We start from the raw sequence: 72,089 nt of genomic DNA on the forward strand, positions 1-72,089 counted from the left end.
ACCTTCAGTCCGATCTAAGTATATTATATAAAATCATACATTCCAATGTCCTACTTGTCAATGAATACTTCAGCTTCAACCATAGCAATACAAGAGCACACAATAGATACAAACTCATGATTAACCGCACCAAACTTGATTGCAGGAAACATGACTTCAGCAACAGAGTGGTCAATGTCTGGAATACTCTACCTGACTCTGGTTTCTTCCCCAAAAACTTTAATCTTAGACTGTCTACTAGTGACCTCACCCCTTTCCTAAGAGATCTGTAGGGGGCATGCATAAGCACACCAACGTGCCTACAGTCCCTGTCCTATTGTTTCTTTTTTTCTCTCTTATATGTATCCATGTATTCATAACTATGTTTATACTTATATCTATTATCTTGTAAGCAATTGACAAATAAATAAATAAATAAAATGTTCCACTTGTTTGATAGGTTTGGATGGCACTCTTTATGATTACTTCAATGGTTACAATGACTTAAAGAACAAGAATATCAGATTCGTAGGAGAAGCCAACCAGAGAATTAAAGAAGATTTTTTACGCATTCTACGCTACTTCCGGTAAATAGCTTTATATTTCTACATGATAAGAGCAATGGCTAGTTTGCAGAGATCTGGAGGCTCTTTTGTTTATTCCTTAATTACATTTCACTTGTAGATCACTTATAGAGCTCTGACTTCCTGATTTGTGTATGGCACTCAGTATTAATGGTATTTGGACATCAGATCTCGGCCCTTTCCACTTTGATGGTCAGTTTGCCTGAATATATTTGAACTATCATATTTATAAAAACAATTGTATTCCAAGTCTTTACAGTGACGGTATTGAGTTAATATAGAGTGAATTTTGTTTGCGTATGAACACTTCGATATATACTGTTACATTGTTCTGCCATCCTATCCAGTTCCCAACTTCTTGAAAATCAAGTTGTGAGTAGTGGGGTTGGTAATAATGATGCCTATTTCATGCATATTAAGTTATTTTATTTTATTTCAATTCATTTAATTTTTATTAAATAAATTCCATTAAATGAAGATTATCAGACTGAAAAAAATTTTCCTTAGATTTTACGGGAGGATAGCTGAAAAGCCTGATGACCATGATGCCCAAACTTTGGAAGCCATTAAAGAAAACGCCAAAGGTTTGGCTGGAATATCTGGCGAAAGGATTTGGACTGAATTGAAAAAAATTATTGTTGGAAAATATGTAAATCAACTCATTCATCTGATGTATGAACTTACAGTAACTGATTATATAGGTAAAAAGCTTAATAGATGTTAATTTCTATACAAATGTGAATATTGGAGACAGAGAATATCCCAAAGGTGCTTTTTCCAAAAGACAACTGGACTTTCTTGGCATTTTTTTCTTTGAAAATGTTTTGCTTCTCATTCAAGAAGCTTCTTCAGTTCTAATTGACTGGTGTGGATTTTATTTGGGACAACCATTATTTGGATGATTGAGAATCTCCATAGAGAGATTGAGAATATTATTATCTGAGTGACATATCCTTGAGTAACTAGTTACATCTTTTTATTTTTCAATAACAGGCCATAGTAATTGTCCTTCAAAGATCTTTGGAGTTCCTCAGTAAACCTGGCTTGAGAATTTTAGAATCTGAAATCTCAAAACTGCAGGGCTCCCAGATTTGTCATATTAACTTCTGAAATGAGTTTAATGTCTGCATTACTTAGGACAGTGTGGACAGTCTGGGGAATTCTGGGAGTTGAAGTCACACAACTTTGTCAAGGTTGAAAAATTAGAACATTGGGATACTACTGTTGCTTGCTAGGCCTAAAAAGCTTTGAATCTGTAGCCCTGTTCTACATTGGTTCTATAGTGGCAGGGCACTAGCGTTTTGATGTTGCCATTACTTGTAATGATACTGTTAGCCATTCTGCTTGTCTAGCAATTCCACATACTGCTTTGTTTGTAATCTTAGTTGATTTCTTGTCAATTTCTAATAGTTAAGTTATCTTATTCTCAAAACCCTTCTTTATATGTATCCCCTCAGGATTACCTGTTAATGGGAACTTACAGGAATTTGACACAGTCTGTAAAAATGTTCAGAATCTCTTACCAAAACCAATGACCATTCTAACGTCATTGTTAAAGGTTCCATGTGATCTTTCAAAACTGGATTTAAGACTGAAACTATCAAAAGATGAAAAAAACCTTGGGCTATTTCTGTTGAAGCACAGGAGAGACTTGACCAAAGCTTCCGATACTTCAATGCCTCTTAAACCATACCAGGATTTCGTTTTAGATGTAAGTATAGTAAATCTTTTCCGGATAATTATTGATTTTTGTTTATCTTTTAATTTGATCTGTTGGGAGCCATCTTTCTCCTCATTCATTAATCTCAGATACATAAGCTAGGAGTTAGGAAGAAGGCTGTGAGAGTATGAATGCTGACTCCTTAAATACAGACTGGGTTCCTCTTTGTATGTAGCCACAAACAAACCATCTAATGCATAAGCACCGAAAAAAATAGTTATTGTTTTTAAAAATAGTGCCAAGTAAAGTTTGAACTTAAGAAGATTGAGGATTGATCTGGTTTGAAGTATTTTGTGTATAAAAATAGTAACTTAGCCATGAATGCTTTGTGCTCAGGTTTCTCATTTTCTGTATTTGTGAAGGCAAGGGAGGCTTCTGTAACATCCAGAATCCATGAACTTCTGAAGTACCAAGGAGAAGAACAGCTTCTGAAAGAAATGCAAGAGTGGTCTATGCCTTTTTTTCCTGTAACTGGTCATGACTTAAGACAAATGGGAATCTCATCAGGCAAAGACATTGGGCCCCTCCTGCAACAATTACGAGAACAGTGGAAAAAAAGTGATTATCAAATGAATAAAGAAGAGCTATTAAGCTACGTAAAGAAGGCATGAAAGCAAATGGTGTGGTGATGAAACTGAACAATTTTGTATGAAGTTCCACATATTTCATTGGGTACATTTTCATTTCTGAATGTTAAGATTATTTGTATTTCAGTTCTAAAACATAAACAGGGTTGTTTTTGGTGTCCATCTGGTAATACATGAATAACTTTCATATGTTTTTACTCAACTATTAAATAACCTCAAATTGTACACTTCAAGTTGCAGTGGCTCACAGACAAACTTGTATGTAGATTGACTGACTACCTTGGTTGTTCAAAAAGATTATTTGGATTGAGTTGACTTTAAAAAGCAAGGGAAATTGATTTAAGAAAATTAACATTGCAATTGTATTCATGTTTATCTAAAATCCATTCAGTGGGGCTTACAATTAGCAACCATGTATTATCTTGAAACTCAGTCAGATTTTAGCCACATCGGATACTATCAAGCAGGATCATTTTACTGAAACTCAAATTACATTATGAACAACAATCTCAAGTTTTAAATTCTGAAAAAGTTTACTTGTTATCCCAAACAGGCTTTTAAGTAAAAGGATAATATTTCTAATATTTAAATTGAGTTGGACACTTTTCATTCATTTTATTTTCCATGGCTCTGAAAAGATTCCAAGTACTAATAAAAAATGATTTTGTTAATACAAATTATGCAATGGCCCAACTTGGCTCATTTTTAGCTTACAGCATGTTACAAAAGCCTATAATAGGTTTATAAACTGATCCTATATGTCTTACCTAATGTTGCAAAATGAGTTACATATAAGTGGGATTAGTTCTTGGCAATGTATTTAGGATTGCAGTGAAATTTTTCTTACTGGGTTGACAAATTTGGATAATGACAAGTTTATATCCACTAGGTGGCAACCATAGGAGCCAATTTTATATTACAAACAATATAGTACAGAAGACTTGCTCAAGTGCATGCTAAAAGATCTCTGGGTGATAATTAGTTCCAAATTCTAATTTCAAATTCTCTGAGGGAGATGGGCAGTTTAGAAATGGGAAATACAAATAATTATGACTATTTCTTCAGTTTGGACCTCAGGAGGGCTAACTTCTAATAATAGAAAATTTAATATTTAATTTGATCATAATGCTGTCAGGACACCTTCTGTAACTTAATATGTGTTAGGTTTTATCCTATGTACTGTATTTTATATTTTCTCTATCCTTGCTTCTGAGAAATTGTGCTTTCCCTTAATTCTAACTCAGGACATGAAGGACATTGATTGAAAAATATGAGCATTGGAGGGTACAATTATAACCCTAATTAATGCGTTATAGGTCAGGAGTGTCAAACTCAAGACCCGTGGGTCGCATCCAGCCCGCAGGGTGCTTAGATCTGGCCCGTGTTGCTGGCCTGGAAACAGCAAAGGACCAGCCCGCGGTGTCTCTGCCAGCAAGAACGGAACTGGGAGGGGGAGTGCATGTGCCCCCCAGCTCCATTTTTGCTGGCAGAGGGCTATCAAAACAAACTAAAAACAAAACGAGAAATGTTTCCCCTTTTGTATTTGAGCATGCAAGAAGGGACTGGAATGGGGAAAGGGAAACAGAAAAGACAAAAAGATGGGAAATGGGAATAGAGCAAGGAAGGAAAAATAAGGAAAAAGGGGAAAGAAGATGAAGAGGGAAGGAAGGAAGGAAGATTATAATGAATAAGTGTGGGTCTCAGGGAAGTCCTGCCTTAGCACTTGGCCACCACAGGTGCCCCTCTGACATGAATGATGTTGAGATGGCCATGCCCACCATGGCCATGCCCCTCCCCGGCCCTCCGAAGTCAAGCACAATCCAGATGTGGCCCTCAATGAAATTGAGTTTGACACCCCTGTTATAGGTAGTCTTCAACTTAAAGTCATTTGTTTAGTGACCATTCAAAGTTACAATGGCACTGAAAAGCATGATGTACAACTTGATCTTTACACTTAATGACTGCTATCGCATTCCCACAGTCACCTGGTCAGAATTCGGGTGCATGGTGACTGGCATATGCTGTATTTACCATGGTGGCAGCATCCTGGGTTCACATGATCACCATTTGCAACCTTCCAAGCAGAATTAATTTAATATCTGCAATTATTCACTTAATCATGACAAAAAGTTAGGATAGCTAACTGGGCACAATTCACTTAACAACTGCCTTGCTTAGCAATGGAAATTCTTGTCTCACTTGTCATAAGTTGAGGACTTAGCTCTTGTAGTTACATGATACTTTTCTGCATCCCTTAACCTGGAAAACTAGAGACTTGATTGTTGTTGTTTTTTAAGTTTTATTTGGGTTTTCACACACACAAAAAAACATAATACAAGTAAAACATCTTTTTTGAAAATAGCGTAGGTTACACTTCTTTATACAGACACAAACTCAATTTCATGCTCATTTTTGTGTTCTAATCCATATGTTGTTACTATTTTGCATTTTCTAAATAGTTTTTCCCCTCTTTTAATTTTCTCAACTTTATTTTGATTATCTCATCTCAATTCAAATCATTATATTTATACTTTTGTCTGTCCTGTTTCAATTTCATATTACCTTTTCTCATTAAACAATTTTTTTTCTGTAGTTACTAATTGGAGTATGACACCTTTATATCTTTTAATTTTATCCATTCAACTCTTATTTGAACTTCAATGTATACCTTAAGGTTATAATATTCAATATAATACATAATAATTCTGCTTGGTACATTCTTAAAATATACACTATATTCTTAGGATTATAAATATATGTAATTAAAACCCTCATTCCATTCCAATTCAGTTCTATCATTAATATTCATTAAAGTCTTAACATCTTTAACATTTCTTTTCAATTAAATATTATACTTCCTTGGGGACACGTATAATCTTTCCATAATTAATTTTTCCCTTATTTCTGTTCACTTATGTTTTATAAATCATTAAATATTCATTTTATTACATTTATTTATTAACAAACATTCCACTAAATTACGATAACTATTTTATCCATCATTTTAATCATACATTGTTTCATATTTTCTGAAATTATTTCTATTTCTATACTATACAATACAATACTATCTTATGTACCTTTGCAGAATCCCTTTTTCCATTAAATTTTCACCCATTGTCTCTAAATAGGCCCTGTTTCTCTATATCTTGTTTCTGTCCTTTATAACTTCTTTTCCTTTCTTTCTTCCCTCTCTTCTCCCTCCCCTTTTTACCCCCTTGTCTCGCTACTTCTAATTCTCTCTTCTGCATTTCCCTCTTCTGTTGCTTTCTAATTTTATACTTATTTTTCAAATTATTCTTTTTGGGGGTTGTTTTTCGAAATCTTAAACTTTTCATTCTCTTTCTCCCCTTTCCTTTTTTCCCCCCACATAAAATTACTTGTTCGTTAAAGATGTCTTCTTCTTTGTCCCAATCTTCTTGTTCTGCAGGCATTTCTTGTTGTTTCTCATAGTTCCAAATCTCCATTTCTAAGAATTGAAATACGAAGCCAAAAGAACCTCTCCCATCTTATGAATCTTCTTTGTACTTTTTAAGTTCCATTTTCAGTTCTTCTAAAAGTGCTGCCATTTTAAACACTTTTAAAGAACCACCAGATTGATTTTAGTCATTCAAATGCAGTAACCAAAAATCCAGAAATCACCAAGTAATCCAAATACTCAAGAGCTGTTTCTTCTTACTTCTTTTTTCACTTTCTCTTCCTGGAGTCTTGCTATTTTGTTCCCATGTTTCAGTTAAAATGTTTCTTTTAGAAGTCTTGTTGAGATTTTACTGTAAGTTCTTTTTAATTCCAGGCAGTCTCCTCCCCTCCCAGATCCTGCCCTTTTATTCTTTTTTTCTCCTTTCCTGCTTTCAAAAGCTTTTAAGTATCCAGAAATCTTTATTATCCCTTTGACATTTTATTTTCAGCTTAAATGCCTATTGATGTCAAAGTGGATTTTTTTTTTTCCAATTTCTTGCTTAAGGCTCTTAGCTGTCAGTATAGGGAAAGGAAGAGGAGAAAAAAAAGACCAAGGAAAATCCTTTGCCTTTTCTCTCTCCTTCGCTGTTTGAAAATCTTCTTTGGGAACAGTGTTATTTTTTTTTTATAGTTTAAATTCCAGGGTACTTTATTCGTTGTTTTTGCTGTTTGACCCAGTCAACCCAACTTTCTCTTCTTATCTTCCTCCTGCACATTCTTTTCTGGTCGAGTTCTTTGGGGTGGCCATTTCTGACCACTGCTACAACTGCCTTCGGGAAAGGGAGTAATGGCCAGCTGAGCAGGAGAGATGCGACTCTCCTCAACCCTGCAGGCAGTCTCCCCGCTCTTCACTACCTCTACAGGTTGGCTTAGCCTCGAAACCAGCCGGCTCGGGGCGCTCCAGCGGCGAGCATGGATCAAAACCGTGTCAGAGTCGCGGTTTCAGTCTGTCACCAAAGAAGCTCAAACCAGAAGTCCGCGAGACTTGATTGTTTTTAATTTGCTTTTCTTCTGGAATTCACTTTAGATTGCCTATGTTTTATAGGCATGGTTAGAAAGTCTGTTACCACTATACTATTGGGATTGTAGGAGTTGGTCGACATGACAGTTTAACCTGCAAAAGGGTTCAAGTGTATGTTGCTCTAATTAATGGAAAAGCTTGAGTTTGATCTTATTCAATTCTGGAATGAAAATAGACAATAGATGTGGACATTTTGTATATGATGGATTGCAACCTGAAAAAGCCAATTGCGATTGGATTGCAGGATGATTGTTACTGTACAAATCTATTTATGATCAGAGACCCCCATTTACTGACAAACACAAATTAATACAAAATATAATTAGAGATCTGAGCACAATAGGCCAAATCGTTCCTAAACTTTGCTGTATAGACTTTTGTGCTGATATGCTGTGTTTGATTTTCAACAAACATGGCACTGTGCATTATGGCCAAACATCTCCACTTTGGTCTCGGCTATCCAAAGGGCAGTGTCCCAGACATCTTGTGATTTGTTCAGATGCAACTTTGCAAACCTAAGCTGTGCTGCCATTTTCTTTTTAGTTTGTTTGGCAACACTTCCAAATAACCATACTTACTCATCTTTTTTGAATTGTACTGTCATGAACTTCAATATTTAACATGTTGTAGATCAGGGGTGCCAAACTGGCAGCCCAAGGGCTGGATGCATCACACATAGGCCACATCCATCCGGGCTCTGCAAAGGCAAGAAAGTCATGATATGTTGCGATATGTCATGTGGCATGATCGAGTTTAACACCGGTGCTGTAGAGTCTCAGATGTAACTCTTGGGATTCTCTGAGCATTGCATGGTTTGACCTTGAGGTGCATTTGCTGGGATGTCCAGTCTTGGGAAGATTGGCAACTGTCTTGAATAATGTGAATAATTTTCCTCACTGTAGAATGATGGACTTTACATTGTTTGGAAATGGCCTTATAATCCTTACCAAATTTACCATGGTGGCAGCAACAGATAGACAGCAACAATTGCTTCTCTTAAGATCTTTGCTGGTGTCATTACTCTTTAATATTGTGTTAACACATACTTCAATGCTGAAGAACAGCAGACTCTTAAAACTTCAGCTTTTATAGAGGTAGTCACTTTCTGATGATCAGTTGATCAAGGGCACTTGATTACTAGCACCTAGCTGCTACTTAGCCTCTTCATTATCTATGGAAGCAGTAAGGGTGTACTTAGTTTTTCCACATATGGCTTCTCCATTTTGCCTCTTTGTGTAAAATAAATGATGACATGGTGCTGTCAAGTGTTATTATATTTACCTACTTTTAAAGACCTGCTAAGGAGCAGGTGATTTGTATTAGGGTCTGAATTTTATGATTTTGAGTGTACAGTAATCAGACTTAGAACTGAAGCAAGATTCAGTTTGAAAGAAGCAATACTGTTTCTTTATAAAAGCCCAGGACCTATGATGAAGCTGACAAAGCAAAAACAATGAATTTATAAAAATGAATTTCAAAAGGTAAATCAAGGTGAGGTATAAAAACATATAGGTAGCATCATCACATAGGGAAAAATAGTATTAATGAGATTAATAGAATTTAGATTCGATCGAAGTCAAATTTAGTAATGTAAAGCTCTTTAAAAAGCTGATGGCTTCACACGCTATCAATAATGTGTGGTTTTCTCAGCCCTTGAGATTTTATTTGTCCTGAATTTTATTTTTTCATTTATTTATTTGTATTCTGCCTTTTATTATTTTTACAAATAACTCAAAGGCAGCAAACATACCTAAGACGCCTATTTTCCCTACAACAATCTCTTTGTGAGATGAGTTTGGCTAAAGGAGATTGACTGGCCAAGTCATCCAGTTGGCTTTCATGGATAAAACGGCATTAGAACTTAAGTCTCCACTTTGCAGCTTGATACTTTAACCACTAGACCCAACTGAAAAAATATCGATGGCAATATACAAAGTTATGAATCTACTTGAGTCAAAAAGAAAATGCAAGTTCAATTCAGACATATTCACTAGTGCTATTCAAGTATTAGTTTGAAAATCACAGCTAGAATTACCAAATGTCTGATTTAGAAATTTAATAGGAATAAATGATGTAAAAGTACTTTTGAAATTGCAGCAGCTTTCGTTTCAATTCTTGGTTTCCATCCAAGAAAAAGAGTTTGTTTTTAAAAAAGATAAGTGACAAGCAAAATAAAAACTTTATGATGCGGAAATAAATTTTTATTTAAAATCTTATGGGCTTTATGTTTGGCACTGCTGCTTAGGCTATTTGTGGGAAAATTGGTATCAATGAAAAGTGAAGCTAAAGCTCTTTCACCTTTATGAACATCATGGTCAAGAACAGATCTTAGTGATAACCTACATACCTAGTGAGGTACTGAACCAACTGATTGAAAAATAGGACTTCGCACTTCCATCTGAATTGTGGAGAATAAAAGGCTTGTTCTATATCATATTTATTAAGATGGACATTCCAATGTAAGCATTGTTTTATTCATGGCAGAAAAATGAAGTGGGTTAAGTGTTATAGTGATTGATTTTACTAGTCAACAGTTAAAATGGGTTAAAATTAATTATTGTGCATTACGCAGAGTTACTTTTTGAGATGGGCAGCTGGGTAAAATAAATTAAATAAATAAATAATAAAAATGATACACTTTTAATATGGAAAACTACAGACTGGAGCTGAAAATTCAATTCCTTGGCCATCGGTTTATTCATAGCAGAATAAAACTGAAAGGATCCAGAACTTGAGGAACTTCACCATAATAACTTTAATTATGAGAAGTTACTCCTTTGTTGCAATAAACCTCCAACTCATGGCTTCTACAGATCTGAGTTATACAGTCCACCCATATCTAGAAGTGAGTAGTAGTGTGATTTTGTTCAGTATAGTCTGACCCTCAAATCCGGTGCTTTCAGTAAATTTTTATAACACAAGAAAAATAAATTAAAAATAATTAATTTTTTCATTCAGTAAGATGCCCTTATCTTGGTATTCAAAAATAGATGACGGCTAATACTGCTTTTGACTAGGACAGAGACAGTGTTGAAACACACACACACAAAAAAGGCAGTTCAGTTTTAACTGTGATGAGAAATAAAAAAAATGTCCTTGCATTATAGAAGTAGAAAAATTTAGCACTGGATCACACACAAAAAGAAAAAGATAGTTCAATTGTAACTGTGATGAGAAATAACAAATGCCATTGGACCACTGAAGTAGAAAGAATTAGCCCTGAGTCACAAAACTTTTTGCTACTGTACATTAAGTCTTGGAGGTGAATGACACTGATACTCAGAACATGTTTTCAACTTATACAATAAATGCCATCATTAAAGTTAGGTGTTTGCTTCAAAATAACATCTTACAAAGAAATGTGATGGGTATGTATGAAATTACCAAAATGTTTCAGCAAAGTTTTTATTTCAGCAAGGTAATTCAACACATATTAATAACAAGCTCACTACATATTTCTATGAAATGAATCTGATACCTGTAAGTGCATTCTGGAAAAAACAACATATTAAGTCTTTATTCCTTCTTTTTTGGCACCTATTTCTATACCGTGATATCTCCTGAAAACAAGTTTCTATCGGAAGCATTATTACCTCACAATCCCTCAGGTTCAGATAAGAAATTACAAAGAGTAGTAAGCTGTCTGCTGCTTTCCAATACCAAATATATAGTTTATGAACAACTGCAATGCCAAGCCCCTAGACATGTAAAAAGATACATACTGCTTCAAAATGTTTACTTACAAACATTTGTGATATAATTAAGTGAAATGTATTTGAGAGATTCAATTTCAAAAAATCATACCCTTCATTATGCTGCTAGAGGCATAAACAGCTAGCCTACGTTTCTACTGTTTAAAAAAAGGAAGTCTGAAAATGCCAAATGGAGTGAAAATCCTGTAAGGGAGATACAGCAAACACAAACAGCCTGGCTGGATTTTGTTTTAACCGAGGAGTTGCATTCCATAGATTCTCTGATCAGCAGGCTTCAATGCGTGCTTCTACAGTAGCTGGAGTCTGATCTTAGGAAGCTGAACACTCCTTTCAGAAGACTGGGTCTCCTTGTCTTTTTAAGGCTTATTGAAGCAAATAGTTTCCCTGGAAACTATTTCATACAGGTAGCAAACAGGTATTCTAGTAAATTCACCACAATCTACAGGAAAATACCTTAAAATAGCAGGCAATAGGTTATAGCTATCATTACGCACACTTTTACAGTCTTTGTGTCACTTCTACTCAGCTTTTAGCTCCTCAACGCTTGATGTCTTTTTACATTATTAAAGAGAAACTGCAAATCCGAGCTGTTCAATTCAGTACATGCAAGAAAACACGAAACTGTGTTTTCTCAAGTTCCATTTCACATTCTGTACATCTTCAAAATATTAAATTTTTCAGGATCTTTGTAAAACAACAGTGACTTTTTCATGAAGTTCAAATATACGACCATATAGATCCCAGAGGTGGAATTTAATACTTTTCTCTTCAAGACACAAACTGCTTTTTATTTGTTCAGAGTAAAGGTGCCCAGATCAAAGGCAAAGCAAGAGAGATCTTTCTTGCCCAGATTCATTTTCTTTTTCTGGAATTCTTGGCAGCAGAGCAGAACGGGTCAATCCCCAGAATTTTTGAGGTGACAACTCCTTCTTGGTGGCAGTAAACTTCCAGCCCATATGGCTTCCACAGATCTTACACTGAGCTATAGTCCATGCATATCTAGAAGTGGATAGCATTTATGTTAGACTTTATGAATGACAAATATATTTACAAGGCAGCAAAACGCTTATTACAGCCCTAAAATCATATAAAGCAGAGTTCAAAATATGAATGTTGATTATAGCATTTTAAATAAGGGGTTCATATGTAGGCATATTAGCATAATGGCAGGACTGAATGTGAACAATAAAATTGCAGAAATGGCCTCAAACTGCTTTGTCGAGGATTTTCCTAAAACACAAACCAGAAACCTGTTCTAATATAAAGCATCAGATTCCTAAATGGCACTATTTCAAACAACTGACATTCTAATAATATATGGGGATTGAAAGTACTTCCCCATAAATGTCAAAATTGGTTAAACCACATAGGGCTGGCACAAATTAAACATGTACTTGAGTCATAAAAATTTTTATGATGGCTTAAAAATATTCTCTATTTAGACAAACAAGCCAGGCTATTTTTCCTTTCCTTCTGTCTACACTTGGCTCTGAGGAGGCAAGAGTTAATAAACTTTCCATTTTCTTTCTATTTACATTTTTATTCATTTGAGGGCTGAGCACATGCAAGGCAGCTTCTGCTTCAGCAATGGAGAAATAATGCAAATGGCAAACTGAAGGTATACAAAGCAATAAGCCTTGTCTGGACTCTGTTGATTGAGGAATTTCAGGTACTGGGGTCAAGGAGAAGAGCCTTCACTGCTATAGTCCCTGCCCTCTGGAATATCTTGCCTCCAGAGGTGAGATCCACCTTCACGCTTCTCTCTTTCCAGAAATGCCTTAAAACTTGGCTCTGACGGTTGACTTGAGGCCCCAATAGAGTGCAGGTGGTTGACGGGATGAGAAAGAAACATCTACCCCTGTACTATCTATGTTTAAACTTTTTATTTATTTAGCTGTTGTTAAAATAAATTGTAATATTTCATATATCTCTAGCACTGTATTTTTTTAGTGCTTGATATCAGGGGGCCCCCAACCTGTGGGCCATGAGTTTGCAACTGGGCTGTGGAAAAGGCTGGCAAGCCTCACTTGCACGAGCAGCGAGCGAGCACGTATGCTCAATTTGTTTGAGCAGCAGGCATGCATGCATGCTGCTTGTGGAAATGGAGCTTGCCGGTCACTTGTGTGAACCAGCCCCCGCCCACCCCTCCAGACTGGTTCGCAAAAGCCAGAAATGTTGGGGAACTCTGTTTTATAATGCCATAAACTACCAATTCAAAACAGTGAGATGGGCAGCATAAACAAAATAATAATAAAAAAATAATAAAATGAAATGAATAAAAGAAAAAAAAAGAAAAGAAAAAATGAAATGAAATGAAATAAAATGAAATGAAATGAGACTTACCCAGGAAACCAGCTGTGCTGTGTGGAAGAGTTGCCATTCAGATTCAGATTGCAGGTCTTGTAGACAGTAAGGGTTTCGTGTACATAGCCATGAGGATTCACATAGGCTGCCATAGGTCCACATAGGGATAAACTGCAAACAATTTTAAAACATGATTATCGCAAAAGCGCAAAAGTGAACTATTTCTGAGAACTGTATCCCCAATTAATTATTTTCTTTAACACAGGCTTGTCCAACCCGCGGCCCACGGGCCGCATGCGGCCCAGGTCGCCTCGTAATGCGGCCCAGTGCCCACCCCAACCATCGTGCCACAGCCAGCGAGAAGGAGGAGGAGAGGCAGGCGCGAGGCGGGGTGAGGCAAGCGCCAGGCCAAGCAGCAAGAGAAAAGGCGGGCGCCGTCAGAGCGCCACCCCCTGCTGTTGCCGCCGCCGGCACCGCCACCGCTTCTGCCCCTGCCACCGCTGCTGCTTCTGCCCCCGCCGCCGCTGCTGCCCCCGCCGCCACCGCTTCTGCCCCGCCACCCCTGCTGCTTCTGCCCCCGCCGCCACCTCTGCCGCTTCTGCCCCACTGCTGCTGCTTGCCCCGCCGCTGCCGCTTCTTCTCCCCCCCGCGCCGCCCCGCACTTCTGCCCTTCTTCTCCCGCCACCTCTGCTGCTTCTGCCCCTGCCACCGCTGCCCCCACAGCGGGGAAGAAGCGGTGGCAGTGGCGGGGGAAGAAGCGCGGCGCAGAAGCAGCAGCGGTGGCGGGGAAGAAGCGGCGGGGGCAGCAGCGGCAGGGGCAGAAGCAGCAGCGGTGGCGGGGGAAGAAGCGGCGCGGCGGGGCCAGAACCGGTGGCGGCGGCGGGGGCAGAAGTGGTGGCGGCAGCGGGGGCAGAAGCATCGCGCGGGGAAGGCTTCTGCCCCCGCCGCTGCTGCTGCTGCTTCTGCCTTCCAGTCCTGCCTCATCCAGCCGGGCTATTTGCAGGAGGAGAGGTAGGTGTGAGGCAGGCGAGCTTTCTCCCCCTCCCCCGCAAAATTTGGCCGGAAAATAAACTGTGATAAAAAAACTGTGATAAAAAACGTAATAAAAAATAAATAATTTTTAATAAATAATTAATAATAAATAATAAAAACATCTCGCTAACTTTATTTCCAAATAAATTTAATATGTTAACTATGTTTTCTATGGTTTTTTGGGATGATCGGTTATCGTTACTGTTATTTTATTTTATGTGCGGCCCAAACCAAATTTTCATCTTCTAATGTGGCCCAGGGAAGGTGAAAGGTTGGACACCCCTGCTTTAACAGATACATCTGCCATGCTTGAAAAAGCCCTCCACACATGGGTTATTACAAAAGCTAAGTACTGGCAAGAATAATGGAAGCCAATAATAATAATTGCTGTTTTGCATATTTCTGGAGTTATCTTTGTCAGGTCAACTTCTATCGTAATGCGCCATAGAATTTTTCAGAAGTAGAGTTGTTTCACAAAGTTCCTCTAATTTTCACCTGTATATATTGGGGAGGCTCGCGGGAGGCTTTTTGGCAAACGGGAGGAAAATGGGGAGAGGGCATTTTCCTGCCTGTAATCTATTCCTCAAGCTCAGCACAGACTGAGCTAGTGTAGCATTCGGAATGGACTGAGCTAGGATAGCCTTCAGCATTCAGAATGGAGACTTTGGGGAAAACTGGAGGAAAATGGGGAGGGAGTCTTATTTTCTGAGAAACATAGTATGAATTCCTTTATCTAGGAATTAATGAGGCTAGCTACCCTAGATGGATTGGAGTTATCTTTAAAGGAGGTAGTACAGAGACTGAGTTACTTCTAAATCATATTTACCACCTAAGGTTCAAGCAGGTTTCATAGGTAACATTTCCCCCCAATCTCCAATCTTCCCATGGAAATTTCTAAGTGGTGCATCCTTGAACTTAATTAAATCAATTAGGATTTTGACCAAGAGGTTGTGTTTTGGGATTATGTTAATAAACCAACCATCTTTCCCCAAAGATAGTTGGCTTATTAACATAATTCCAAAACACAACCTCTTGGTCAAAATCCTAATTGATTTAATTAAGTTCAAGGATGTACCACTTCAAAATTTCCATGGGAAGATTGGAGATTGGCTCAGAAGCTACAACAAGTGCAAAACATTATATCCAGACTGCCAATGCAATCCACCTATAGGGAAATTGCCTCTGTCCTATAGGAGCTGCATTGAATGTTAATATCCAACCAAGTCAAGTTCAAAGAGCTCATGATGATATATCAAGCCCTACATAACTTCAAATCTAAATGGTAGGCTTTCTTATAAATCTCGACTACAAATGAGATTGAGCAAGGAAAGCTTTAGTGTGCCTACTCTTCTGAATAAATCACTAGGCAGATACTCAAGACAGGCTATTTTAGACATTGGATCCCAACTGTGGAATTCTCCTCTTCCTTAGTCACAACTTTCACTACTAGCTTCAGATCCTAATCAAGACTTTTACCGCATTGTTTCAGGTGTGGCTGTTATTTTTTTGGTCACATTTCAGTTTTAAAATCAGTAATGTTATATTAATTTAGATTGTTATTGTGTCATGGTTAGGGCTTAATTTAATCTGAAACCTTATGACCTGAAAACAGCTAAAGATTTTATGAATTTAAGAATTTTATATATTACTCAACTCCTAAACATCTGGATAATTGCTAGGTAATTATTTTACATGTCTTTGTCTTTACTAAAAGGTATCCTGCTTTTTTCCCCAAAAAGCTCATGATGGCATATTTTATGAGGCAATGCAACTAAGAGATGTACAGAATAACTTTAAAATCTCACCTGAATATTTCATTTTTAGTAGTTATTTCTGTATCTTGGCAATGCTTGCAGCAAAGAGAAGTACACTACAATCAAAAAAGAAAGAGAAAAAGAAAAAGAAAACTGAGATTCTGATCAATAAGCTCAACTTTTTACTTATAAAATATTTTAGATATAAATTGCCATTCTATAATTCAAATAACACTAAGTATTTTATTAATGTTCTTTATTAATTTAATTTTATCCCACCTTTATTACATTATAAGTAACTTAAGGTGGTAAACATACATAATACTCATTCCTCCTATTTTTGTACAATAACTATATTAATTCTTATTCTATATAAATATTAAATAAACAGGGTTATATCAAATTTAACATTTATTCCAATTGAAATCACTGCAAAATATATGTTTATATTATGGAATATACAATTCTTGCCAAGAAGACTAGAACCAGATGACTGAAAAATTATTTCAGCAAAAGTATGAATTGCTTTGGAGGGGGATCATTTCATTAGAATTAATATTATTATTATCTGGAAATGATCCAGAAACACATGGTAATCTCTGCTCCCATCCCACAGCCCCCCAACCCTTCGGTAAACTACATGCAAAATTTTGGTCTGCTCTTCAGATGAGTTTTTTGATGAAAAAAAAATAAAATTACACTTGTACATGACTCAAACTATCACATGAAAGCTAAACCATCACTGAGTAGCAAAGTTGAAATTGTTAATTTAAGAGCCTTATGCAGAAATTGCCTCACTAAGAAATATTCACATGGCCACAATAATGTGGGATAGCCCATCTTCTTTGAACATTGATCATATCTGTAAAAGCTAGAACAATATTACTTTGAATATAATAATTCAAAGGACACAATCAATATATTGGATAATTGTTTTCAGCATACATTTCAGATTTAAGTCTCCTCAAAAGTAAGTCCCAGTAGGATGAATCTTTTAAGCATAACATGACTGAGGGAAGTTAAGACTTACTCACTCACTTTGTTCATAATATCTAGTTCACAGCGCAGTCGCTGAACAGCACTACCAATTTTAAGCAACTGAATTCTCAAAACATCATCAATTGGTAGGCATGCTGCAACTCTATATGAAAAATCTGAAAGAAAAACAAGGTTCATTCTCAGAGACACAACAGTCTTAACCAAGCTACATTTAGGTAGAGTACTAAAAAGAAACTGTCACTATTCATAATTAATTTCTCTTAACTTCAGATCAGCTGGAACAAATCAGATTGCTTTCTCCAGGTAGATATTAACTCTGCTTAGTTTTATTATAGTTGGATGCTATAAATGTAATAGTATCTCAAGGAATAACACCATTATAATAAACAAGCAGATTTGCAATTTTGACAGAGTGATGCTACTGTCTTCTGATACAATTCTATAAAGCCACATTACACATACAGCAAATTAGGGAAAATGTATAATAATAACCATGTTAAAGAAAGGAATAACAAAGTCACAGTAAACATACAAAGCTGCAGAAGGCTGCTCTAACTCAGTTGTGATGTAGGATCAGTTAAATAATAAACTAATAAACTGATTTGATGAAGACTATTACCAACAATACAACTCATTATTTAATAAATAATGTACCTATTGGGTTTGCTGGAAGTGATTCATCTTTAAGATTTTCATCCCACTCATGAAGCTGTTGCTTGACTCGTTCCATCAAGGTTTCCTTGTGTTATAAGAAAAACCTAATTTAAACATAAAAACTTCTTTTTTTGTTAACAAAATAAGAAAAAAGGAATTGTTGATAAAAAGCATTTCTCAATAGAACTGCAGTTTAAGCGCCTTAAAACTAAAATGCTGTATTTTGAACATCGGGAAAAATATTAACAAATAACATTAATACGAATCATTCAGCAGCAATAAGGATCACTTCCTTTTTTGAAAAATTCAGGCTTTGTCCCTCTTCCAAGTACTTGACACAAATCTCTTCTGTATGTATGCAACTTCTCTTAGAGAAGGTACTGACACCTCACCTCATTAAAGAGCCACTGTGGGCCTAAAAGAGAACTGCCTAGCCATGGTGAAGCAGTGGTAAAATACAGTACTGCAGGCTTGATTCTCACCGGCTCAAGGTTGACTCAGCCTTCCATCCATCTGAGGTCGGTAAAATGAGGAGCCAGTTTGTTGAGGGCAATATGCTGACTCTGTAAACCACTTAGAGAGGGCTGTAAAGCACTGTGAAGTGGTATATAAGTCTAAGTACTATTGCTAGCCTTCAGCCATCATTTTCTTGAGAAAGTTGTTGGAGTGGGGAACTGTCAGCCAAAAACAAACTTCAAAGCAGCAGATTTTCTACATTTAAAGAGCCCTAAATAGCACTGACTGCTCTTGCCAGTCCTCGATTGGGAGACGCCCTAGCCATAGTAATTCATGTACTTATTGTCCCAAGTCATGATTTCAGCAATATATTCTATATGGGTTGCCACTGGAGACTACACTCATTGTATGGGTACTGCATTGGTTACCAATAGGTTTATAGGTAAGAATTCAAAATACCTATAAATATAAATTGAAGCTGTAAGGGACTCATATAGCTCAGCACTTAGATAGCTCAGAATTGCCTCTCTTGTATGGAAATGGCCATTTCAGCGCTTCTTTTGCATATCCCTTCTCAAAGTGCCAATGCACACATCCCATTGTTTTTAAATAGATTCCTAGGGCTTTGTTATATGAGGAATGTGCAGACAATGCTTCTTAGATGCACTCCTCATATTCGTAACCCCACTCCTCAGATTAAGCCAAGCCCCTCATTGTGGCACTTCTGGAAGTTAATCAACCTAGTTGTTCTGCAAGACATGTTTAGAATGGTCACTGTTTGCTTATTGTATTATTATTTAATGATTTATTTTGTAGTTATGTCAGTATATCTTTATGACGTAAACTCAGCTGGGGGTTGCTTTCTGCATGCAAATAAAGCTAATAAACCAAGCAGAGTAACAGAAAAATTCAAATCACAGGAATGCACAAAAACACTATATGTACACCAGCTTATTGGACAATCCGAAAGAACACACAAGAGCGCAAAAAGTTGAACACAATAAGCAGGCTGGAAATCTCCGTTGATACTTACAGCATCATATAAAGAATACAACCACGATGGCCAGGAAGTCAGACTAGCACAGTGAAACTTGCGCTGTTAATACAAACACATTTTCTTTATTATAGATCTATACTTTTCTCCCAACTATGGTAAGAACGTGGTCCTCTAAAAAGTCAGCCAATTTAAAATATTTCGTATAATAATGTCCTTCCTGCTCACAATTTATCTTGCAGTGGCATTGCTATTCACCTCTGCTCTCTATTACCAGGAACAAACATGTTTTTGGTATTTCAGAACATCTAATTGGAAGCAGAAGAAATTTGCCTTAAAATGAATGAATCGCATTCCCAAGCACATATACTGTATATATCTCAATTAAAAATGACATACGTATACTAACTTGAGGCACCATTAGTTTGCACAATATTAATTCCAAGGATTGTAATTTACTCACACATCATCATTATTATTTTAGAATTGTAGTAATTTCTGTAAATTCTAGCAATCAAATCCAAGGAAGATTGGATAGAATCATAGGACAGAATAATCCTAAACGTACATTGCAGAAAGATAGAAATTGTCACTACACATCCCTAAAAGGCATAAGAAACTCATTAAAATATATATATGTACATGACTGATATATGGAAGACTATGCAGTCACAAATGCCAAGGAAAGCAGCACAAGTTTCAAAATTCAAAACCCTTTATCTATTTTTATATATCTAGGAAGAGAACACATTTCTTTCCATTCTTCTCATCAAAGAATAAGTCATAGTTTCAGTTTTATACATTTTTACTTTTAATATAATTTAATTTGAATTTGGGACAAGAGAAAGTTTTTGTAAAGCTTTAATGTTCTTGGTTTTCCAATCCATTTTTAAACTTCTTTTATTGCTTTGCCCTACTTTGGTAGAGTTTTATATGAATATGCTTTAGCATCTTATTCTCCAGAGAATTTTAAATGTCAATTTAAGATCTACTTATATTTAAATATATAATACAGCTCTAGACGTGCTAATTATCAGGATAAGCTCTATTCCTGAAGACTTCATTAAACACTTTTGTACCTTTTTGTCATTGTTGACTTTTGGTGACTACCTAATCTAATCCTTGCAGTTTTCTTGCCAATATTTTAAAAGCGGTTTGCCATTGCATCCTTCTTAGGGCTGACTGAGAATGACTAGCCCAAGATCACCCAACTGGTTTCATGCCCCAAGATATGACTAGAACCATGGTTTCCTAGTTTTAGCCTTGTGCCTTAACCTCTACACATGGCTCTCTTGCTAAACACTCTACATGATCAAAATATTTGCTGTGGCTTCTCTTAGGAGTTTTTTAAAATGTCAGCAAATAACCTGAATTTCTGTGGAGAAATTCATTTGTCCATTCTTCTTTACCCTTGAAGTAATGTTTGAATATATGGTATATTCATCTTCTCATCACCCAAAATGCTGGCCTGGCCTACTAAACCTATATGCAAAGGTCTGTACAAAGAACAAGAGCTCTTTCTAAAGCATCTCTGAAATATTACAAGCGTTATATCCTAAAAAGAACTTGGCTGATTTGAAAGGTGTGTGTGTGTGTGTGTGTGTGTGTGTGTGTGTGTGAGGGTGGGTGGGTGGGTGGGTGGGTGTGGGGAAGAAGTATGTATTGGGACATGGTACAAAAGTGTAGTAATGATCATTATGGATTCCATTCTTGTCTTTCAAATATGATGAGGATATCAGATGGATTCAGAAGCTCAACTCCCAGCCCTGTAGAAATAAAGAGCAATTGCCTGCAGTCTATAATCTATAATTAGAGGGAAAATGTCAAGGAATAATCAGGAGTAAAATATGGAGATTCTAGATGCAAAATGTAGAATGCTCGCTTAATATTTAGGTCAGTTTTGAATCTAGTTGTGTTCTAATTAAATACTGTTGAATTAAACTAAACTTACAATGTTATTATTTCATAAAACAGACTAATCATGCACATTTGCATGCACGAGGCGTACAGCCTGGAAGCTAAATGTCAGTACTATCAACCTATCATCTTCCCTCAGTCTATATAAAAACATTTTAAATCAAAGAAACAGGAAAATTATTCTCATGGGGTTAATATATCTCAAACATCACAACTACATTCTGCATTCAAGTCAAAACTGCCAGCCAACCTGACCTTGTATAACTATCCCTGAGAAAATTACATAAATGAAAACTTCCACAAATGCATTGTACAATGACCTTGTTCCATTAACACCAAGGCCTTCCATTATATCTCCCTTATCCTTGCCTCTCCCATTCTCTACATGCTCTGAATATGCATTGGTTATTGTAGTTATATACAAGTTTTCCTAAGATGGTTTAAGCATTTCTGCATTTCTTACGCCTGTTGCTGTTCTAGCCATTAATTAATAAGCCTGCTGTGAATATATGAAATACAGTACATACTCTTGAATTTGTCAGCGATCTACCACTTTCATGGCCTGGTTTTTAGGCTTTGCGCTGTAGGCTACAAATCCAGTTGAGCTACTGGATCTTTGTTCTACCAATTCCTACTGAACTGATGGCTAGCATCTTCCCTGCTGCAACTCTTCCAAACTGGTTGTCCAGTTGCAGATCCTAAAAGTGTTCCACTTGCTAGTCCATACTGCTTCACAATCCTGGAAGCTGTACTCAACAATCATCCGGAAGATGCTAGGTTGGGGAATAAGTTTAACCCACCACCCTGTCATCACCTTCTTTAGCTTTCAAATGTGTTATTTCATATCTGACTTTCTAATGTAAAAAATATGTTACCAAGCGCTGGTTTCAACAGATAAGCCACCAACGCAAACTGGCAGCTTGCTAAAAACAGAAGCAGCACTAGCAGAGGGTGGATAGATGCCATACTTTTTTTTTTTTTAAAGACATACAGAGATGGAATTTTTATTAATTTTTGAAATGTCACAAAAGAACATAATTAGCTTCTGACCTTTTGGTATTTCTGTCGCCATTGATGTATCTGTTGATCCTGCCATGCTGGAGGCTTAGAAGAAGGAAAAATGTGACATCTGCTGTGGGATTCCAGCTGCACTGCAGACATAGTTGAAGGAAGCACCCTCTCAGGAAGGATTTGTACTTTGGCCTGCTGTAGGCTGATTTAAAAAAAAGTCATGCAATATGAAAATTGCACCTATTCACTTCTATGGGAGACACAAGTATGTTTAGTTATTTACATCTTTTAAATGTGTAAACATCTGGGAAAGCACAGCAGGGCATTGCATATTTAATTCAATATTTTCTAAAAATTGTTTGTATTTTATGATTTCATATAAATACTCTCCACCCATATTTTTGACTTACATGACTTCAGAGATTCCATGGCTATGCTTCAGTAGTTTCACATTAGACCTTTGCCTGTTCTTTTAAAATTTTAAAGCTAATTGGTAGTTTTGGTTCCAACTTTTTTTGACCTTTGACTTGCTTCATTCGGTTAATTTTGGTATTATTCAGTAAATATTTGACCATATGAAATGCATTTTTATCTGAGTAGCCATTTAAGACACATGTGAAATAAAATTAGACCTAGCTCAAAATCAGCAGAAATGGAAAGTAACCTGCAATCTTGAGAAAAATTTCTTTCCATCCCTTCAATCATGTCCAATTCTCAAAGATTGCCTGGACAAGTCCCTGCAAGTTTTCTTGGTAAGGTTCTTCAGAAGTAGTGGCTGGCCCAAGGTCACCTCGTTGGCTTTGTGCCCTAGACAGGACTAGAATTCACAATGTCTTAGATGTACCATCACTTTGGGACTATGCAAGGATCAATGTTGTTCTTGTTATTTTTTTTACATTTTCATATAATGAATGTTGGTGGCGGGTTAATGAACAACCTGAAACTTCATGAGGGGTTGATTTTAATGAGTTTCAATCTTCCATTATGATTTATAAATGGTGTGGAATCATAAGGAAAAATTTGCATGCAATCAGTCTCATTCACTATTCATCACAGACCATGGTGAATCTATCATTGAAACATGGTCTTGCTATTAAAATATTTTTTGCCCAATTTTAGCAGCTTGTTTGTTTGTTTGTTTTTATTTATTTTCTATAGCTACCCAACTTGACCAAGTTACTGAGTAGTTTACAATTCTAGAATTATAAAACAATTAAAAACATTAAAACAATAAAAACATCCACAAAATAAATACGAGCAGCAGCTGTGATGGCTAATCAACTAACAGTAAAGCGAAATAACAGGACTTCTTAATGCATTCCGAGTCCTAGGCCCAGACAGATAGTGAAGTTTTCTAAAGCCTTGTGAAAGGCCAACAGGACCTAGATTTCCAGATGAGAGTTCTTCATCTAAAGTGCACTATAACCAAGGAGAGAGTTTGGCATTTGAGTAAAATTATTATTATTTTTTTGAGGAGGGGAACAGTGAGCCAAGAACAAGCATTAATCTGATTTAATTAATTTTTTAATCTAAATAAAAATTAAGAACTCTAAATCCAATAATAATGTTGCTATGAAATAGGAACAGATAATATATTATATCCCAAGTGTTTAATAACTTTCCATACGTCATATTCAGAAGTACAATTCAGCAGCAACATTTTGAGGGAGTCTGGAGGCATTCTTTGCAAATTTATAAGAATAACAGAGCAAAGTTCTCTTCAGCAATCTACATTTTTAAAATATCAGAACAGTTGCATAGTATTCAACATTAGACCTATTCCAGGTGATTAGCTTCATCATGACCAATCACGTGCCAACGGGATACCACAGAAACACACAAACACAACTCTCCTGGTTTAATTCTGGCTGCATGTTTTATCTGGATGAAGATGACTACAAGTGTTAGGAAAGATTTATCAATCTTATTTCAAAACATTTTCCTAACACATACAGCTACTCGTGACGTTAATATATGCTGCCATCTTGTGTTCCACTGGCTATGCTCCTAGAATCCCCCCCCCCAAAAAAAAACTGGAGAAAATACGTACATTATTTTCAAATGATAGCTCACTCATCACATTTTAGTCAGAGTTTCCTTTTCAGAAAGTGTGCTCTAAATTCCCATCAATTTTCACCTTGTGTGCGTGCATATATATCCTCCTGTATAAATCTTTTAATGTAAATGTTTGAGTGCACATTTCATTAGGATACAAACTCTTCTTAAACTATAATTCCCCTAATATGTTTTATATACAATCTTTGTACTGTTGATTCAATATTTGCTTATTTGCATTTTATCTTTTAATGCATTCCAATTCATATATAGTTTAGGAAGAACAAACTGAGTAAGTCTGAGGTAATTCATAAAACAAGCTCATTCCTCAATCAACCTTAATTAATTTTAAAACACTATAAAGGCTCTCAACTGGTAAGTATATGAAAGAATGTCTACAAACAGAAACCCAAGGTTGAGGTCACACAAAATCCTGAAAAAAATACATTGGCATCGACTTCCCTGTTTCTAAAACAATCCTGTATAGTTGTGTCTGTAGTCAATAGATCCTCATTTCTTATTAACACTAAAATAAAGTTATTAAAATTTAAATGTTACCGTCATGAGTTCCATAAGCTAATATTTTTATGTCTCCATTTAAATTAAATAAATGGGATAATGGATAGTGACATTAATAGGATTTTTGTCTGAAGATACTTAAATAGTGTTAAGATATTTAAGGTAATTATTATTAAATACTTCAGCCATAAAAGCAAACACAATTACCCAGGATCAGGACCGTACAAGATTTCAAACTAGTATAAGCAGCTTGTAAATAGAAATTCCTGAAGATTAAAAGTTGGTTATTTCACACTAATAAAATAGTTTGGATGTTAAAAGATTCTCCTGCTTAACAAGAATAAATAGCTCCTTTCTTACCCATCAGCTTGAGTTCTCAGTTCAAGTACTTTAAACCGCTGCCTTCCCACAGCTTTTACTTTGACTGTTTCAATTCCATACTCCTGTTCTTCCCGATAGGCATAAATTTCAGCTGTTGTTCCAAAATGTGCTTCTCTTTCAAGTATGTTGCTAAAAAAAAAACAATAGAATAAGCGATAAAGCAACAACTTGTAGTATAATGTATTCACTGCACACACATACCCAATATTATCAGAATTTATTAATCCTGGAGAACTATGACATTGTAGGGCAGGAATTACAAAAATTATTTACTTACAAGGATGGTGACAGGTTTTAACTGTCACCAACAGTGGTCTGGCAAAAAAATCCTTACAGCAAATGAAAGTATACTCAAAATCAATGAGAACTTAAGTGTATTACAGAAGCTTATGGACAGAAATAGCATTATAAATGATTGAATACAAGAAATACTAGAAACAAAAGTTTGACATGCTTTACTCAAGGAATAGGAAACAAAGTTTGGCTCTTTTTTGACTTATCACACCAGAAAATCCTAAAAAAAATGACTCAATATTTTTGCTTTGACATTCATCAGAGACATTGGATAATACTGCATTGGTAAATCCCCTCAAAATCACAATTATATAAGCTTTGCTGAAGGGGTTTATATAATGAACCTTTGCTCTGCCCCAAAGCATGGGAGAAATTATTTTTACAATAAGGACTGCTTAGATGAGTCATATTAATATCTAGTCATGCAATATATAAGTTCAAATAATTTCTTCATTATTAAATTAAGTAGGACAATTCTTGTTAGGTCTGAGATGATAGTATGTACTCCAGACCTTGGAACTGCAAATTTATATATATATTTACCTGTATGCAAGAACAGCAAAGGTTCTGTCTCTTTGTATTAAGTTCCGCACCATGCTAACCTCTTGGGGACGAAAAAGCTGAAGAGGTAATGTTTGCCCAGGAATCAGCATTACCATCACTTGGGGTAAAACTGGAATTGTTTGACAGCTATCATCATCATGGACAGTCCTTCCATGAAATTCTTCCATGTCTGATCCTAAATACTTCCATTTTTTAAAAAAATCACAATTAAGCAGGAGTAATTAGCAGTTTTGTTTGCAATGTATAAATACAAAAACCTAAAGAGAATGCTGGAATAACCTCAGAGCAACACAATATAAAAATATTGACACTTGACAGCAGGGCAGTTACTAGTAGTTTTGAGGAACACTACTGAAAAAGAATACACGAAGTAGTAACATAAATGTCTACGGAGAGTTTGAATCATCCGGGCCATGGTTGTCCCAAAAGTACTTTTTCTAAAAAACAACTAGACTTTCTTTTTTTTTTTTCCTTTGAAAACGTTTAGCTTCTTATCCATGAAGCTTCTTCAATTCTAACTGACTGGTAGGGAATGGAAGAAGCTTCTTGGTTGAGAAGTGAAATATTTTCAAACGAAAAACCCAAGAAAGTTACCTTTTGGAAAAAGCACCTTTGGGACAGTAACCGAAATATTTCATAAAACAGCTTGTAATTGTGTAAAAATTTACATAATAAAACAAACAGTAAGTGTGCTTAGCCTCAATTTCTTTTCTTATTTTTTAGCGGTGAACATTCTGGGTTCACTCTGTACGCAATAAGTTAGAATATATAGAATATTCCAAGATAGGAAACACGTCTGCATATTCAATTCTCCTGCTTACATATTTACTTTGGTCAAAATATTGTCTGTTTCGTCACCATGAGTCTTCAATTGTTTATACTGGAAAATAAATGTTATATAAAAAATAAATAAATCCGCTTGCTAAATAATAATCCTGAGCATGTGCACAAGCAAAAAGGATATTGCTAACTATAAACAAAGTAGTTTTTACCTAAAATATTAAGCTGCTAGCATTATTAATTTAGGTATGCTTATTCCAAAGAAACAGACTGTTTTAAGTTCAGTAAGCCTAGAAAAAGGCAAGCAGATATTCTATGACAGACAGCATTGTTCACATACCATATGAGAGGTTGGCAGGCTAGTGTCAAAATTAATGATGTTTGGTTTTTCAGCATCCTTGCTGTCTTGATCTTCAACTTCCATTTCAACATCATCCTCTTCCTCACTCTCGGCTAACAAGATCAAAAGTTTAAACATATTTTTAAAGCTCATAAAAATATCATAACCCAAACATTAAACCAACAAAATTAGTGCATCTTTTTCAGTCGACCATACACTAAAAAACTACCTTGTTACTTGTATGAAACTACGTGGCTGGAACATCAAGAGAAATATTGTTATTGTATGTTTAGAAATGGAGAAATGTGTTAGCACAAAAACAGGCTCTCCTCCTATGGAGTCATTTGAACGTTATTCTGTTCCTCGTGACCTGCTACAGCCCATATTTGAGAGTGATTTTTGAACTTTGAAAAAATTGTTTCAGTATAGCTAGGATAGCATTAAGCTCAATTATTAAGTATTAAGTTCACAATTATCACTACTACTTACATATTTCATCAAAGTGGGTCAGCTTTTATTTCATGCGTAGTGTTAAGTAAACAAAGAATGATTTGTGTGTTCTATTTAACCCCTTCAATAACTGATTCATTAGTGGGAGTAATTTTCTAAAATACAGGCTGTTGACATTCACTCTTAATTCTAAGATATGGTTCATTCTTTACCTCTAAATTTGGTCTGTTTGGATTCCATACTTCGGGGTCCCCAATCCTTGAACCACAGCCAACTACCAGGCCATGGCCTATTTGCAACCAGGCCACAAAAATGGCAGGCTGATGCACACGCGCACACACATGCAGCTCATCTCACGCAAGCTGGTACCCCATCGCTTTACCAAGATGTAAAGGTTGGGCACTGCTGCCCTACATTGTCTCTCTTTTTAAAAATAACAAGGAAAGAAAGCAGTAGATGAACTTGCACTGTATATTGGCTGAGGAATTAAAGGTTCTTAGAAGGATGAGTCATTTCACTGCAGTGACACCATGGAAAAAAACCCCAAGAGACTTCAATCTCCTTTCAGCAATATCTCCGAGGGATGCACATACTCTTTCCCTGTATTACCCAAAGATCTGAAATGCCTTAAAATTAGCTAACATAAAAATAACACAGTATTTATTACCATGCTACAAGGACACGACAAAAAGAAAAAGAAAACAGTATTTCTCTTTTCATTTTTAAGGATTGCATCAGGGTAGATCCATCTTCCTTCACTGAAGCACTTTTCAACCCCCAATGCTTGCAACTAGCTCAGATCTACCCAGATGTCTGCATTTTTTCCCACCTCTTAAGGAATTTTGTTATAAATATAAATAAGGAATAATGTAAATGTTATGCAATGAAATGTAAAGGACAAAGAATTCTTCAGGAAATCAGGGTGACGATCTGGAAGGTATATAGATAATCCTCAACATATAACCATTCATTTAGTGATCATTCGAAGTTATAATGGTGAAAAAAGTAACTTAGGATAATTTTTCACATTTATGATCATTGCAGAACCCCCGTGGTCACAGGATCAAAATTCGAAAGCTTGACAACTGGCATGTATTTATAAGAGTTGCAGTGTCCTGGGCTCATGTGATTACTTTTTGTGACCCTCTCACAAGCAAGGTCAATGGGGAAATTTAATAACCATGTCATTTAACAACTATGTTACTAACTTAACAATGGCAGTGATTCAGTTAACAAATGTGGCAACACAGGTCATAAAAATGGGGCAAAACTCACTTAACCACTGTCTTGCTTTGCAATGGACATTTGGGGCTCAATAGTGATCGTACGCTGAGGACTATCTGTAGTGTTACCAGTTTAGTAGCAAGGAGACCCAGGTTCTAGTCCTCCTATAGACAAGGAAGTCAGCTGGGTGACCTTGGGCGAGCCACTCCCCCTTAGCATCAGGCTCTACAACAAGCCAACTAGAAAGGAAAACCCCTTGTCAAATTATGCAGGGATGGCTGTGTGCAAGCTAAACACAGAAAGAAAGAAAAAAGCAGAAAACCAGGACAAAAACCAGGAATAACTATATTTCAGGAAATGAAGCTATTCAACAAGATGCAACTTTTACTCAATGCAGTTAATTAGTATTAATACATTGTCATATTTAGCTTTCGCCAAGAGCCATGGTGGCACAGTGGTTAGAATGCAGTATATTTCACGCAGGATATATCTGCTGATTGTTGCTGCCAGAAGTTTGGCAATTCGAATTTCATTGGCTCTAAGTTGATTTAGCCTTTCATCCTTCAGAGGTTGTAAAATGAGGACCCAGATTGTTGGGGGAAATAGGCTGACTCTGCAAACCGCTTAGAGAGGGCTGTAAAGTCTTGTGAAGTGGTATATAAGTCTAAGTGCTATTGCTACTTCTAAGCAACACAGAGAACAGTTTTGATCATGCTTTATTGCAGTCTCTCTATTCAATTTATATGAATCCCTTTACGTTTGCATTACACAACCAATTCTATATTCAGATCCCCCCCCCCACACACACACACACATTATAATCTGCACCAACTGATCTTCTGGAATTTAAAGTGAAGATGTGCAACCTTCCTTCTAAGGATTAGCAGCTGGCTGGCTGTTTCACAACTGCAAGAGGGGAAAAGCACCTTCGGAAACCATTGAAGGATTCCAGGAAAGTTGCTGAATACTGCAGTTTAAATCCTTTAGAGATATATGAAATCTGCAAAGTCAGCAGGCCTTGAATTATGCAGTGTCAAAGTGACACAGATATGGCCCCATTATGACACCAAACAGCAGTGGCAATGGAAATAGAAGTTTTGTTTCTCAAGATACACAGGTGCAAAGCAAAAGCCAGGCATTCATCTTGAAGACAGTAGGAAACTTAATTCTACTTAATGTGTTATGATGCAGTTGTGTCAGTTTGGCTCTTGCACCAATATGGAATTCAGACAGAAGAAAAACAGGACACCAATTAACAGAGAGAAGGTCAGGATTCAGCAGAGGTCTCAAATTCAAAGCCCACAGGCCAAATGCATCACATGCTGGCCACACCCACCTGTTTTAGCAAAGAGGGAAAAAGTCATGATTTGTCATGTGACGACAAAATGAAGACACAAGTTTGATATCCCAGAGATACAATGATTTTCCATCTACAAGCAAAATTCAAGAACCCCATTTCAGTCAGCCTATCTTTCCCTTACTCATACAACATATGGGAATCTCTATTTAACTTTTATCTATACAACATGAAGCTACTTACTCTTTTCTCATTTTAAAATGCAAAAAAATGTTACTACACCCTACTATTGAAGATTATGTGACTCCTTCCCAAAAGAAGAACATTGCCTCCATTGACACAAGGTCCTGGGGACAATGTGAAGTTAAGGTTTCCATTTGCGCAGAAAACTAATGGGTTTCTCCCTCTTCAAGCCTAGAAGCTTCTGCTACAAATATCTGTTTCTGAAAAAAATTAATTGCTCCAATATCTATTTGACATTAATCAGAGAAAGAGGAAAATGGGCAGGATAAATCCATATAGCCTTCAATATAGCAAGATATTCTTGAGTCAAACTTGATTCCTAGTGAGTATGTCTCTGTAGTTTTCTTAACAGTAATGGGGAAATGGTTTGGTTTGTTATTGTTTTCTTCCCAGTTGGGTTTTGTTTTTGTTTTTTTGGTTTCCAAGCCTAGCCAATAGCCTACTATCTCTTAGTGGTCTCCAATCCAAGTATTAAGTAAGCACAGTTTTGGCTTAACATTTACAGGCAAAAATTCTAGTTTGAAGAAACCATATAAATCTTCCCTCCCTTCCTCTTTTCAGATGGTTGTTGTCAATCAGAAAATATTCAGGCCCTTATATGTTTAGAAAAATGTTGCAAATGATCTCTTATGATCTTACAATATATTAACTTTCCTGCAAGAAACATGTTCGCTTTAAAATTCAGTAATCAAGTCCTCATTAGACTGGGATGCCAACACAAAAGCACTAGAGTTATCTGTAGGCTTCTAATATACAATATAAAATCCCGGAAAATTTGCTGAAGAATTTTAAATTTAAAGATGACAAATAAAACAAATTAAGTATATACAAAGTAATCTTTAACTGTAGTTGATTAATTAAAACTAATATTGAATCAAATTTGGGGGGTTTTCTGCCTTGCCGGTTTGTTTGAGTACCGTTTACCTTCTCAATTCAATCATTGCTACTAGTTCTTGGAAGTATTTGGTCTGAAAAATGTTGTTCATTTCTAATTTATTTCTTCAGCCATAACAACAGTCTTTCTCATAACTCTTAAATCAAACACTTAAAGCACTACTTGTATGATCAATAAATTGCCTAATAGCACAGATCAAGGAAGCACATCTGTGGTAGGTGAGGAAAAAGCCCCATTTGTTTATCAGTACTCAGGCTGGTAACTAAGAAAGCAAAACCTCTAAGCAATTATGTTAATACTCTGTGGACTAAATCTAGTAATTGTTTGTACAAACTATCCAAGAATTGCATGCATTGACTCTAAATTTCATGAAGGAAAAAAAACAATTTGAATTTGATAAACTTTATAGCCTTCAATGAAATATGACTTGTATGGGAGTAAGCCAACTATTATGGATGCTTGCTATTCAGATTGCATTTCACTAGTGCTGAATGTGGGTTCCTAATATAGCATTATCCAAAAATTTCCCTGGGCAGGGACAATAGGGAAGCTGAGAGACCCTTACAACTTTAAGAAACACTGCCCCACACAGAGTTGGCTATGAGTCTCTGCTAAGATTAAAATTCTAGGGATATGGGACCACCGCTTCTATACCAACCTCCTGCTACATGGTGACCTCCTCACTGGAGCTCCTTGAGCCTCTATCAGGGTTGATGTTGAAATTACCCAAATTAATAGTACTATAAAATGTTAATGCTTTTTCTGAGCAGGGAAGCTCATGATTACCCAGACAACCATGATAGAAGTTGTTATAGGATCAAGTTACAGACGTGCTCAGTAGTTATTGCAGTAGTTTGTATTTCACAGCATTATCTAGAACTGGAGACATCACCCTCATTTCTTGCAAATCACTCTGTTTATATTAAGTTTTCTATAACCACTTCCTGCTATTGGACCAGTCTGTACCAGGAACTCAGTGGGCTAATGGGGGTTTCAAAAGGAAGTTTGGGGTTATTTCTGAAGCTTTGATGTTCATCACTGAACATCACTTATAATCATCTAAGGTATTCATTATTGTTGGACTGAGGGGATAGTCATATCCTTGGATTGAATCACAACTTTGCAGCTTCTCTCTGTGCTTAAATAGCTGAAAGTTCCTTGATCCTCTGAGGAACAAAAGAAAAGGCAGAGGAGGAATCTGGAACACTGCTGGAGGAATGAATGACTCTAATCAACATAGGTAAGATCCTTTCTTAATAATTATCTTGTGGCAGTAAAAGCATCAAAACACAATTCTTCCCCTCCCATTACATATAGCAACAGACTTTCAGTGGCCTTGTTCAGATTAACCCAATCCCCCCGGGAAAGAAAAGAACTCTGTGAAATGCTTCCTTGACTGAAGAAAGTTTACTACCAGCTTTCAAAGAGGCTGTGGTCCAACCCTTCTCAATAAATTTTCCCTAGTTCTAACAATACTGCACATTTTTCATTTGGTCTCTACCCTTCTTTTGGGGGGAAAGTTTGTTCGGAAGATGGCTGGCTTGACGCTTCACAGGGTTCTAGAGGAAATTGATTATCTAGATCCCTTCCAGTCAGGCTTTACACTGGGATAAGAACAATATGTCCATTGTGGCCCTTCTTGAACCCTTGGCACTTTGGGTACCATTGAAGATACTGGCTTTGAGTTTAACAGTGGGAAGTACAGCATTGTGTTGGTTCTCCTCCTTCCTCCACAATTATTTCCAGTTAGTGTTGAAAGGGGGAAAAAGATGTAATCTAAGACCCTTGCTTTATGGGATATTCCAGGGTTCTATTTTTACTTTGGTCTTAAATTTAATCTCTACATGAGGCTGATGGGCAAAGTCACTACAGAATCAGGCATCATCATTATGTCAATGATACTCAATTATGTATCTCCACACTAGTTCAATGCCACCAAGAAATGCCACCAAGATTCTTTCTTGTGTCTGAAGCTGTAGGGTCTGGATAGAGAAAAACAGGTTTTGGCTCAATCTAGCAAAACAGAATGACTAGGGCTTTTGGGTTCCTTGACTCTGGAAACCCTCCACCTTTGGTCCTTGAAGAGGTCATACTCCCCTAAACATAACAGATACACACTTTGGTAATCCTTATGGACTCTCAGTTCCTGCTGGAAGAAGTGGGAACATGGACAAGAGAACTATATCTCAATCAGGAGGACCTAACCCTAAAACATATCTAAATTGTTGCAATATAGGGCTGTCCCTGAAGTTTTTGAAAACTACCCAGAAATGGAAACTGATTCAGAATATAGTGGAGTTAAAACTTATGCATTCATGTAAAACCATTATTTCACAAGTTGCACTGGTTCCCTACTGTATAAGCTTCTGGGTGCAATTCAAGATATGTGACTTGTCTGTCTGTCTCTGCTTATCCCACAAGAATCAGAACACTGACATGCTTCAAGTGTCTTCCATGAAACATCATCATCTAGTGGGATTCAGGACCATTCTCTGTTGCAGCGCCTGCCCTATGGAAACATCATTCTCCTTGAGGTTTGGATGGCCCCAATCCTTCTATACCTTCCCAAGGTCCTAAAGGCTTTCAAATGACCTATGGATTGACTGGCCTGAGTTGTTCCTGTTATTGTAATTATTTCCATTATGCTATTTTCCTGTTCTTTCAAGTTCCAAAGGCATATTCAGTTTATAAACACTCATTCTGTTTTCATAGGGACATCAGAGATACAATGTTTTTATAACTTTCTGCTCCTCTACAGTTACCTGAATGGAGAAGGAGCAACTACATTACAAGGTAATTTGTGAATCACATAAACAATTAGTTTTGAAATTACAGTGAATATTCAGGAAAAAATATTTGTACCATATCATCTGGGTCAACTGTTAAGCTGAAAGTGTAAATTATAATTTATAAACATAGTTTATAATTATAATATCAGGTATGGGATAAAGGGCAATCAAAATTATGTACCATCTATATGCAGAAAAAAAAACATTTTTTGTTTAGAAAATAAGATGACTAATGCAATAAAAGGGTTCACAAAATAATGTAAAAATTGGAAAAAAAAGTCTAAGTGGGCATTTCTAAAATCATGTAATGAAATTGTCGGAGATAAGTCTTGGGAGAGACATAATACTTTCAAGCAACCAGTAGTGTTTTCCAAAAATCAGGTATGCTATTAATCACTGACTTAAAGGATTCTAAAAAAAAAAAAAGCTAAATAAATTCATGAAAATGTCGAGGATTTCCAGGCAGGCAACTGAGGAGGCCAGCAAAAGGGTTTTTTACTTGGTTATTGGAAGTAGGGAAACTTTTTCCTAGAAAAACAGTAGAGGGCTGTCTGTCTACATTTTCTGTGTTAAACAGCTTAGAGAGGCCTGTGTTCCATGCTGACCAAAATGACAAATTGCCTTTTCTGCATCCAATGTAAATAGAAAGGCTACCAACTTTACAAGGGTCTGTAATAGTTTGCTGAAATGTCCATGTTCAACCGTTTTGGGTGTCCAAAATAATCAAAAACTAATTGATTGGCCACATCTAAGTCAAAGCATTATTTTATTTTATTTTTTGCTTTTTAATTCATTTTATATTGCACTCCCCTAAACAGCAACTCTCCTTATTTTCTTAGACTATTATACCTTTGAAAAAGAGATTTTAATATTGTGTCCTTACAAGTCTCTGTACTCCAGCTCCTTATATCATTGTCACCCACATTTGTCTCTAGCACAAAGTATCCTAGTTAGTAGCAGCTAATTCCTTTCCCCCTTGCCGTAACTCTCCAAGAGATGTCATGCTGTTTCCTGGCAAGATTCCTGTGCATTTGACAGCAGTGGAGTCAGGAAACCCCCACACCACCCAGTTCCAGACCTCTCTTCTAAGATATACAGGAACTGCTGAATAGGAGCGGTTCCCTCCAGACATAGTGTCACTCCCCCTATCCTGCATCCTGTCTTTTCTTTAATTCGTCCTGGTTGCAAAATTCTGCCTTGGTCCATCCCTCTTCGCCATCCCAGTACTACAATCCCTTAAGAATTAATAGCGGCAAAAAAATAGCCCAGGATGAAAAATGTTCCCTGATCTCATTTCCTTGACTGTCAAAGCAAATCAAACATCCTTCCTCCCACCCCGAACCCCCGCTCATTCACACAGACCCACCTCTTCCCTTCTCTGGATTTAGACGCATCAGCTCCCTAACGCAGGATTTCGATCCCTAACCGTCCACGATTCAGCTCGGGATCGCCCTCCTTCAGGCCCAGACTTTGCCCCTTCGCTTCTTCCCTTTGCTCCCGCCTGGCCTGAAACCCAAATTGCGCCCAATCCAAGCCCGTGCCCACGCCTTCCAGAGGTTCAGCCTTTTCTCCCTAATCTGTCGGGAGGACAAACTGGCGGGTCTTCCCATTCCCTTCTTCCCTCTCTGCCCCGGTTCCCCGATCCCCTCCTAAAAACCCCGACCTCCCCTCGATCTCCTCCCCATCCCCTTCGTCCACCCCAAGCGCTCGCCGCCGCGCTCCGGAGGCTCCCCGGTTCCCATCGGCGCAAGGCAGGAACGGCTATTACCGGGGAGGATCTGCAAGTGGTTTCCCATGTTGTTATCCTGTTCTCCGCCTCCTTCATCTGCGGCCATCGCTGTTTACCCGGAGAGGAGTCTGGGAAGACGCCGCCGGCAGGGGCGGAGGCGGAGGCGGAGGCGAAGGCCCCTGGGAGAATTGCTCGGCGGCTCCCGCTGCTGCCCCCAGCGGCTCGTCTCGCTCGGGAGCTTCCTGAGAAAGTGCATCTCCCGAGAATGGAAACAGCGGCCGCGTCTTTATAAAGAGGGCGCGCCGGGGGTTTGGCCGCTCCATTTCCAGATGTCCTTTTTTGGCCTGGAAAAAGGACCAACCGAGGAGGTTCTTAACTCCTGCTAACCGTCAGTGGACTGAGTCTCATAAACCCCGCAAACAGCCGCTTGTGGATTGATTCTCACGGGTGCTGCAGCCCCTGAAAATGGAAACCGAGAGGATTCCTCTCTAGTTTTCTACCTGGTGGCGGGGGTGGGTGGGTTGTGGCCTGTCCCACTTTGTAATCAGAAATATTGGGGTAAGAAAAGGTGAAAAGTATCAAAAAGTTTGACTGGTTCTGCTGCTTATGATTGATTGATTCATATTTCTTAACCGCCCATCTCCATCGCATAAATTGTTTAGAATTACAGAGTGGGAAAGGACTTTGGAGGTCTTCTAGTAGGGGGCGTGCATAAGCACACCAACGTGCCTACCGTCCCTGTCCTATTGTTTCTTTTATTTTTTTATTTTTCTTATATGTATCCATGTATTCATAACTATGTTTTTACTTATATCTATTATCTTGTAAGCAATTGACAAACCAAAAAAATAAATAAATAGTCCAACCCCCTGGTTTAATAAATTGTAGCTTTAAAAAAGTCTAGATTTTTAAACGCTAGCTAAGGTTAAGTTGCAAACTCTGTAGCGTTTTTGGAGGCTTGTGATGCAGTGGGTGAAAGGCAGAAAAATGGATGCTAAATCTGTGGAAGCAGCAGAATTGGAGACGGGTGAGTGTGTCAAGCCTGGAAGTTTGGAAAACAGGCTGTTTTGAATGAGGTCGCCTTCCCTCCAAAGGAGAAAGGGTATTATGAAGGATTCTGTGGAATAGTCCAACCTTTTGTAAGAAGGACAGACATGGGAAGGGGGAGCAGGGGTTTGGATGGTAGATGCAACTTTAATTGTAAAGCTGCCCCTACCATCTTGCACATTTTGATTCCTCAGCAGATACTTCTGTGCTGGGTGCTAGTTTGATTGGTACATCTAGTGACATCGTGGGAGGGGGGGAGCTGGCTCTATATTTTGGCTGGCCTAACGGTTAAGAGTACAGCCCAGGGTCAGTAGTCCAGATTCTCATCTTGATTGGATTGCTGCAATGCACTGTACAAAATGACCTGAACCACTGCAACAGATACAATGTACATCTACCCAATTATTATTGACTACTTAATAGTAGGCTACTGCCAGGGTGGCAGGCCAAATTTCAAATGTTGCTATTAGTCTATAAATCTTTAGTGGTTTAGATCTCAGCTATTCAAACGATCTCCTTACCCAAATCACCCAACACATGCAATAAGTATGATTGGAGAGGTTCTGCTTATGTTTAATCAGATTTAGATTTAGCAAATAATGACTAGGAATAAGAACTTTTCTGTGACATTGCCATAAGTATGGAACTCCCTCCTATGAGATGATCAAATTTTCTCTTAACTAAGATATCTCATTTGAGGAAGGAAGGCATACTTGTTCAATTGGTACTGGTGGGATTTCTATTGCAGGACCACCCTACCTACTTACTTTGAGTTAATGATACTGAAAAAAGGATGCCTTGATTTAAGTCTTAAATGCCATGTTCCTTCATTTTCTGAAAACCCAATGATCTATCAATATGTTTTATGATTACAAAGCTTTAGTAAGTCATCTCAAATAACTTACTTGCTGATGTAGTTTCTGTAATGCTATTGTTCCCTTTACATAGGTAGACTGCCTTATTATTTATTGTGATATCAGCCTAATGTGAGCTTTTACTCTGTCATATTTTGTTTCCTTGTAGTTCTTTTAGATGTATATCTAATTTTTAGATTATATTAGCTGATAACCAGGCATTGCCCAGGTATTTAATAAATCCTGGGATAAATAAATACCCGGTCAATGCCTGGAAAATCCAGGAAAATCCTGTCATCAGGACTCACGCTGTTGTACTGTCTCTCACGCAGTGTCACAAGTCTTCTATTCCTCTCCTTAGGAGTTTCTTGTCTACGCTGATATTACATTTTTTTTATTGCCTTGGCCAATCGCCTGACATTTCCTTAGAGGGCTGAGAGGGAGCCCCCTTGTGGAGTCCTGGCCGTTACCATGGCAAGTCCACTGTGCTGTACAGTAGAAGCTATTTTAAGGCATACACACACACACACACACACACCGACAGGTGTTAGGGGTGTCTTACCCCACAGTATTTGTTCCCAGAGGGTAAGTCATCTGTGTACCTAGTTTGGTTGAAATTGCTTGAGGCGTTCCAGAGTTAGGCTGGAAAACACACACACACACACACACACACACACACACACATATTTAGAGATAGAGATATAGAGATAGATAGATAGACAGACAGACAGACAGATAATATGTCTTAATCCAGAAGAAAGCAGGTCTGGAGATATATTTTTAGAAACAAGGCTTTATACCTAAAATTCCTGAATGCATTAAAGGATTTGCTGTTTTTAAAAGAACAGAATTTTATATAATGATATAGTGTTATATTTTATATAATGATGTAGTGTTAATATAGATCGTAATGAAACAATACACTACAATGTTTGTCTTCCCTTTCCATTTGTCACTCAAAAAGTGCTCTGTCTTAAAGTGCTCTTGCATCCTTTTTCTAAAATAGCATGAATTAGAGTAACTCATGAGAAAGGAAAGGAAAACTATAAATTTGTGTACTATAAAGATATACAGAAGGCATCTTTTAAGAAGAGAGAACAAATGGCTTCAGAGAATCAACTCTTTCAATTTTTTTCCTTCAACTGTCTATCTTAACTCTTAAATTCTTCCATTGACTTATCTTGGTGAGGAAATTGGCTGGCCATCAGGGTTTTTTTCTAATTTTATTTGCTGCCCATCTCACTATTGAAGTGATTCTGGTCATCTTATATCCATATCTCAGGTAAACTGCTTTGACAACAACTTATATTGCTTTCATGATTTTTGATCAGAGACAATTAGACAATAAATTCAAGATCATGACTGATGTATGTATGTATGTATTATGTAACCTCTAAATAAAATTAGAGGTTAAAAGTACAGGTTGTCCTCACTTAGCAACCACAATTGGGGCCCGCAAATCTGTCACTAAGTGTCATGGTCACGTAGTGGAAAATCACATGATCATGATAAGCTTACAACCTCACTTCCCATTCAGTCATTAAGCCAAGACACCACGATTGTTAAAATCACATGCTCACAACTTGAGATTTTACTTTTGCATTCTCCTTTAACTGTTTGTCAGAAACCATTTGTGAAGAATATTAATGTGACCATAGGAAGCTGCACTGATTGTAAATGTGTACCAGTTGCAATGCAGCCAAATAGTTAAATGTGACTAGCAAAAGCTGTGACAGTTGTAAGTGTGAGGAATGATCACATAGCTGTTTTCATTGCACCCTCTTAATTTTGAACAGAATGTGGCATTTGATAAGCCGTAAAGCTACATAGAAGGTACACGGTGGCTCAGTGGCTAAGAAGCTGAGCTTATTGATCAGAAAGGTCAGCAGTTCAGCACCACATAACGGAGTAAGCTTCCATTACTTGTCCCAGCTTCTGCCAACCTAGCAGTTCGAAAACATATAAAAATGCAAGTAGAAAAATAGGGAACACTTCGGTGGGAAAGTAACAGTGTTCCGTGCGCCTTTGGCATTTAGTCATGCCAGCCACATGACCAGGGAAATGTCTTCAGACAGCACTGGCTCTTCGGCTTTGTAACTGAGATGAGCACCGCCTCCTAGAGCCAGAAATGACTAATACATATGTTTGACAGGAACCTTTACCTTTAAAGCTACATAAACAGGATAAATGCAAACAATTACTATAGGGAGTCATGTATATGAGTGAGATATGTGATGCACAAGTAGGAACTGGAGAAGAGAATATGAACCACAGTTTTCATTAAACTGTATGAGGTGGAGATAATTTATCAACTCTGAACATTAGGATTCCAGCACAGAATGAATATAATAAGCTGAGTTGAATGGACAGGATTGTGACTTACACAAGAAGTTCTATTATACTTCAGATTCACTGGTGTTCATTCGCTTGGTTTTTCAGGGTAAATATACAGGTAGTCCTCAACTTATGACCACAATTGATCCCAGAATTTATGTTGCTAAGTGAGAAATTTGTTAAGTGATTTTTGCCCCCTTTTATGATTTTTCTGGCCACATTTGTTCAGTGAATCACTGCAATTGTTAAATTAATAACACAGTAGTCAAGTGAATCTGGTTTCCCCATTGAGTTTGCTTGTCAGAAGTTCACAAAAAATAATCACATAACCCCGGGATAACCATCATAAATATGAACCAGTTGTCCAGCATCCAAATATAAATCACATGACCATGGAAATGCTGCAAGAGTCATAAGTGTGAAAAATGGTCATAAGTGACTTTTTTCCAGTGCCATTGTAACTTTGAACGGTCACTAAATGAGCTGCCGTAAGTGGAAGACCATCTGTACAAAGGTGGCAGTAGCCTTGTGAACCATTTGTCCAATGGCATGTTTATTCCAAAAATGTATAGAAGGGAACTATTGAGCAAGAATGAATTAATTGCTTCCTATGCTTTTGTTCTACACTTAAAATATCCTTAGAAAAGGAGTATAGGTAGTCCTTGACTTATGACCATTATTGAGCCCAAAATTTCTGTTTTTTAAGTGACACAATCATGAAGTGAGTTTTACCCCATTTTACAACATTCATGTGAAAAACAGTCATAAGTCACTTTTTTCAGTCCCCCTGCAATTTTGAATAGTCATTAATTGAATGGTTGTAAGTTGAGGAATACCTGTATAACAAATCATCTTCCTAGTCACTTCAATTAGAACACAGGATCTTCCCTGTTTAGCCTAATGGGTAACCATTGTTGATTTGCTATCTTTAGTGCTTAGTGCTAGAGCGCGCAAAGGGGACTCACTGTGAGGATAACATGAACAAATGAATCCACAATGCTTTCCTCACATTATACTGTACATTCTCCATTAAATGAGTCGCGGTGGTGCAGTGGTTAGAGTACAGTACTGCAGGCTACTTTTGTTGCCTGCTGGCTGCCTGCAGTTTGGCAATTCAAATCTAACGAGGCTCAAGGTTGACTCAGCCTTCCATCCTTCTGAGATAAATAAAATGAGGACCCAGATTGTTGAGGGCAACAGGCTGACTCTGTAAAGCACTTAGAGAGGGCTGTAAAGCACTGTAATGCAGTCTAAGCACTAGTGCTAAATTTATAAAGAGAGCTTCACTTATTAATAAACTTCCTGGTGATTGTGTATAAACAAAGAAGCAAAAGGCTTATAGTAACTAGTACATTTATTTTTCTTGGGATCTAAATATGATGTGTGTGTGTGTGTGTTTATATTCAAATAAAAGTCAGACACATATGGTCTCCCTTCTATGTGTAAAATCGTGATGCTGATGGGCATAGCTAGAATTTGGAACCATGTTGTAAATAATCTCAAATAGTTGCTATAATCAGTGAGAAAAGATTTAAATTTGTGCAAAATGGTGCATCCCATTGCATTTTTAAATTTAAAAAAAAATTAAAGAAGGAAAGAGGAAACTTGACAGGCACTTGTAGAAATCTCAATGGATGCATGAATATCTAGATCAATACCAACTCCCATTCTGAAAACTCAAAGTTTAAGTAATTAAAGTTTTATATTGCAAAAGATAATGTAGGCTATATGGTTTGAGAAATCACAGTCTAACACAAAAAGACCACATTTTTTAACTTTGAAGGAATAATAAGTAACATTGCCCCCAAGTTTCTAAATGATGTTTCTGGAAAAATTTCTTTGTTTTTCTTTGATTTGGATTGCCTCAAATATTTGGAAATGGATATTTTTGTTTAGATCACAGCCAAATATTCTGGTATTCTCTGTAGTTTAAAATTCATCGCCTTTTTTATTTTGTGAAGTGTTAGAGATGTCAGTAGATTAATATTTAAATATAAAAATGTAGTATAAGCATATCAATGAATGATTTATAATTGTAAGAATTGAAAGTTTGGTTCCTAAACGGGAAAAAATGCAAAGTCCATAAATAAATCTTCAGATCTGTCCAAATTAAAAAATTCTAGGTATTGATTTAAATGCTTCAGAAATGTTCTTTTTCTTTAAAATTGCTTTGCTTTCTATATTAATGTGGATTCAAGTTTGAAGTAGAAATTGAATTAAGAACTGGATTTGAAATAACATCTTTTGCCTTTCAGGAGTCAATTGACAAAAAATATTGACTAATTCCAACATTTATACTATTTCTACTATTTTCAAGAGTTGTTGATTTTCACACCTACTGGGTAATTGGCAAAGGAATTTTATGATAGATTTGGTCTATATAAAAGGCTTGAGATCTGATTTTTCTATATACAGGCATTATTATACAGGCAGCATCACTGGTTACCATATTGATTTTATCTAACTGAATGGGTGTCTTCAAATTTATAGTTACATTATTAATGTCTATATTTTTCTATATTAATGATGAATTTTTTGTACATTTTTAATTGATATATTTAAATTAATGAGCAACTTATATCCTCATGTACCTGAAACATGCACAACAGATCAATAGTAAATGCTTGAGAGGACTGAGAAAATGGAAATGATTTCTCATAAATTAGAACACTCCACAGCATATATTCAAACATGGACAGAAACTATTGATTCACAATTATGTGAATATGGAAAGACAGAATAATGTAGTTCAGAAGTGCTTTTTACACATATCAAACTCTGCAAATCAAAGGGCATTTTACTTATGACTGATGATATGCTAGAAGAAGAAAAAAGTTGCACTGCTTTAATCAGGTACAAGCTTACAATATTTGAAAAACCTGAAATATAATGGCATTGCATCTGAATATTTAGCCACCAGATGGTGCCTGTGCATTTTGGCTTAGTTTGAAGAGCCTTTGAATGGTTGCCATGTTATTTAGAGAAGTGCTATGCCATAAACATTTCAAATAGGGACATTTATCAAACAAATCAGTAAAGTGCAAAAACAATAATCACCGTCCTGATAGCATTATTCCTTCTATCATATGTTACTACAATTCTTGAAGAAATTGTTAGGAACATCCACTAAGTATAAATTTGTTTTTCACCTAATCAGAAAGGATCCTGCTATATTTTAATATGTTTGGGGGAAAATAATGCATATTGGTGCCTATTGCCAAGGACCATTTGTAAACTTGGGTCGCAATGTTTAATACTAAATTCTACCAGTCAGGAGAGAATTTACTCTAGAGGTAAAATTTGCGAGTTCATGCAAGCTATAAAAGGAGGATGAAATCATAAGACTTAATAAAAGGCTTCTGACTCAAATTACCTATCTCCTGCATATAGCATCCTTTCCTAAAACCCTAACTCAGTGTTTCTTAACCTTAGCAACTTTTAGATAAGTGGACTTCAATTCCTAGAATTGTCCAGCCAGTATGGTGGGCTAGAGAATTCTGGGAATTAAAATTTTAAATTTGTCAAGGTTGAGAAACACTGCACTAACCAATGCATAACCAGCCTGGTTAGGGAACTTATGCAAGAGTGAGTGAAGACAAGAACAAATGGGAATTGATTATTGAAATAAAATCCAATTTTACCACTTCTGTCTTGTGCCTATAATCTCATCTCTCTTGTTGCATAAGATCCCAAGTGTTTCAGCTTTGGTTTGGTCCCTGAGAACAGCCACTCATGGTTTCTGACAGCAGAAGGCAAGGATGCTTAGATTAGACCCTAGAAACTTTGTGACATTGATTATATCCATTTTCAAAGCTGATGTTGGCATAGATTCAGCTTTGATATCCTTAATAGATTATTTATGTTAGAAAATAGTTTCTTGCTTTTTTTCTATAATATTTAATATGATCAATTGTGGGGTTTTTTGGAGGCTGCATTTAAAATTACTGTGTCCTACTGGAAGTGATCCTATTTGGTCATTTTAATTATTTTGAGTCTGCCATTCAGGCAGTTCACTGTCTACTGCTGAGCCTAAGCCAAAGGATGCCATTACATATGCAAGACATTTAATTAATTGGTTTGTTCTAATATATGAACAGTGGTCCAAATTTCCTTTCTTAATGGAGTTCAACCTTTGATGGTGGATAAAAAAAATAACCTGCAAATATTGGCAAGTTTTACAGCAGTTTGAGTTCATGGATGAATGGATAAATTCAGAAAATCTGTTGGAACCAGATATATATTGGGAATGTAATATCTATGCACTGGGAAACCTGGAAGTTTTACTCTGAGGACCACAATTGCACAGTGGGAAATAGTTGTGTATGTGCAAGCTGAATGAGAAAGTATGGTGCATACATGCAACAAAGTGATAGGTCATATATCATAGATCTTAGTTACAGTCATTAATCATAATATACAACAACAACAACAATATGGTGCAATATGTGATGATGTGATGTTTGTGAATAGAGCAAACGTATGTATGTAATCCAGCCTACATCCTTTATTAATTTTGAAGCTGCAAAAAATCAGTGCATTCCAATATATTTCTCAATTCCTTTGATTTTGGTAATGTGGGTGGTGACCACAACTTATGACCACAACTGAGCCCAAAATTTATGTTGCTAAGTGATATATTAGTTGAGTTTTGTCCCATTTTATGACCTTTGTTGTTACAGTTGTTAAATGAATCGTTGTAGTTAAGATAGTAACTGTTAAGTAAATCTGGCTTCCCCATTGACTATACTTATCAGAAGATCGGAAGAGATGATCACATGACCCTGGGACCCTGGACAACGATCATAAATATGAGTCATTTGCCAAGCATCTAAATTTTGATCACATGACCTAGTATGAAAAATGGGCATAAATCACTTTTTCAGTGATGATTTAACTTTGAACAGCGACTAAATGAAGTGTTGTAAGTTGAGTACTACCTGTATTAAGAGATCCTGTCTACAAAGGGAACATTCTTCATTATTCTACCCTGAAGTCATAAACTGAATGCATAATCGGAATTGTTGGAATTTTTTTTAATGATGATTCTTTTCTTGGCATTGATCATGCATTTCTTTGCTTCAGGGTTGTCCCAAATTCCTTGCCATCTGGCTTCAGAGTGAACAGTTTCACAACGGTAACCTGTGTCTCTCAAAAGATCTTGGAAACCAGCTGAATCAGAATTTTATTAGCACAGTTTATGTTCCATCTTTGTTTTTGCCTCTTCCTTCCTGTTGACCTCTTAATATTTTTCTATGAAAGGTATTTACCATTTTCTGAAAGAATATTTTCACAATTTTGCAATCCTGTTAATTGCACCAGAGATAATTTGCTGGTTCCATGTTTATAAGAAAGTACGAAAGCAAACGGGAAAAGGACATAGATTTTAAATATTCAACCAGTTTGGCCATTTTTTGCTTTAATTTTAAAAGTAGCTGAGCTGGATGAGAACGTTGACAGCTTATCTGCTTAGATCTAATTAGAAGAGGCAGGTCAGCTGGTGTACATCCAGCTTCTCCAAACTGGGTGACTCTAGTAGAATAAGCTAGAGGAAATAGGCAGAGATAAGATCAATATCTGCTTTATGCAGAGGAGAAATAATCCAGGTTAAACATGTATCTCAGTCTAAAGACCAGGGATAGAGATTCTGTTTGAATACTGATGAAATTCCTGCCTGAGCTGGCAGGCTGATCTCAGAAATGTTGCTAGAGATCCTAAGAGTGATGGCTCTAGGACAAGGGTGTCAAACTCATGTCATCACAGCAGCGTCACGTGATGTATCAGGACTTTTTTCCCCTTCGCTAAACCAGGTATGGGCATGGCCAACATGTGATGCATCCTGCCCTAGGAGATTTCGGTAACCATTCTGAGGTTGATTTTTTATTATTATTATTTTGGGAGTTAAGAAGAGCCATGATAGAAAGGACCATAGGCCAATACCCAATGCAGGACATGTGTTCAGCTTGGCATTTGGTTCTGATGAGGGAAATGTACTATGGGTGGGATGCCTCAAATTTTTCCACTGTTGTGGGTGACCATTTTCTATTTAAGAAATCAGGGACTGGAGCAGAACAGATAAATCAGAGGTAGAAGACCCAGCCTAAAATCTGATCAGTTGTTGTCTAAAGCCTATCAGAAGGAAAACTTGTTTTTCTCCTGAGTTCATGGTGGCTGAGTGGCATCAAGGTGATGAGGAGGTTGAATTGTACCTCTGCTGCTGTTGCATCCCAGACTTCTGTTCTAGAACTCCAAGAAACTTGTTACAATACCTTCAATAATAATAATAAAACGCAGATAAAATCCTCTTGTTTGTCCTGATGTTACATCGTGTAGAGTCAATTATGGGTTTCTGCTAACTTTTCTTGTATGAACCTGAGCCTCTCTCTCCCTCCGCCCCACACACACTTGTCATTCTTAGTGCTGCTTATTGTGGTGACCTTAGTTCCCTAAATTTCCAAAGATAACAAACATACAGATTAGAACTTCTGGCTTAAATTATAAATAACATTTGTAGCAGAGGTAGTATTCATCAGGTTCTGACCAGTTCTGGAGAACAGGTAGCGGAAGTTTTGAGTAGTTCGGAGAACCAGCAAATACCACTTCTGACTGGCCCCACCCCCATCTATTCTCTACCTCCTGAGTCCCAGCTGATTGGCTGGGTCTTCTTTGTTGCCCTGCACAGGAGAACGGCGCTGGAAAGAAAGTTAGTGGAGTAGGGAAGGAATGGGAATTTTGCACTAACCTTCCCCCAGGAGTGGGAATTTTGCACTAACCTTCCCCAGGAGTGGGGTGGGAATGGAGATTTTGTAGTATCCTTCTCCTGCCATGCCCACCAAGCCATGCCCACAGAACCGGTAGTAAAATTTTTGAATCCCACCACTGATTTGCAGACAATCAACTTAAAATACTAATATAATAATCAATCCTGGGATTCTTTCCAAATTGTCTAAATCACCTACCACTCTTTATAGATAAATTAATTATATTATATGGCTCTTTAAAGATTGTTAAATACATCTGACGTTATTGACAAATTATTTGTTCTTCAAACAATTAAGCAGATAGCAAAGTTGGTCAATAAGCCTCTACATCCTATGTTGATTGCTTAATTTGTCCTAAGTGTGTAGTTTGAAATAGCAAACTCAACTACAACAATGCAGTTGTGAATAGCAATGCTCCTTTGTTTATATATGTTGAAAAGAAAAGATCCAAGCCTATGGCTTACTCATATTATCCTGATGAAGTTCTTCTAATACAGCATTTTCATGTAACCCCTCTATTAAACTGCTTCCATCTTGTAAATCTCAGCTGAGTTTTAGTGGCCACAAAGGGCTTCCCATCAGTCGTCTATTTTAATTAATTTCAGTTTGTCTGAGATGACTGAGAATCATTCCTGATAAGTTCATCAATGAGTACTCCAAGGAAAAACATGGCCCATTTATTTACATTTCTCCCAGTTACTCTCTCTATTGAGAATTGCAGTTTATCTTCCTCTTTGGGCTAAGAAAGGCAAGGAGAACAATAAAATACTAATGAGAGATTTTGATTGCTTTATTGGTAGCTTAAGTATTTTATTCCAGCAAGTTAAGTAAGAAGTAAATTTGAAATCACAGCTTTGGTACAAATATGACAGTTATGAGCACATCGTTTATTTATATAAAATTGTGTGGTATGAGGAAGAGGATTTACTGGGGAATGGTCAAAGTGACCGCTATATATACTGCACAAAGTAACAATGCAGATAGTCCTTGGCTTAAGACCACAACTGAGACCAATTTTTTTGTTCCTAAGCAAGGTAGGTGTTAAGTGAGTTATGCCTCATTTTACCACCTTTTTTTCCACAACTAAGCAAACTGCTGCAGTTGTTAAGTGAATCGTGGTCATTAAACGAATCCAATGTCACCTATTGATTTTGCTTGTTGGAAGCTGGCTGGGAACATTATGAATAATGATCACATGACCCTGAGACAATGCAACAGTCATCAATACATGCCAGTTGCCAAGCACGTGAATTTTCATCATGTGACCATGGGGATGCTGCAAAGCTTGTGAAAGTGTGAAAAACTATCATGAGTCACTTTTTTCAGTGGTGTTGTAACTTCAAATGGGTCACTAAAATGATTGTAAGTATAGGATTACCTATATTTCTTAACTGAGCTGTGGTGGTGCAGTGGTTAGAATGCAGGCTATTTCTGCTTGCTGATACAATTTGGCAGTTCAAATCTCACCAGGCTCAAGGTTGACTCAGCCTTCCATTTTATTTTTTATTTTTTTATTTTTATTTTTATTTGTCAATTGCTTACAAGATAATAGATATAAGTAAAAACATAGTTATGAATACATGGATACATATAAGAAAAATATATATAAAAGAAACAATAGGACAGGGATGGTAGGCACATTGGTGCGCTTATGCGCCCCTACAGACCTCTTAGGAAAGGCGTGAGGTCAATAGTAAACAGTCTAAGGTTAAAATTTTTGGGGTTTGGGGAAGAAACCACAGAGTCAGGTAGAGTATTCCAGACATTGACCACTCTGTTGCTGAAGTCATTTTTCCTGCAATCAAGTTTGGTGCGATTAACCTTGGGTTTGTATCTATTGTTTGCTCTTGTATTGTTCTGGTTGAAGCTGAAGTATTCATTGACAGGTAGGACATTGCAATGTATGATTTTATATACTATATTTATATTGGACCGAAGGTGGCATAGTTCTAGTTTTTCTAGTTCTAGAATTTCAAGTCTGGTGACATAAGGTATTCTGCAATGAGTAGATGAGTGGAGAACTCTTCTTGTGAAATATTTCTGGACTTTCTCAATTGTGTTAATATCAGATACGTAATGTGGGTTCCAGACTGATGAGCTGTATTCGAATATTGGTCTAGCAAATGTTTTGTATGCTCTAGTTATTAGCGTAATATTACCAGAGGAAAAGCTACGTAAGATTAGGTTAACAACTCTTGACGCCTTTTTGGCTATGTAGTTACAGTGGGCTCTAGCACTTAGGTCATTTGAGATGAGTACTCCAAAATCCTTGACAGAGTTTGGATCATCAACAAGGTCTTGACTATTCAGCTTATATTTTATTTTCTGATTTTTTTTTTGCCAATATGTAGGACAGAGCATTTATTTGTTGAGATTTGAAGTTGCCATTTGTTTGACCATTCTGATACATAGTCAAGGCCTTTTTGAAGGGTAGCAGTATTGTCTGTGGGGTTGAATAGCTTTACATCATCAGCATAGAGAACGCAGTTGCTCTTGATATGATCACATAGGTCATTTATGTAGAGTATGAAGAGAGTTTGTCCTAGAACACTGCTTTGGGGGACATCACTGTTGACAGGTACAGAATTTGATAGGACGCTCCCAATTTTGACCATTTGTTGTCTGTTTGACAGGAATGCTTCTATCCAGTAATGCAGGTGTCCAGAGATACCATAAGATTTTAGTTTTAGGAATAGTTCGTTGTGTACCACTGAATCAAAGGCTTTACAGAAGTCTATGTAGATTGTGTCTATTGCTTTGCCCTGATCAAGTTGTGTAGTCCATATGTTTTGCAGTGTAAGAGTTGCAGATTACATGATAGTTTTGCAGTGTAAGAGTTGCAGATTACATGATAGTTTTTTCCTTAAACCAAATTGTTTATTAGAGAGTAGGTTGTTTGTTTCTAAGTGGAGGATGATGGATTGGTTACTAATTGATTCCATGACTTTACAGGTGATGCAGCATAAAGAGATTGGTCTGTAATTTTCAACGAGGCTGGGGTCTTCCTTTTTGAAGATGGAGATGACCGTGGCTTGTGACCATAGTTTTGGCAAGGAGCTGGTCCTGAAAGATTTTTCAAAGATTATGCTCAGAGGTTCGGCTATGGCAGTGGGTAGCTTTTTTAAGAAGTAGGCACATATTCCATCCAGTCCAATAGATAGAGATGGTTGTAGATTGCACGGTGCTTTTTCAACAATGTGTTCTGTAAAATCGATATGTGTTAGACCATTGTAGTTGTCTGTGGTTCGACTAGGAAATACTGGACATGATCCATTGCTGTTTACAAATACTGAGCCAAAGAATGTGTTAAAGAGGTTTGCTTTAATAGTGTCGTCATTGCAGTCTTTACCATTAGGTCCTTTCATGGGTGGGATGGACCTTGGGTCTTTTAGTTTGTTGTTTATGAAATTGTAGAAAGTGCAGGTGGAATAGGTGCATAGAAGGTTTTCTTCTTGTTTAATGTGATAATAGGTGCATTCAGTTTTTATCTGGTGGCATAAATTTTTGTATCGGCTTTTGAAGTTGACAATGTGACCAGATTTGTTTTTCTGCCAAAGTGATTTCTTTTTGAATTGAAGCTTCCTTATTGTTTTGGGTAATTTGTTTTTTCTGGTTTTGGGAGTTGTTAATGCTACATATAGTTTGATGACCCTTTTGACTTCAAGTAAAAATAGGTTGTAATGGTCATCTACAGTACTGCATCCAAAGAATAGAAATTGCCAATCAAGGGATGAGAGATTGTTGTTTATAAGATACTTTTTTGAAGTTATAATTGGAGATTCCGTCGTTGTGATGATTTTTGTGTGGATGTATGTTGAGACAAAAGTCTATCATGTTGTGGTCACTGTTGGAAAAGTGTTCTTTAATTTGTATTCTGTAAATTGAATTCAAACTATTGCAGAAGATGAGATCGAGGCAGTTGTTAAGTCTAGTGTTGTTGGTTACTAGTTGTTCTAGTCCCAGATTTGTTACTGCATTGTAGAAGGTTGCATGTGTGGGTTCAGTTGTACATTCATTAATTCGTTAATATGAGGTAGATTGAAGTCACCAAGAAAAAGTGTGGGCAGGATGCTGCCCATGTTAGTAGTGTATTTAGCTTGTTTGCATGTTCGATGTCATAATCAGGGGCTCTGTAACATAGTAAGAACTGAAATGTGACATTTAAGGACAGTTCACAGACAATGGTCTCCCAGACGATGGTCTCCCAGAATAGCAAGTTCCTGGGATACTTGGATGTTTTTTTGATGTAGGGACTTTTTATAGAAGATAGCAATACCACCTCCTCTACGGATTTCATGATCTGATCTGTAAACATGATAGTCTCTTACTGGACTAATGGAGCCAGGGAGAGATGCGTTGAGCCATGTTTCACAGACAAATATAATGTCGAATTTTGCCTTATTTAGTAAGAGGAGGCTTCTGCATTGAGTAGCTTGCATTTAAGGCCAGTTGTGGTTGGAATAGAGGTAGTTAGGGGCGTGTGTGCCTACTTTTGAGTGATGTTGGATTGAATGGGGTGGGGTTGGATGCGGAGTTGTGGATTGTGTGACTTTCTTTTGATGCAATCAGCTCTGTAGTCAATGTATAGATCCTTTTCTCCATTGTCTAGATGGTTTCTGAGTTCTGCTCGGAGTTCACAGGAGCTGATTCTTTGCAGTATGGATAAGTCTGGTCTTGAGCAAAGTTTTTTGTGGTTGGGATTGGTTTTTGCAATGGCATTTATTGTATGAATGAATATGCGTTTTCTGGACTTATTTTTGCAAGCAACTCTACAAAATCTTGGGGCCACAGAGCCGGCATTGTATTTGTACCCATGGCCATCTGGTTAATTCAATGATATCTTCAGGAGAGATGTTTGTTGTATTTGAGTTGCTTATTATATTGCGAACTTTGGTGATGTTGCCTGATTCATTGGTGATTTTGAGACCAAATAAGATGGCATTTGGACGTTTCTGTTCATGTTCCATGGTGTCTCTGATGAGTAAGGAGATATTATTTGTGGAATTATTTGAAGGAATAGTAATTGTTTGTGGCTGTGATTTGGTGGTTATTTTTGGTTGTAGTTGTGATTGTAATTGAGGTAGTAGTTGTGGTTGTTGTGGGATTTGATTTTGAGCTGATAGGTACTCACTTATCTGTGCTGTATTTTTTTTTCAAGATAAATTAGGTTTGCTTGTATAGTTGTTTCAAAACGTGTTGCTAAGCATTCTTCTATTTTTTTTAAACAAATTTTATTGATTTTCAAAAACAATACACAAACTAACAAAACATAAAACATAAAAACATAAAACATCTTTTCTGAAAGCAGCTTGATCCCGGGTTACATCTCTTCATACAGACACAAATTCAAATTCATGCTCATTTCATATACCATTCCATATCTTATTAACATTTTACATTTTCTATATAGCTTCTCCCCTCTTTTAACTTTCTTAGTTTTATTTTATTTATCTCATCTCAGTTCAGATCATTATGCTTATTATTCTTTGTCTGTCCTGTTTCCAACTATCTATTACCTTTTCTCTTTAAACAAAATTTCTCCTGTACACTAATTGGAGTGTGACGCCTTTATCTCTTTCCCCTAAATTTATAACACTCAGTATAGTACATAACTTCCATTTGGATTCTTCTTAGTACATTCTAAAATTACACACAATATTTTTTAAAAAGAAAAAAATATATAAATATGTAATATAATTAAAACCACAATCCATACCAATTCGAATCTATCATTAATATTAATATTCATTTAAATCTTAAAACATTTTGCACATTACTTTTCAATTAAATATCATACTTTTATGGGAACACTTATAAACTTTCCATAATTATTTCCCCTCCACTTCACTTATATTTGAAAACATTGTATCATTAAAATGTTTCCATTCCTTCCTGCTTCAATTCTCTCATTTATTTCATTGCCTTCCTTTTGTTCACAAAAATTTAATTACACTGAATATTTTATCCCACTTTTTAATCACATGTTGTTTCCAATTTTCTAACATTATTTCTAATACAATTATAATAATACAATCTTATATACCTTTGCAGAATCCTTTTTTCAATTAAATTTTTACTCATTATCTCTAAATAAATCCTGTTTCTTTACATCTTGCTCCATACCATTGAAACTTCTCATCTTTCTCTTCCTCCCTTGCTTCTTCTCCCTGACCTTTTTACCCCCTTGTCTCTCCACCTCCATTTCCCTCTTCTGTATTCCCCCTTTCTGTTGTTTTCTAACATTATATCCACTTTTCACCTTATTTTTCCCTTTTTTGGTTGTTTTTTTAGATCTTAAAGTCTCCATTTTATTTTCCTACTTTCCCCTTTCTTCCCTAAGCAAAGTTACTTGTTCATCGAAGATGGCTTCTTCTTTGTCCCAATCATCTTGTTGCGCAGTCAGTTTCTCATAGGTACAAATCGCCATTTCTAAGAATTGAAAAAGAGAGCCAAAAGAGCCCTTCCCTTCTTGTTCCTCTTCTTTGTATTTTTGTATTCAATTTTCAAATCATCCACAAGTGATTCCATTGTAGAAAGAAAATTTTTTTTCCAAACAACCACCCAAGTGTTTTTAGTCCTTCAAATATAATTTCCAAAAGTCCCAAAGTCACCAAACAGTCCAAATAAGCTGTTTCTTCTAGCACTTTCTTCTTTCTTCACTTTCTCTTCCTGGGGTTACTGTTTAGTTACAAAATTCCAGTTAAAATATATCTTTTAGAAGTCTTGTTAATATTTAATGATTTTTCCAAGTTCTAGGCAATCTCCTCCTTCCTTCCAAGTCCTGCTTCAATTCTTTTCCTCTTTCCCTTCCCACTTACAGCAAAAAAAATATTTTTTTTTAAATGTTCAGAAATCCTTATTATCCCCTTGCCATTTAGTTATCCAGTTTAGTTACCTATTTATGCCAAAGTGGGTTTCTCCGATTTCTCTTTCTTTTCTGTCCACTGTCAATGTTAGGAAGGAGAGTGAAAAAAAAGAACTTTTCTTTTTAACTTTCATTCGCTGCTTAGAAGTCTCTGGGAATGATGTATCTTTTCCGAATTTTAAATTCCAGGGTACCTTAGTTGTTACTTTTGTCCCGGTCAGCCAAAAAACTTTCACTTCTTAACTTCCTCCTGCACTTTCTTTTCAGTCTGAGCGCTTCTTTGTGGTGGCCATTTCTGACCGCTGCTCTTACCGCCTTCGGAAAAGGGAGTTTAGCCGGCTGGGGAGGAGAGGTGCGATTCTTCTCGACCCTGCCCGGATCTCCCCTATCTTCGCCACCTTCTACGGGGTGGCTTAGCCCTGAAGCCAGGTGGCTCAGGGCACTCCAGCGGCGAGCGCAGGGGCAGAAACCGCATGCGGTAGCAGATTCCTGCCTGCCCCAAAGCACTGCAAACTGGCAGTTCCGCTAAGCATTCTTCTATTGAGTGAATGAGTTATTCTATGCTTTCAGCTCTGTCAGGTAGGGTACTCAGTTTGTTTAGCTTAGGAGAACATGATGGACATAGAAAAAAGAATGTATCTGAATTTTTAACCATATCAGCTAGGTTTTTGTTTGCGTTTAAGCAGGCAGGGTGGGCTAGATTATCGCATAGGCAGCATTTGATGCAAATTTCGCTTTCATTGATGGTTTCAAGACATTTGAAAAATGTGCAGGAGTCTGGGAGGTCATTGGTAGAAATATTTTTCTTTTGTTTTGGTTTGGAATTTTTGGCTGGCATGGTCAATGGCAATAGTACAGTAATAAATTACAATAGCTAGTTAATGTGGTAGGTAGACAGTTACTTAATGAATGTTGGTAATTAATAAATGTTAATCGATATGTTAGAGAACAAATCAAAAGTAAGGTTGCTTATTACTAAAAATCAATCAATCAATCAATTGGTTATTCAAATCACTCTAATCAAATTTTGCTAAGCAATAAACAGCCTAATTTATTACAGTAATTACTAAACACACTGGTCAATTAAATTCACTAAATCGCTAATTTTACTTATCAGATATTCAGTAATTACACTATATGCACTAAACATTTAATCATACTAAGCAAAAAACAATAAATCAATTGATCATTTGATAAAAATTAATTATTTTAAAGAAATTGATTTTTTTGAGATAATGAATGTAATAATATGAAGTAGTATTGAGAGTTGGTAAGTAAAGGGTTAATGCTTTCCTTTGTTTTGCTTAGCTGTTGCTGATATCTGAGAATACTTTTATAACCCTTTATAAACTGGCAAAAGGTCTCTTTTCCTGGGCTGTTTGAAAACAATCAATGAGCAAGGGTTTACACTCTCTTTCTTGTTTTGTAGATTGAGTTTTTGAGATAGTAAAGATGCAAAGGTGGTGAAGTGGGGGGGTCTCTGGCCTCTCACTGGGAGGCAACAGGAAACTTTTTGTTTTGTTTTCCCTTGATGATTGGGATTTCTGTCCCCCTCCCAGTTAATTTAAATACACTTTCAAATTTTGTTGCTTTTAAGAGAAAGAGAAAGAAAGATAGTCTTTCACTGGCAATTTGAACAGTTTATATTTTTACTATGTAGACTCAGATTTGTATTGAGCATTCACTCCTGGCTTCACTATATTTCTGCTTATATCACAGGAAATAAAATTGCTCCCAATCTTCACAGGAGTTCGGTTATGACAATACTTCCCTACTTATGGAAAGTCCAAAGTTACTGTCCTTTTAAAGAGAAAGTCTGGATTTGCAATTTGGTGATGAGGGAAGAGGGAAAGAGGGGCGGCAGGGGGGAAGCAGTCTGGTTCACACCCTGGCTGCAAATGTCTGAAGACCAACTCACAGTTCCTGGTGCTCACCACCCTGCAAGGATGGGATGAATCTCACCGTCTCACTGTCCTGCAAGGATGACATTGAGACTCCTGGTACTGTCGAGACCCACTGCCTTACCTTCTAGCAAGGATGGGTCGAGTCGCAGATCGTTGAGCACTTTTGAATAGAGCGCTTCTGAACTTAGTGCCCACCGATGAATGAGTTCTTTTCTGGCGTGCTGATCAAGGATGAGATCTCTGAGTACTTTTGAATTGAGCGTTTGCTGAGGAATGGAGCTCTTTTCTGGCTTGCTGGCAGGTCTCGGGCGTCAGGCTTCCATCCTTCTGAGGTAGGTAAAATGAGGACCCATATTGTTGGGGGCAATATGCTGACTTTGTAAACCACTTAGGGCTGTGAAGCATTGTAAAGCGGTATATAAGTCTAAGTGTTGTTGCTATTAACACCACCTTCTTTGTAATAGGAAGCTCCGGGATAGAAAACTGAACTATTTAGCAAAATCATTTGCTTTCACACCCTAGCAATCAAAGTTTGGGCACAGATACTCCGTTTATGTCATCAGCTCATGGTCCTGCTATTGAATATGTCAGATCATGAATCTGGGATTTCCACAGTTCTGACATCCCTAAGCCTCTATGTTTTCTTATACGGCTGATTCCATACATATCAGTTAAGAACTAACATAGTTTGTTTTGTTTTGGCTTAATATGATCTGAGATTTGTAAATCATGTTTAAGCAACATGGAATCACGTTGCTTAAAAAAAGAAGGAAGTTGAGTCAAATAACTATGAATGACTAAAAAAAATGGCAAGCAATCTAAAGTTCTGGAGTTGATATTTTATTGTAGATGCTTCTGTTGCTGCTGTTGATTTAAAAGGCATATTTAAAACTGCAGAAGATGAAATGTTTAAAGTCTGACTGTTATTGGGACTGATCCATTACTTGATTCAACCAACCCTGTTATGGAAAGAAATAAAATCTGCTCAGACCATAATTGCATGGAAGATTTGGTGAATTACAAATTGTATTTCAACATGTCATCAAGCATAGAAAATCAGAATGCACAGAGTTGGAATATTCATGGAACACTAACATGAACAATTTTGGATCAAGGGATATTCTATGAGACAAAACCAAATCATTAAAATAGACTTTCTTAAAACACAATAGATGTTCAAATAGAATTAAAGCCAAACTAGGCAGCTGCTTGTTTTAAACTCTGATTGTAGAAATGTGTGATTGATATTTTTTTCTGGATAATATATAGATATATATTAATTTTACTCCAGAAACATGTGTGTGTGTGTGTGTGTGTGTATATACATACATACATACATACATACATACATACATACATTATACACACATATGTTGTGACTGGAAGGTTTGAGCCTGCTGTGAGCTTTGAGTCTGATGTATCAGAAGACACAGGTTCGAGTGATGAGGAAGGTTTGGCATTGGAATTGGAGCCTGCTCTAATGAGAGATGCAGACGTGAGCCAGGAGAATGAGGGAGTGTCGGAAACACCATCCTCTCCAGAACCTTCCACTTCAATCATGCCTCAGGTGTCAGCAGCTGATCCACAGAACATACCAGAATCCTTGAGTGATGATGAATGTTGGGTTGATGCAAGGACTAGATGCAGGTTGAGACGTCAAGCACAATTTGAAAAGAAACGTCAAGTCAGAGACTAATTTGAGAGACTGACACGCCCCTTCAAGGAATATAAGGAAGTGTGTTAGCTAACGATCCTTGTCTGGATCAAATTTCGTTAGTTACTGAGCAGCTTTGAAGAATCCCTCTGTTCCTGAATTATCTTGTGGCTCGTTATCTCGGCTTGAAGACAGTTTCTGGGAAAGCTGCCAACGACGATTACAGAGAAAAGTTAACTCTGTGGTTTCTGGTATTATTTGTTTGTGTTTATTTCTTTGGGACATTTGGACTCTCACTTTGTGACAAGTGAGACAGAACACACATATATATGTGTTTACATGTGTGTGCGTGTGTGTGTGTGTAGAGAGAGATATATAGATGTGGGTGTTTGGGTGTATATATGAGAGAGATTACACACTAAGACTCAATACCAACTTGATAGCATATGATAGCATATATTCAAAACTGTGTTTTATGATGAAACAAAGCTACGTCACCTTTTCATGTTTATCTTCTGGGGGGGGTTTCTTCTAGTTGTGTGTCTGACTCTCAGAGATTGCCTGGATAAGTCCTTGCAGTTTTGTTGGCAAGGTTTTTCAGTAGTGGTTTGCTATCCTCTCTTTCCTAGGGCTGAGAGAAAGTAACTGTTCCAAGGTCACTCACTCAGTTGGCTTCCAGCCCAAGTGAGACCAGAGCTCATGGTTTCTTAATTTGTAGCCTGATGCCTTAACTCAGAGGTTTCTAAAATTGGCAACTTTAAGACTTGTGGACTTCATCTCCCAGACTGCCTTAACTACAACCAAACTGACTCTCACCTTCTGAAGTTAATAATAAAGAAAGTCATGCTGAGAACCATCTAAATGCATCCTCCCAACTGAATATATTTTTAAAACGCGTATTTCAATAAGTGACACTGGGCAGCACAGATTGTAAAAAAACATTTCCCAGAGAAGCTGCAATTCATTTTATATCATCCTATTCATGATTTTTTTTCATCTGCTGTCTTCCAAGTGAGATGGCCAGCATCCAGTCAAGAAATCTTCTTTACTGCAACAAGTAAGTGAAAATTAGTTCTTAAAATTTAGATTTATATCATGCTGAGATAGGTATTGATGGGATATTTGCTTAGAAGAGTGTGCGTGTATTTAATTAGTCTGTAATCACATCATCTTTAATTCTGACATGCTAATTAGAAAAGAGACTATTCGGGACTCCAGTAGAGTTATTATAGGTATTTATGGGCAATGTGGGAGAGAGGATAGTAACATAAGGGCTATGTCACAAAATGCACATAATTGGAATACAAAAATAAAAGGGCAAGATTTGCAGTGTGATGGCTTGCACATTTGACCTTTTTTGCATCATGAAGGTTGCTTGCAGCTGCTTGTTTTCAACATTCATGAATAAAACTTTATGCTTATGCCTGTAAACATGTAAACAGCCCATCCCACATTCAGTGACTGCTAGTTACATCTGAGTTGAATCAACATTAAAGCCAACTAAAATAGGTCTTTGAATTATGTCCTCAGAGATTAGCCTTCTCTTCCTTTCTCTTAAATGCTACCTCGTCTATGTACACATATGTAGCTATAAGGGATGGGAAATTAATGTGGATAGACCTTCTGGAAGAGATGGCTTAAATATTTCAACCATTCACTTCAAACAACAGTGTCAGACTCTTATCTTACTGAGGCTTGGGACTGGGAGAGATGAAGCCTGCAATGGCTTTGGATTGGGGTATCAGCTAATAACCAGTAAAATTTGCTTAATAACGGCTTAACAATGACAACAGGTTAGTGCCATTGCTGTTGCTAAGTGATGAAGTCATGTGATAGCCCACTTCATGCTTTTCTTTTTACACTCTTCAACAATTTCTTCTTTCTGTAACAATTCTTCATTTCATCTGAAATGAATACATTTTCTTTTACAAACCACACTAGCAGGATTATGACATGAAAATGTCTTCAGCAAAATCTATAATTTGGAATTTTTAGTAGCCAAGTTTCATGAAATTCAAATCATGTCATTTATTGAAAAATAATGTGTTACTTTCAGTATTTTCAAATAATGATTTTTTTCCCTTTCAAGGAACATTTGCTCCATTTATCTGTGGAGCAGGGGTGGGATTCAAAAATTTTTACTACTGGTTCTGTGGGCATGGCTTGGTCGGCATGGTGTGGCATGGTGGGTGTGGCTTGGTGGGCATGGCGGGGGAAGAATACTACAAAATTTCCATTCCCACCCCACTCCAAGGGAAGGTTACTGCAAAATCCCATTCCCTCCCCACCCCACTAACCTGCTTTCCAGCTTCGTTCTCCTGTACAAGGAAACAAAGAAGACCCAGCTGATCAGCTGGGACTCGGGAGGCAGAGAACAGTGTGGGCAGGGCTGGTCAGAGGTGGTATTTGCCAGTTTTCCGAACTACTCAAAATTTCCGTTACCTGTTCTCCAAAACTGGTCAGAACCTGATGAATATCACCTCTGCTATGGAAATTCTCAGTCATGCAAGGTATAATTGTCACAAAGGGGCTTTTTCAAGAGGCAACTAGACTTTCTTTTTCTTTGAAGACATTTCACTTCTCATTCATGAAGTTGCTTCAGTTCTGACTGACACTATTCATAGTCAGAACTGGAGAAGCTTCTTGGATGAGAAGCAAGATGTCTTCAAGGAAAAAACAAAGTCCAGTTGCCTTTTGAAAAAGCACCTTTGTGACATTTGCTCCAGTTATATTCCATGTTAAAAATTTGTAATCCATACTTAGTCCAACACTTTTAGAAAATTCCATACTGTAGTTTAAGTAAAATTCTTGAAACAGTCATACAGAATAGCAAATGCAAGTCTCTGCTTAGCAGAAGAATTCAGATTAAGGGGAGCTTACCACATTCTTCTATAAGCGGTTTCTGGTAAATTGCTATGAGGTTTTTTTCTACTCTTCTACCTGAAGCTGCCTTCCTGTAAGATCATAATTTAAAACCATTATTCTGTGACATGCTTTCTAAATTCATAGAGAAGAGATTTAAACTTTCCTCTGCATAATAATACTTGAGATACTTGAAACCTATACTCCTATCCTTCATTGATGGTCTTTTTAAAAAACTGAACTCACATAGTTCTCTCCATTTCTTCTTATAAAGACTTCACTTCTAACAACTTGTTTATATTCACTTACCTTCTTTGTACCTGTTCTGCTTTAAATCTTTCTTAACTTAATTCAAGGCAATATCTGAACTGTGCAGAATCAAGTGGAATTTACTCCACTGTAATTTTACAATGCTTTCCTTTGTGCAGATATATCTGCATCCTTATGTAACAGTGAAATACCAAGAAAAATATATTAAAGCCTTACAACAATTGCTGCTTAGAGAAATTGTTCATAGTTAAAAACAAATTCTTTTGGCAAGGATTTTGGCAAAAATTGTAAGAACTTGTAAGAGAAATATACTGAATACATCGTTCACTTTTAAAATCCATCATAGTCATAAACAATAAATGAAAATAGTTCAAACTAGGAAATATTTCTGGTGATAACAGAGCAGCATAATTGACAGATAAAATTGGCAGACTAGAAATTAGTTTTTAGTTTTAGTTTACTTTATTGTCATTGCACCTCGTACAACGAAATTAAGTGCCATCTTCAGTGTACATTATGACTATGAAAATAAACACAAACACGCATCCTTCACATTCTATACATTGAATTGAAAACCTCTGATATTGCATTAATATTGCACTATACAGTAGAATTCAAAAGAGCTACTGCCCTGGGATAGAAGCTGTTTTTCAGCCTATTTGTCCTTGTTTTTATTATCCTGTACCATCTGCCAGATGGTAATAGTTCAAAAAAGGGTGCCCAGGATGAGATAGATCTTTGAGAATGTTTTGAGCTTTCTTAAGGCAGCGGGAGCTATAAAGCTCTTCCAAAGAGGGGAGAGGGCAACTAATGATCCTCTGGGCAATGATGTTAACCCTCTGTAGTGCTGTCCTATCTGCCACTGTGCAATTGGCAAACCATACACAGGTGCAGTAAGTTAAAATGCTGCCTATGGTGCAGTGGTAGAAGGTCACCAGCAGTTTTTCATTCAGTTTTCTGAGAAGTCTAAGATAGTAAAATTGATAAGCTTGCCTAATCTGCAGGATTAATGTGGCAAAAAGCTAAGCAATAGGGTGTGTTTACCTGCCTTTTGGTTTTAGTGTTATTTTTGCTAGAGAACAGGCCTAGCTTCTCTTATTTAGGCCAGACTGTTCCATCATAAGCTGCTGATGATATATCTGTATATTTGGAATTGCTTAAATTATGTAAATTATATAAAGTTATGTCAGTTACATATAGGGAATACTTGACATACAACAATTCATTTAGTGATCGTTCAAGGTTCCAATGGCACTGAAAAAAGTGATTTGGGACTATTTTTCACACGTACAACCATTGCAGTATCTCCTTGGTTATGTGGTCAAAGTTCATCTACCTGGTGAGTGTTTATGACAGCTGCATTTTTCCAGGGCTGTCATTTTTTCTGATCTTCTGACAAGCAAAGTCAAACCAGGGAAGCCATATTCAATTAACAACTGTGTTACTAAGTTTTGCTTAACAATTGTGGCAAGAACGTTCATTAAATGAAGCAAAACTCACTTAACAAATGTTTCCCTTAGCAACAGAAATGTTGGGCTCTATTGCGGTTGTAAGTCAAGGGCTACCTGTAAAACCATTGCTGCAGCTTCCTTGAATACTACTAGTGGTTAATTTAGAATAGCAAATTTTGCTTGTTGCTAGGTTGTGGGCCCTTTCTTTGACAAAACATTTTAAATTTATTATTTAGTTCAGTATTTTGTGCTCACTAATTATTTAGCAAAAGAAATTATGACACCGAGAAATTAGAACATCATCATTCCTGTATATTTGCAAGTAGAACCAAAGCACAAAAAAAATTGCATTGGCATCATTATTACCTTATTTTTCCTCTCCTTCCTCCTTTTAAGTTTTGGAGGCACTGAGTTACAAAAAAATGTACTACAGAAACAAAAGAGATTGCTTCTGAGAAAATAATTTGGCTAACATTAGCATATAAACATAACTGAAATTGAACGGTTCACTCAGTATAGCCAGATTTAGACACACTGAGAATATCAATACACAAAAGTAACATTTATGATGAATAAATTGATTTTCTTGCTTCTGTGCATCAGGTAAAAAATGATTTGATTATGTATTTATCTCCTAAATGGAAACTCGTTAGCAGAATTTCATTTCATGCTTGCTTGCATCTGCAAACTTTTTTCTCCAATGGAAAAAGTGTTTCATTTAATTTTATTTGTTGTTGGCAACCATTGTGTTTATTTTGAAAAAAAGGTTATCATACAGAATGCATACCTAAAGTATCTCTGGGGCATTATCTTCAATTATGATGATACAGATTTAGATTTTTTTCCCATTTAAAATTGAGCCTTGATAAGCTTTTAAATCTTAGCATATTGGTTATAATGTTTCTGTCTCTTTGGCAATGGACTCTAATAGCTGATGAGAGGTTTCATACATTTTCTCTCAATAAGGATTGAAAGAGGTTATTCTATCTGTGAGTTTGTCTTTCTCTAGTGCACACGCACACGTACACACATGCACACAGATTGTCTAGTCACACAGACCTTACAGATAGGTACAATTGTATCTGTTCTGCATCTCCTCCAGCTCATTTCAGAGGGACTTGTACAGAAGTTGTTACTGATGAATCCATGTTCAAATCCATGAATTTATATTTAAAGCCATTTAACTTTGCATTACAAATAAAAATTTATTCCAGTACATTTCTATGGTGGACTGGCTAATTGTCTCCTTGGTCTGAAAGACTTAATTTATGTACTGTAAAGATGTCTATGGAAATTCTCAATCATCCAGGTTTGTCCCAAAGATGCTTTTTCAAGAGGCCACTGGACTTTGTTCTTCCTTGAAGACGTTTCGCTTCTCATCCAAGAAGCTTCTTCATTTCTGACTGAATGGTGGGGAATGGAAGGATTTATATTCCTTGCAGCTACTTGGTCATTACCATTCTTTCTGAGGGTTGTTGAGGCCACTTGAAGGTTTATCTGTGCCCTGAGGGTCACCTGAATAGAAAAGGCGTGGAACCTTTTGGAACTACTGAAAGGCCTGTGTTGTAAACTAGAGATAGGTGGTATCTCCTCCTTCTTTGTTGAGCCTTTTTGGGTTCTGTATGGAGGTGGCCACTTGACAAATTAGCATATTCTCACCTCTCCCCTGAGCTTTCTGCTTCCATTTTATTGCTTTTTTATTGTTATGTTTACATTTACATTGTTGTTGTGTTATCATGACATACTGTATTTTCACATGCATAATTTTAATTTACTATTATAGTGAATTATTGTATCGATTCAAGTAAACTCTAAATTCTAGACCTAGAAAACCTAGAACTACACTGCCTTCAGTCCGATCTAAGTATAGTGTATAAAATCATACATTGCAATGTCCTACCTGTCAATGAATACTTCAGCTTCAACCATAACAATACAAGAGCGCACAATAGATACAAACTCAAGGTAAACCGTACCAAACTTGATTGCAGGAAATACGACTTCAGCAACAGAGTGGTCAATGTCTAGAATACTCTACCTGACTCTGTGGTTTCTTCCCCAACCCCCAAAAACTTTTAACCTTAGACTGTCTACTGTTGACCTCACCCCTTTCCTAAGAGCTCTGTAGGGGGTGTGCATAAGTGCATCAACATGCCTACCGTCCCTGTCCTATTGTTTCTTTTTATTTTTCTTATATGTATCCATGTATTCATAATTATGTTTTTATTTATACCTATTATCTTGTAAGCAATTGACAAACCAAATAAAATAAAAATAAAATCAAAAATATTCAAAATAATAATATAATTATTTTACACTAATGTAGAGAAGCTTTTTCACTGGTGGTAAATTGATGTGAAGGTTTTCTTAAAAAGCAAATGCAAGTAGATAGGAGGTTATATGGATGGCTACAGTGGGCAAATTAACTGTCTTCCATATCTCCCAATAAGTTGAATTCTGACTAAAATGACTTGGTATGATGGAAAAATAATTAGATATGAAAAAATAGAAAAAGTTAAAATTATTTTTTGCTGTTTCTAGGAAATCTAAATTTAAAGCTGTTACTTTACAATTGTGTTCATTTTATTGATGATACATTCCATAAGTTGAAGAAAAATTTTGTTTGTTTATCATGATAGGAACAGTTATTAAATACATGTTCCTTAGGAATAATATGAGAACATTAAAGGAGACTGTCTAATACTTAAAACAATGAGCAATGTTACTGAGAATGTCTTTCCATATTTAACTCATGCTGCTGTGTCATTCTGTTATGTGTTTTTAATATTACGTACAATCTCATTTGAAGCATTCCCATGCAGAAAATTCTTTAATTCTTTTTCTTCTAATGTTTATTCTGTGTTTGAAAAGACCATATTTTTATAATGCGAAGCCTAGTGCTCTAGCCATATTTGATGGTTGTCTGTACAGAGTTTTTGTTTTAAATTTGGGATTGGCATAAAGTTTGTTGCAAAATAAATTTGGTTTTGAGAAGGCAGCAAATACCTACTTGTCTTTATCCATTGTCCACTACTGAAAAGAAGTTACTCCTGTGGAATTGCAAATATATGCAGAAGCTTACTTGACTAGCAAATGTTTATCCTAGCCAGGACCCATGAGTTTAGCTCTAAAATAATCAGTCTACAGCTTTTGTAAATTGTCAGCGTCTCAGGACTGACCAGTTAGTTAGAGTGCTAACAGTATCTGGAGACTTCTAATAATAATTGTGTTATTTAATTGGCTCCTTATTTGTTAGTTTATTAGCTTATCATATCTTTATGCTGCCCATTTTCATAGGAAATTTGTCTGCCAGTATGGCTAGAACCCTGCCAGAGAATTACCACCTTGTTGTGGCTGAAAGTCTTAATAGCTCCAGTGACCCTGAAAATAATGTGATCTCTTGGTAGGATCACTCTTTTTTTGTAAAATTCATGGAGGAGAATGAAGTGAAGCAAAAGGTCAAGGTAATCTTCAGCAATATAAGAACAGTTAACAGGCATAAATGAGAGCAACCCACCTTCCTTGGAACTCTGAAATCATAAATAGAAGAAAATTATAATAAATCACTTATTTATAGTTGTGAGGAAAGTTGAGTAGACACTAAAACATTGGGTGTTGGATAATGAGAACTCCTGCTCAGCAAACACTTCTCTAGTTCTTCAGGAAGAATATCAGAACTTCCTGAGTAAAATTGGAAATGATGACTCAACCAAACTGAAATGTAATCCATTTTGGAACTAGTACTTAAAGAAGAGTTCTTTGGTTTACAAAGAACAATTGAAACATGGAATATATTATAAGCATGAATCAAGGAGGATTTGATGTAATAAAAATGGAACTGAAGCATACTATGTATTTTAGAGATAAATGAATTTAGATGAACAAGAATAGATCACATATATAGTGCAGAGCTGAGATATTAAATTCAGTGGTGGTATGCTGCCGGTTCACACCAGTTCTAGCAATCTGGTAGCGCTGGTCAGAAGTTGACCCTGCTCATCCTCACCCACCCTTTCCTGTCCTATATTGCCTTTGTTTGTAGCTCAGCTGATTTGCGCAGCAGAGCGGATTGCTGTGCCTCAGCTGTTTTACACACCAGTGCTAACAGTAAGGTAAATTTTCAAGCTTATAGTTGCCCATTTTAGAATGCTCAGCGTGCGCCCACAGAACCAATAATAAAAAAGTTTGAATCCCACTACTGATTAAAACCATGAATTATGTTTATCCATTATACAGATTGATGTTTGAAGATTTAAGATACTACATGTGTCAGAAAAATCGTAAAATCAATGTAAGGAACAGATTTAAAGAGAACTTGAGAAGTTTTGGGGTACAGGTAAGAAGCACTGTAAAAACTGAAGCAGAAAGCAATATTTTTTTGAGGGGGGAATCCAAGTTACTTTCAGACCCTGCAGTTAGGAAAACAAGAGAAACAAAGTAAGATGACTGAGTACAGATTCTCAGTGTGTAAAAAGAATAGGCAAATAATACCAATATTATAAGCAGAAGAAAATAATAAAAGAAAATGTTTTAAGAATATTAAAGAAATCACAAGAAAATAGGGGCAAGGTAGGGCAATTCCAGAAGTGTGGGAAAGATGTAATGGAGACAGAAGTCCATTTACAAATGGGATAATGGAGCAACACAAACATTTGCAGAGACAAGATCAATTCAAAAATCCAATCTACTATAAAACAAGGCAAACAAAGTACTAAACCATGCATCAAATAAAAAAGTTCTGTGTATGAAATTTAACTCAGCTGTTAAAGCCACATGAGAAAAGACTAACTGCTTTATGTCAACAAATATGGAACAAGACTTCTGTGTGGCCAAGAGATTGAAAAGATTGATGTATTTACCTTTACTGAAGAAGGGAGTTGTAACAGAGTATGAACATTATCTTCCTATTGCATAAATCCTCAGACAAGGATGGTTTGCTTGACATATTACAAAGAAGAATAGAGCAGTACAGGTGAAACTCAAAAAATTAGAATGTCGTGCAAAAGTTCATTTATTTCAGTAATGCAACTTAAAAGGTGAACCTAAAATATGAGATAGATTCATTACATGCAAAGCAAGATAGTTCAAGCCGTGATGTGTCATAACTGAGATGATTATACAGAAACCAAGGACCCAGATGATTATACAGCTCATGAAAGCCCCAAATCCATAATCTCGGAAAATTAGAGTATTACATGCAATCAATAAAACAAGGATTGTACACAGAACAATATCGGGACCTCTGAAAAGTATAAGCATGCATATGTACTCAGTACTTGGTTTGGGCCCCTTTTGCAGCAATTACTGCCTCAATGCGGCGTGGCATGGAAACTATCAGCCTGTGGTACTGCTGAGGTGTTATGGAAGACGAGAATGCTTCAATAGCAGCCTTCCACTCTTCTGCATTGTTCTGTCTCATGTCTCTCATCTTTCTCTTGGGAATGCCCCATAGATTCTCTATGGGGTTCAGGTCAGGTGAGTTTGCTGGCCAAGCAAGCACAGTAATCCCACAGTCATTGAACCAGGTTTTGGTGCTTTTGGCAGTGTGGGCTGATGCCAAGTCCTGCTGGAAAATGCAGTCAGCATCCCCATAAAGCTCAACTGGAAGGAAGCATAAAGTGCTCCAAAATCTCCTGGTAGACGGCTACATTGACCCTGGACTTAATGAAGCACAGTGGACCAACACCAGCAGATGACATGGCTCCCCAAATCAACATAGACTGTGGAAACTTTACACTGGACTTCAAGCATCTTGCAGTATGTGCCTCTCCATTCTTCCTCCAGACTCTGGGTCCTTGGTTTCCAAATGAAATGCAAAAGTTGCTGTCATCAGAAAAGAGGACTTTGGACCACTGAGCAACAGGCCACTTCTGTTGTTCTTTAGCCCAGGTAAGATGCTTCTGACATTGTTTGTTGTTCAGGAGCAGCTTGACAACAGGAATACGACATTGAAGCCCATGTCCAGGATTCGTCTGTGTGTGGTGGCTGTTAATGCACTGACTCCAGCCTCAGTCCACTCCTTGTGAAAGTCCCCAACGCTTTTGAATGGCCTTTTCCTGACAATCCTCTCCAGGCTGCGGTCATCCCTGCTGCTTGTGCACCTTTTTCTTCCACACTTTTCCCTTCCACATAACTTTCTATTAATGTGCTTTGATACAGCACTTTGGGAACATCCAACTTCATTTGCAATTACTTTTTGAGGCTTTCCCTCCTTATGGAGGGTGTCAATGATGGTTTTCTGCACAACTGTCAGGTCAGCAGTCTTTCCATGATTGTGATTCCTACTGAACCTGACTGAGAGACCATTTAAAGGCTCAGGAACCTTTTGCAGATGTTATGGCTTAATTAGCTGATTAAAATGGGATACTTTGAGCCTAGAATATTGAACCTTTTCACAATATTCTAATTTTCTGAGGTTGTGAATTTGGGGTTTTCATGAGCTGTAAGCCATAATCATCTCAATTATGACACATCACTGCTTGAACTATCTTGCTTTGCATATAATGAGTCTATCTCGTATATTAGGTTCACCTTTTAAGTTGCATTACTGAAATAAATGAACTTTTGTGCGATATTCTAAGTTTTTGAGTTTCACCTGTATATGGGGAGAGAAATGGCAAATATATAGTTTCAGGAATGTGGGCAAAACCGGTTTAAAGTTTTAAAAAATCCTAGAAAAGGGGAAAAGTAATGAACATCCATACTGCCCTTTCTTTGAAACCACAACTTACAATGTTTTTTGGTGTGGAGACAAATTATTTTGTCCCACAAGAGCAATCTAAAAGTATATGGAAGTTGGTAATAAAAAGCTGAACTCAACTCAAAGGAATTGAACTTTTTGAATTATTAGAGCTGGCATACATGCCAGTGAGTTATCCCTTGCAAAGTGTATGCAAATCTTTTGTTTATTTTATGTTTGCGTGTAAAAGACACTATATGCAAATGTGTCCTATCAAGTTTTTTTAATTAATTTTTATTAAAAGATGTTTTTTACAGAATCAAAACATTAAAAGAAAAAAGAAAATAAATGAAAGTAAAAGAAAGGTGAAAAAAGAATAAAGAAATTGAAGAGAAAGGAGAAAAACAGAAAACAAAGTGAAAGACAAAATATAAAGAAATGACTTTTGTTCTCCTTTACAGCAGTTATAAATGTATTCAGATTTTATCCCTTCTATCTAAAGTTACATCATAACTCCCTTCTTTACATCATCTACCCACAAATCATCAAACCCATCAAGACTCAAATCCAAGTGCAAATAATAGATGTAAAATTAATTCTAAAACTATGGAACTTGAGTGTTGGAATGTTGTAATAGTATTATGTTCAGGGATCCTAGCAAAATTCTCCCACATTAGACCCGGATCTCTCTAGAGTCCATTTCAGCAGTTAATTTTTAGGACTAAAATTCTCCATTTAATTAATTGACGCAAGCCAGGAAAAGAATTCTGTCTGTGGCTTACAAATCTACCTGCATCTATCCCATTTCTTCGTAGTAACCTGTCATCCATTACTCCCCTTATTATATATTGTGATCAACATTTTGATTAGCAAATATATGTTGAGATTTGCTAGCAAAAGATGCTAACTTTATGAAAACTGGCCTAAATTTGTATTTTATTGCTGGTAGAAGAAGAATATTATAGCAGTGACATGTAATTCTAAATATACTAATCCATTTCCATTTATATTTTAACATCTCTCAAATGTGATTGCTTCTATTTAAATACACATTTGCAGTGGGTAAAGACAATTGCTTAGTTTATTAGGCTCTCAAAAGTCAAATGTAGAGGCGCTATACAGCAACAACAGCTGCTGTATGACTCCACATTGAGTGTTAGCGGAGACAAAGAAGTGAATTTTAGCAATTAGTCATAATTTGCATGCCTTCCTCCAGATAACCAAGATGACAAGCTAAGCAGACCAGCCTCTTAACAATATGAAATCTTAATTGAAGTTCAAAGATGTATTCGCCTACAGCTTTTAATTTCTATGAAGATGTAAGCAAGATATAGAAATGTGCATAACTCTTTCTGTTAGTTTGCATCCAATTATTTCTATTCTAAGCTAATAATTGTCATATTATTTAAATTGGTTTGAAAAAAAGATGCAGAAGAGATAAATGTAGTAAGGACACGAATTCTGCCTAATTAAACTCTGCAGTATATGTATATATGCGCAGCAGAAAAATTGTGAAACATAATCGCATGTAGACTGGAGTGTTGGAAGAGTTTCTCTCTTTGATCTTATGACTACACAAGAGAAAGACAAAGGAAGTGCAAAATAATGTGTAGGGCAGAAAAACAAACATCTCAAAGCAAAAATACTGACAATGAATCCCAAAGGTGCTTTTTCAAGAGACAACTCATGAGAAGCAAAACATCTTCAAAGAAAAACAAGAAGGTCCAGTTGCCTCTTGAAAATGCATCTTTGAGACAACTATGACCTGGGTTCACTTAACAACCATGGCCAAAAAAAGTCATAAAGCTGGGTGCAAATCACTAAACAACAGCCTTGCTTAGCAAAGTCCCAATTGTGTCGAGGATTACTTATAGATCTCTTCTGTTAGCTTACAAACAAAAATGTAATGGGCTCTATAAATTCATAAATAACATGGACAAAACGTGCAAAAAATTACATTTCCATTATCCTTTTCTTCTTTCACCTTTCATGCCTTGCTAAAATTCATAGTCATTCAATAAAATTGATTGTGCTAGAAAGTTCAAGATAAAGGGAAAGAATACATATATAAAACCAATTTCCCCTAGATATGGCAATAACCTTTACTTTATTAAAATGAGGGCTGCTGACTTATTCATTTGAAAAATCAAAGTTGCAGCAATTTTTTAAAAGTTATGATTATTTATGCAGACTTCCAGACTGATGTCTTGATACTTTTTGGATAATCTATAGACTATCTCCAACAGAGCTGAAAACCGCATTGAAACCATAACAGAGTAAGGAAGATCTTTTTACTTACTTTTCAATCAGGATGAAGGAGTTTTTGCTCTTTTTATTCTGGAGGGAATATCAAACAATTTATTCAAAGCCTGAGAATATTTCACAGCTAGGATATAGTGATAGCTTGCTTGGAGTATAATAGCTGATCACAATGGGTAGTTGCTGTAGAAGTTAACTCCAGGAGCATCTTTTCCGATATTCAATAGGAATGTTGGTTTATAAAAATCTTACAAAAATTGGGCATTTAACTGTTGGCTACTGAAAAATATTATCATAGTTCATGAGAAATGAAATGCAAATTGCTCCTGTGGAATTCGTGTTCATCCAATTGTATATGCCAGTACTTCTTTACAGTGTTCCTAACAGAATAGCAGAGTTGGAATGTATCATGGAGGTCTTCTCATCCAACCTCCTATAACCATATATCATTTCAGACAAATGGTTGTCCAACCTTTTCTTAAAGCCCATGACTTCTGAAGGCAAGCCATTCCTCTGATTAATTGTTCTAACTGTCAGGAAATGTCTTCTTAGTTCTAGGGTGGGTTTCTCTTTGATTAGTTTCCATCCATTGCTTCTTGTTCTGCCTTCAGGTGCTTGGGAAATAGATTGATCTTGTGGAAGCTACTGGATACTGGAATACTGCTATCATGTCACTTCTAGTCCTCCTTTTCATTAAAGTAGATATACCCAATTCCTGCAACTGCTCTTCATATGGTTTAAACCCCCGTCTCCTAATCAACTTTGTTGTTCTTCTCTGGGTTCTTTCTAGAGTCTCAACATCTGTTTTATATCATGGTGAAAAAAATGGATGCAATATTCCAAGTATGGTCTTACCAAGGCATTACGTATAAATGACTTTCAGGTGATCTTGATTCTATCCTTCTGTCAATGCAGCCTAGGACTGTGTTAGTTTATGGGGGGTATGAAAGATTTCACTGGCTGATATTTAAGTGATTGTATACTAGAACTCCAAGATCCCTCTCATAGTTACTACTATTTTGCCAGGTACCACCTATTCTACACCTTTCCATTTGATCTTAGAAATACTTCATTACTGTCTCAATATTGAAATCCACTTAAATGGTTTACATATTGCCTCCAACAATCTGGGTCCTCATTTACTGACCTCAGAAGGATGAAAGGCTGAGTCAACCTTGAGCCACTCAGAATTGAACTCCCAGAGTGAGCAATGAGCTAGCCCTGCATTACTGTATTCTAACCACTGCACCACACTGGCACAATGGTACCAGGAATGTATTTGCTAAAAATGTGGGCTCCAGATGGATACCTTGTGCTCTTCAAGTTATTGTATTTTGCTTAAGATACTATCTGATCATCCACAGTATACTGAATGAATTTGTTCAGCTTCAGTAAATGACAAGAGATG

The 72,089-nt window shown here is 36.8% G+C and overlaps 2 protein-coding genes across 2 annotated transcripts in view; one reads left to right on the forward strand and one right to left on the reverse strand.

The window, feature by feature from the left end:
• TRNT1 (tRNA nucleotidyl transferase 1) overlaps positions 1-3,464 on the forward strand; it is a 9,411-nt gene extending 5,947 nt beyond the window's left edge. The window contains exons 5-8 of the mRNA XM_026722495.2: positions 440-566; positions 1,071-1,264; positions 2,021-2,274; positions 2,646-3,464. Of these exons, the coding sequence (XP_026578280.2) occupies positions 440-566; positions 1,071-1,264; positions 2,021-2,274; positions 2,646-2,894 (824 nt within the window). The 3' untranslated portion in view covers positions 2,895-3,464. The remainder of the gene's footprint in view (positions 1-439; positions 567-1,070; positions 1,265-2,020; positions 2,275-2,645) is intronic.
• A 7,277-nt stretch (positions 3,465-10,741) lies between these two features.
• CRBN (cereblon) lies at positions 10,742-36,005 on the reverse strand. The gene is made up of 11 exons (XM_026722503.2): positions 35,784-36,005; positions 27,118-27,230; positions 25,977-26,179; positions 25,119-25,268; positions 22,224-22,386; positions 19,296-19,358; positions 17,807-17,891; positions 17,192-17,307; positions 16,205-16,269; positions 13,407-13,538; positions 10,742-12,062 (listed from the first exon to the last, which is right to left on the reverse strand). The coding sequence occupies exons 1-11, from the start codon at positions 35,848-35,850 to the stop codon at positions 11,879-11,881; spliced, it is 1,341 nt and encodes a 446-aa protein (XP_026578288.1). The 5' UTR covers positions 35,851-36,005; the 3' UTR covers positions 10,742-11,878.
• Between the last annotated feature and the right edge of the window lie 36,084 nt (positions 36,006-72,089).

The sequence above is a fragment of the Pseudonaja textilis genome, chromosome 2 (genome assembly GCF_049901715.1).
Source record: "Pseudonaja textilis isolate UNSWEBS1 chromosome 2, rPseTex1.2, whole genome shotgun sequence".
Classification (NCBI taxonomy): domain Eukaryota; kingdom Metazoa; phylum Chordata; class Lepidosauria; order Squamata; family Elapidae; genus Pseudonaja; species Pseudonaja textilis.

What these genes read in the sequence shown, in the direction of transcription:
- CRBN (XM_026722503.2), bottom strand. Translation starts at nt 35,850, where the DNA reads ATGGCCGCAGATGAAGGAGGCGGAGAACAGGATAACAACATGGGAAAC. An exon ending in CTGAGAACTCAAGCTGATGG is followed by an intron (nt 22,387 to 25,118) that starts GTAAGAAAGGAG and finishes TTTTTAAATCAG; the next exon opens with CCTACAGCAGGCCAAAGTAC. An exon ending in CAGCACAGCTGGTTTCCTGG is followed by an intron (nt 12,063 to 13,406) that starts GTAAGTCTCATT and finishes ATCCACTTCTAG; the next exon opens with ATATGCATGGACTATAGCTC.